Source organism: Rutilus rutilus (genome assembly GCF_951802725.1).
Source record: "Rutilus rutilus genome assembly, chromosome: 14".
NCBI classification, from domain to species: Eukaryota; Metazoa; Chordata; class Actinopteri; order Cypriniformes; family Leuciscidae; genus Rutilus; species Rutilus rutilus.
Window position 1 is genome coordinate 27,122,892 of NC_140219.1, and position 72,089 is coordinate 27,194,980.

Here is a 72,089-nt window from a genome sequence, read left to right on the forward strand (position 1 = left end):
CCTTTGTGAAAAAGTAGCATGCTTCATTTTATTGAATATACAAAGTAGGTTCATACACATTAAATGTACTAAACTGCAATTCCATCATTACTAAAGTGTGATTACAAATATATTCAAATAAATGACAAACAAGTTTCAATAGAAATGACATTAACCATAAATGCTTGCCAATAGGCCTACAAGCATACCAGGCCTGCCAATAGGTATGGGGATTGTATCTTCCCCATACCTGTGTCTTGATACAATCGTGTCTCTGAGCTCTCCAGTCAGTTATTTTGGCCTCATGGCTTTGTTTTTGCTCTAAAAAACATGTTCAGCTGTTAGACCTTTAATTGATAGGTGTGTGCCTTTCCAAATAGTCATTAAAAATCCCAGGATATCCTTCGGAAAAAGAGTAGGGGTGTAACCCCAGCAACCTGGCCAAATTTGGCCATTGCCCTCTATCCATTATGGCCTCCTTATCATCCTCATATATATTTATATATATGCTAATTGGCTTCATCACTCCTCTTCCTCCAATAAGCTGGTGTGTGGTGGGCGTTCCGGTGCAATATGGCTTCTGACGCATCATCCAGGTGGATGCTGCACATTGGTGGTGGTTGAGGAGATTAAAAGTGGTTGAAAAGTAAGCAAAACAATATAGTCATGACTCATGAGGGTTTTGACAGGTTTAAGATTCGCATGAACAATTTTTTTGGTAACGCTTTAGATTACAGCCCGGAAAGTACTGCGTAATTAAAATGAAAGTACAGTATAACTTTCTGTAATTACAGTTTACCTATAAAGTACTTACGTGTAAGTATAGGGGAACAATATGTAAAGTCTTGGGAATAAAGGTGTAACAACCAGGAAAATACTGCGTAATTAAAACGAAATTACAGTGTAACTTTCAGTAATTACAGTGTACCTATAAAGTACATATGTGTAAGTATAGGGGAATAATATGTAAAGTTTTGTGAATAAAGGGGTAACAACCAGGAAAATAACTAATTATTTAGGCAAATTATTTATACTAAGTATTTTAGAATCTTACTTTTGGGAGCAATTTAGCGAGTACATACACTGCACCTTTTTGTAATAATAGTGTATAAAATTATAAAATTAATATTTTTTATTATGGGGTACATATCAGTGCATTTATAAAGTAGGCTAATTTGTTATTATTGCAAAGGTGCACTGATTAAGTTTCAAGGCAAGTAAAACTATTGCAACTTTTTTTTTTTTTTTATGCTGGGAAAATATACTCTTGTTTCATGTAGTTACAGGGTAAGTATGACATTGCGGGCTGTAAATTAAAGTGGTGCTTCTTACCCTCTTGTTTCATGTAGTTACAGGGTAAGTATGACATTGCGGGCTGTAAATTAAAGTGGTGCTTCTTACCCTCTTGTTCCATGTAGTTACGCTGTAAGTATGACATTGCGGGCTGTAAATTAAAGTGGTGCTTCTTACCCTCTTGTTTCATGTAGTTACAGGGTAAGTATGACATTGCGGGCTGTAAATTAAAGTGGTGCTTCTTACCCTCTTGTTTCATGTAGTTACAGGGTAAGTACAATAAAAACACATGTACACACACACAATCTGATATCACTCGGAAAACTTTATTTGAAAAACAACTTATTTCAAAACGGATTTACAGCACTTTGTTTCTCTTGCTTGGTTTCCTCCTCCTCTTGTTCCTCTTCTTCTTTTTCTTTCTTTCCACTGATGAATCTTAAGAAGGAATCCCATGACGTCTCTTGCTATTCTGTATTATGTGTTAAAAGAAAATACAGTACAGAAATGTCCTCACCATTTACTCATCTTTTACCCTCATGTCATCCGAGATGTATACGAATTTCCTTCTTCAGATTAACACAAACAAAAGTTTTTAGAAAAATAAACAATCTCTCATTAATAATCTCATTATAAGCTCATGTGTTCCTAAAAGTTGACAACAGCACATACAACAATAACTACAGTAATCCATACGACCCCAATGGATGAATCAATGTCTTCTGAAGTGAAACGATAAGCGTTTGTAAGAAAAATACCAAATATTTTAAATTTTTAAACTGTAGACTATCGCTTCCGGCCAACTGTCACCTGCGCGTTGAGTAAGAGGGTTGAGTAAGTTTACGCTTGACAATTTAAAGCGTGACATAAGCGCACCGAAAAACCGAATGTCGAATTATTATTATTTATTTTTTAATGTTTTTATTATTGCTCACAACAAAATACAAACAATAACAGATAATAATAATAATGAAAAACAAACCATGCAGAAGAACAGACACCAGTTCTCGCGCGAGTTTCACATCAAACTCCCGCGAGAATGCAATGAACGCTTAAAGCTTCACCAAATGCGAAGCCATTCAAGCCGACCCTATGACGCCGACTCTTATGCACTCGCTGATAAATTATGAGAACATTTCTGGGTGTAGGCCTACTGTATTTTCTTTTAATACATAATACAGAATAGAAAAAGACTCCTTAAGATTAGGCTAATCAGTGGAACGATCAGGACCAAGAGGAGGAGGAGGAAGCCATGCAAGAGAAACAAAAAAGGACAAAACATGCTACTTTCTGTCAGCCCGTATTTGAAATGAAAAGTTGATTTTTAAAAAATAATAAAGAATAAGAAGTCTAATATGTTGTAAATTTGTTTTGAAATAAGTTTTTCAAATAAAGGTTTTCCAAGTGATGTCAGATTGTGTATGTGTTTTTATTGTACTTACCCTGTAACTACATGAAACAAGAGGGTAAGAAGCACCACTTTAATTTACAGCCCGCAATGTCATACTTACCCTGTAACTACATGAAACAAGAGGGTAAGAAACACCACTTTAATTTACAGCCCGCAATGTCATACTTACCCTGTAACTACATGAAATATTTACAGTCTAAATAATTTGCCTAAATAATTAGTTATTTTCCTGGTTGTTACCCCTTTATTCCCAAAACTTTACATATTATTCCCCTATACTTACACGTATGTACTTTAAAGGTACACTGTAATTACTGAAAGTTACACTGTAATTTCGGTTTAATTACGCAGTATTTTCCTGGTTGTTACACCTTTATTCCCAAGACTTTAAATATTGTTCCCCTATACTTACACGTAAGTACTTTATAGGTACACTGTAATTACCGAAAGTTATACTGTACTTTCATTTTAATTACGCAGTACTTTCCGGGCTGTAATCTAAAGCGTTACCATTTTTTTTTTTTTTTTTTTTTTAAAGCTCTCTAATGACCACACTACATAATTAAGAAAGAAAAATCTAACAAATCCCATTGCTTACTATACATGTGATTTTATTTCATTCAATGCCTCCTTAGAATCCTCTTTGCTGCCTTATTTTCATCTCAAGTTTCGTTAACTGGAGGATTTTCACATTTCTGCAGGGTTTGAGGGTCGTTCCTTTAGTCCATCCACACAAGGGATCCCTCTTTTTCTGTAAAAAGTTGTCTCGCATTATTTCAGTCCCCTTTTCATGCATAAACAAGAAGGAGCTTAGAAGTCTTTTTTATCACTGTCTCAATGGGAATCGTAAATTATCAAATTGCATACATTTGCCCCTAATTGGATTTTCTTGCACTCTATGTGCTTTTGATCTTGCGATTGCTCTCTCGTAGCTCCTTTGCTTTGGATGGGCCAAGTATTCATCATGTAGCAGCATGCAGTATGACAGCCAGGCCTCATGTGTCTGGACTGGATACAAAACCAGTGTTACTATCAAGCTCATTAATATTGCATCATAATGATGCACTTTTAAAGTGCATTTATGAATATGCAAATGAGCTATTACACAACAGAGGAGCTAACTTCAGAGGGCACTTTGAAGTAGGGCTTCATCAAATTGTGATCATTGATCAACTGTGCAGTCAATACTACTGCGACTGTACAGTGAGCGCTGCTAACTTTACAATCACATTGATCTTTACACTGCTCTGAGTCATAGACAAACCATGAGTGTGAGTGTGAGTTAAACAGGGGTTAAAAATGTCTTGTATAAAAAAGGGGTAAAAACTTTTGGGGTAAAAAGGGGTAAAAACAGTATGTTGATGCTGGTTGAAATTTAAAGCCAGGCTCATAAAAAAACAATAAAAAAAAACATGCCTGTGACGACCTATTTGGTTTCTATACTTTGTTTTGATGGTCCCTTTAACACATTCTGTTAACTATAAGTAACTTTGCTCCTACATGTCTACTAACTCTCATTAGAGTGTTAGTAGAGTATTAGTAGACTTGTAGAGTCAGGGTTAGAATAAGTTGACATGTAGTTGCAAAGTTACTTATAGTCAGTAGAATGTCTGTTGGGGGACCATCAGAAAAAAGTGTTAGCAGCTATTAAGCAGACAGTCTACTACTATTCTAATGAAAGTTAGTTGACATGTAGTTGCAAAGTTCCCTTTCGAAGCTTTGGGAACGCCCCTGCGTGATTGCCTCAGAAGCACGTATGTCAACAAGTCGAGTTGCGCTCTCGACAGATGCTTCCCTCACTGGCCTCCTAAAAGGCCGCTCAGCTTAGGGTCTCTGGAGGAGTCAACATCTTTCGTGGCACATAAATTGCCTGGAGATGATGGCGGTCTTCAATGCATTGAGATCATGTGCTTGTCCGGTCAGACAACACATCGGTGGTCTCTTAGATAAATCATCAGGGGGGTCTGCAGTTGTGTCCATTATGTAAACTGGTGCACCAGATCCTCCTGTGGTACCTAGGGAAGATACTCTCGCTGAGGGCAGTGTATATCCCAGGGTGCCAAAATATAGGATCAGACATCCTGTCGAAGCAGGGGCTAAGGTCAGGGGATTGGAGACTAAGGGCCCTATCTTGCACCCAGCGCAATTGACTTTGTACACCGACGCATGTATCATTCCTATTTTGCACCCGCGCAAAGCGGACTTTTCCCTCCACAGATGCACGTCGGTTAACTAAGAAATACACTTGCGCTCCCCGGGGTGGTTCAGCGCAAAGAGGAGGCGTGTTCCGGCGCAAACGTTCCCTCATGATATTTTACAGGTTTAGAAAACAATTGCGCCACTGACCGAAAAAAAAAAGTTTAAAGTCAGAGGCGCGTTGCGCATGTTATTCATATGCTATTTTAAGGGCGCATGCTTGGCCTTAATCAATGTAGCGTGTGCACAACGCGCATACACTTTGATTCTCTCATCTACACACAGACGCAGCAGTTATCATTTTTGCAAATCATACATTATTACGATAGATAGATAGATAGATAGATAGATAGATAGATAGATAGATAGATAGATAGATAGATAGATAGATAGATAGACATTTTATTATAAAAGCATACATCTAGCTTACACATTTACCCAAATTATCATACGCCTGTTTAACCGAAGTTAATTTGGGTGTGTTTCTCCATCCCCAACGTCACTTCTCTGTGTTTTATGGCCCTGACGAGAACGTCGGTCTCCTCGGCCTTGAACCGCTCCTGGCGTGCGTCTGGCAAATCCGCCGTTATAATAGGAATCCTCTATAGAACAAGCGCGCCTGCTCTTAAAGGGAATGTGAGATGACGCTCTGATTGGTTTATTTCGCGTTGCGCCCAAACCACACCTATGAATAATGAAGCTACTTCAGACCAACTCATTTTAGATTTGCGTCGGGCGCAAGAGTCATTTATCCCGCCGGTATAATAGCAACAGCGCCCAAGATCCACCCACAAAGTTACTTGCGTTTCGCGCTTGATACTTGCGTTTCAGATCGTTAAAATAGGGCCTAAAGTGTTACCTGATATTTTGCTGACACTAAAAATGCATTCAATTTCCCCTGAAACAGACATTTTGTGAATTTGGCAACCTTGATTTTTGTATGTATTGTTGTAGTTCTTAAAAGAAATGTCCTATGAGTGGTGCTAAAAGGATAATGCTCTATCACATTTGAAAATAACGTACCACTACGCTAAATTGATAGTGAGCAAACATGAGATTAAAACACATTTGCTAAAGAAACCATGCCATTTTATCTTGATTCTACAAGTCTTTGAGCTCTTTTATTGTGACTTATTATTATTATCAATAGGGTTTGCTTACCCGAGCGCTTCACATCATAAGTGCAGTGCTTTAACAGGTGAGCTACCAGGCATGTTTACTACATCAGAAAAGCCATTTATATAGAGCTGGTGGTTATGTGATGCAAAAGAAAAATGGTTCATAAGAGTAATATGCCATTTGAGGTCATAATAGTATTATGCAAGGAACTTCACATCAGTAAGTCTTTATTATTATTCAATAATCAGTTTCAGTATTTATGTTCTCATTTAAATGCCTGTTCTAATGTCATATATGTATGTATGTACCAAGAGCTCCTGTAAAAACCACAAAAAATTCCTTGTGTGTTTGTGCACACTTGGCGAATAAAGCTCATTCTGATTCTGATTCTGATTCTGATTCAGTAATTATAATTTGTGTAAAAAAAAAAAAAAAAAAAAAGTTGTTGGTGTTTTACTGCCTATAGTGTTCATTTCTGCTTGATATGTTTTTGTACGTACAGGTATGTTTTTGGAGTTTTGCAAAAATGTAAGTATAGAGGGATGTTTTTCCTCTGAGTTGGCATATTTTCATGCATGGATAGTTTATTTACCAACTACATTTCTTTTTTAAAGTGCTGAATACAATAGAGCATAGGCTAAGAATACACACGGTGCAATGTGCTTCATTTAACCTTCAGTTTTCAGCGTGAGACATGAAACAAAATCTCTTTTCACTCATTTTTACATCAGACTGCCATGAGTTTAAGACTTTTTGTTTTTATAAGCTAGAAACTGCAGACTCTGGATCAAAACAACACAACCCTAGTCATTCTTCCAAAAAGACATCAGGCATTAACCAATATGCTAATTCTAAAGATATTTTCAGAAATAAACAAAGATTGCTTATGGGTGTTAGCATTTATTGACTCCATAGCCACTGGAGTACTAAAACAATCTCAACAATTCATCCTTTAAATAGACTGCTGAATCTATAATGATTGGATATTTCCTCTTGGAATTGATACGCCTGTGGTTCAGCTGAAACGTATCAAACGCAGCTGAACACATAAATAATTTCAGTGACATGGATATGACACGTCTTATGTTTGATCTTGAGCTGTGAGTCACATGTTGATGCCACTGTGATAAGTTCTTACACATATTTTGCTCACCATTCTCTTTATATGGCCCTTTTGTTTTCTGTGCCTGCATCAATTACGGTGGAACGTTCATCTCTAAGGCTAAGTGTGATCATTTTTTTAAGGTGACCGTTTTTAAGGTATCCGTTTTTAAGGTTAATGAATAAAACAGCAGGATAACCAAACAGTGTTTGAACAGTTAAAAATATAAACAATAAAGACAAGATACAGTTTGTGCAGAGAGAGATGTTTGTTCAACCTTTACTTGAGATTATTTGTCAGTTTTCCTGCATTGAGGTAATTTGCACTTGTTGGGTACTTGCTGGGATGTAATGGAAGCACTATGACACTTAACATGAAGAGCATTCAACTTCCTGTGAGTGCCGCTGCTTTGTGCACAAATTTAAAGTGATTCAATGATATGCAATAAACACTTTAATGGGGTTATATCATAAAAATCTACTTTTCTCTGATCTTATGAAAAAAAAAAGTTGTTTCGTGTACTTTGTAAACATGTAACTTTCAGATCTGTAACCTTCTCCACAGTCCAAGTAGACCATCTGCTGAAAGTAAGCTGCAAAAACGACTTGGATGCTTGGATTTCTGAAGTCGAGAAACCCCAAACATCAACACATGAATGCCCACATTTACTGGCTTACTGGGTGGTGAGATGTTTAGTCCTTCCAGTCACTTGCTAAGCAAGGCCTCATATGCCAATTATAATCCCAAAGCAATTGCAAAAAACAACAAGCATTTGACTAATAAATAAGTTGAAAAACCAAAAAACCAAACAAGTTAGGGCTAGACGAGCAATGTTGGCAGCTGGTTTGGGATGTACAGATTGGTGAAGGATTTGATTTAGCAAGAGGGCTGAGCCATTGGCGGCAGTGTAAGTCAAGTGCAACGTCTTGAATTAAATGCTAGTGCATGCCAGGGTAGGGACCTGAGCAAAGGTATAATATGAGAATTTCCGAAGTTAAGCAGCAGCATTTCGGAAGTGCTTGAGGGGATGACAGATGCTAGTTGGTCGTCTAGGGAGTTGCAGTAGATGTGAAATGACTCAGGCCTGGATTAGGATCTGACAGTTGTCGAGGAAGGGACTTATTTTACTTTTTGTTGTGGAACATGAAGCAGCAGGAGCCAGAGATTACCTTAATGTTGTCCACATAGGAGAACAGGCCATCTATGTTGACACCGAGTGTTTTAACTCATTTCTGGCTTTCTATAAATGTGTAATTTTGGCCGCAAGTGCTGCAAGTTAGGCAGCAGTCTAGCCAATCTGTTTCACTCAGATCCCCACTGTGTGTTTTATCAGGAATCAATCAAACAAACGTTTTACAACTTTAGAACAAATACAGTGCCACACTGAAGACTGAATTATTCAAAACATTCCAGGGGCTGAAAGCAGGGGCTGTGTTGAGTTGTTGTCCGGGGGCGTAAAGTATCTTTTTTCCTTTTCTTTTTTTTTTTTTGCAGCTGAATAATTACTTGGCCTTGAGAATAAGAGTTTTAACTAACTTCCCTTGTGAAAAATGAGTGAACAGAAATTACATTGAAATATATTTCAGTTTACTTGTCAGTACATTCAGCAGTACACTTTAACCGGATTTCAAAGACAATATAAGTTATGCAATCACATATAAAGCTGTACTTAAAGGGATAGTTCACCCAAAAATGAAAATGCTGTCATCATTTACTCACCCTCATGTTGTTCCAAACCTGTATGATTTCCTTTCTTCTGCTGAACACAAAAGAAGATATTTTAAAGAAGGTTGGTAATTAAACAGTTGCTGGTCCCCATTGACTTCCATAGTATTTTTTTTTCCCTACTATGGAAGTCAATGGGGTCCATCAGTCGTTTGGTTACCGACTTTCTTCAAAATATCTTCTTTTGTGTTCAGCAGAAGAAAGAAAGTCATACAGGTTTGGAACAACATGAGGGTGAGTAAATGAGGACAGCATTTTCATTTTTGGGTGAACTATCCAATTAAGTCCTACTTAAGTGAGCCAAAAGCACTCTAAAGTTCAGCTAACTGCATTTAATATAAATTTAAACTAATACATTTTCATTTAATTGCAATTAACATGCAATTAAGTGTCTGAAAACATTACATTTAGTTTTCACATATTTATTTAGTATATAAGTATAATATTAATTAACTATTATTTATTAATTTAAAGTATGTTATTTCCTTATGATTATTCTAAACAGATCTAAATCCATTTATTGTACAGGGCTATTAATTATTATCAGAAATCTATCATTGATTTGATATGCATGAATGATTTTACAGATACAGTTAATTAAACTTAAAAAGATATGGTAGTTTAAAACCTTATTTTCATTTCTTTTCTTCTTTTTTTTTTTATTCCCACATGCTTCTCCTCTAATCCTCCTTGTATTTCAGTGAGCAACATTGAGTCTTCTTATGTTGTTCTGCATAATTTAACAAGTTGTCATCCTTCTAGAAGGTTCTGAGGATTAATTTTTAAGTAACTGCTGGCAGGTAGTAATTAATCTACAGCTGTCACAACAACATCAAAGATACACAGCTAGAGAGAGATAAACAGGGAAACACAGTGAAGAGAAAGAGAGAGGTAGATCGTTTGTATTAGTTTTACTAGAAAGACTCAAACTGAATATAAATGTACCTTCTTATTTCTGTCATGACAACTATTGGAGATATTGGTAATAGAGATTGGTATGCTAATGGATTTGGCAATGCTAATGTATTTGGTCTTGGTGGAATAGATCTGCTACACTGCTGCTGCTGCAGAGCAAGTACCGAGACTTGCTACTGCTAATACATTCACAGACATTGCTGTGAGCATGTAAGATCTGCTGCTGCTGCTGCTACACATGTAACATACATTTAACCTCTGTAGCAGATCTATACAGGTGGAGCTGGGGAAGGTGGAGGGTTTCTGAAAGAGCGCTGATGACTGCTAAGACCAATATTGAGCCGCAGCTCATTTGCCGCTGATGCAGTGGGTGCGGTTCTACATTGAATTACACCCTGGGCGAGACCCCCTTCGAGCACAATTTGGTCCGATTTTCCCGTGGCGTCTGTCGTTGCTATGCAACCATGCACAGCGCTCTCCACTACGACAAAGAAGTTGTAGTAGCTAATGGATTTCCAACACCGAGAAACGCTTGCTGTAGCTCTGCTACAAGATTTATTTACGGAGAAGAGAAAAACACCCGTAGTGTTTGGGTGCACCCCCATACTGAAAAGTTTTGATTTTTCATCTTGCTGCCCCTGGAAAAAATTAGTGCGTCGCTTTGAAATAACGAACTCGAGCGCGCAAAAAACACGATATGTGAACGGCCCCTTGGCGATGTAAGGATTGAGTGCAAACCAAACACAAATGAATCTTCCAGGTGATTTGTTCAAACATAATTCCACACAGAACTCAACATTCCAGACCCCAAATCACCAATCCAGAGCCATAAAATCCAGGCTCCAGCCAGTCTACGCTAAGAACTTTATGGGCAACTAAAGCAACTAAAGGAAGAACGCTGTCAATGTTAGATGGTTTGGAAAAGACTGATTGGTTCAGAGATGGCACCGTTTAGAGCTTGATCAAGAAAACAGCAGAAGTTGCTCGATCCCACGACAGATATACAAAACAGACCTCCTTCTTCTTAAGGAACTCTCAATGACCCCAAGGTTGAAATCTCTTAAAACCAAAGAAACTGAGACTTTAACTATAAAAATACATAAAATCATCCCAAAACAATTCTTGATGGACTTATAATCAAACATCGTTCAACTACATAATTCTATATTGTGTCTACAACCTACACTCTAAAAAATAAAACATTGGGTCAACAAAAAAAAATATGTTAACGTTTTCCACTAGAATTTTTATGTTAAGACTACTGGCAGAATTACATTAATTCAAAGCGATGTTTTGAGTACGGTGAATTACTTTTTTTTTGGCCACAATAAAACGCATTTCTAAGTAACATGAACTTAATAATTTTCAACATGAATGCAAGTAATTAAGTTGATCCAACATAATGTTTAAAGTTAGGTGAAGCAGTTTTTTGGCCACAATAAAACACATTTCTAAGTAATATGAACTTAATAATTAAGTTGATCTCTGCAAGAGTTAAGTTGAGCCCTTTTGATTTGATTTGAAGTTGATTACTCTTTTAAACATGTAACATTCATCTTTTAATATATTTCCCTTTCAAAACATTTAAATGAACTGTATTACCATGTCCTTTCTAATACAACGTAAAGCATACATTTTCTTAGAAATCAACCTGTGTACTTATCACTTCAAATCAAACATTCAATTGAAATGTATGGTCACTACACTGTCATTGGACAGACGCGCACACGCTGTTAACGATATCATTGGCTGTAGAGTGTGACAATCTGTCAATAAAAATCAGCCAACACTTTTTTTGTTCTCCTCCGATCTACATTGATCTCATAAATTGCCTCTGTGAAGTTTGAACACAGAAAACATTTCATCACTGGATAGGTTTCGTTCGTCAGCTGAATGTGCGGAACGCTTTCTAGAGAAGATAAGGCAACGTCATTTTAGTACAATTCACACCCAGCGGTAACTCAGGAAAAAAAAAAAAAATCTCTGAATGCTTCACGTGAAACTTCGGTCTTCCGACCTATTACCATCGTGTCAATTCTCTATTGATTTTGATGGTAATATCAATTTTGATTAACGTTAATATGCGCGAGGGAGGGAGGGAGAGCAAGACAGTTTGAAGACTGTGAGAATGCGTGCGCGCTGCCGGAGGAGGGTCTCTCTCTCTCTCTCTCTCTCTCTCTCTCTCTCTGCTCGTTCTCTCAGTAACATGCGCGGGCGCCTGTCACAATTGTAAACAATAAAAATGAAATTTGGAAAACTAAAACGGAATTCATAGGGCCCTACATAACTCCGACTTGTTTTGAGCAAAGTATCTGAACAAATAGTGTAGCTATACTCAATCAGTGACAGGCTACAGCTACTAGCTAACTTTACCTCGGCACACAGACTAACGTATAGGCCTACTATCAACACTGCTCAAATTTCAGAGTAAGGACTTCCAGATTTTGGTATTCGGTTACAGTAGGCTATCACCAACAGAATCGTGAGCGAATGCGAATATGTGTAAGCATAAAATTACTTACCATTCACCACATTACGCTTCAGCGAGTTTCAGCTGTGGCCACACTCGTCTAGCCTTAAACATGCGCACGGACACTGTGGACCGTTTACACGTCATCAAATTGTTTTTTACATTAACAGAACTTAAAATTAAATTAGTTTTTGATTAACTGAAAATGTTAAACTCTGACAAGTCATGATAGTATATTTAATCAATAGGCATAATTTGTGTGTCATCCCAGCTCAATAAAATAACAATTATACAAGTAAAAAGTCTAACAGTATCTCAGAACTTGATTTTTTATTTCACAACAATATATATATTTAAGTAATGACTAAATGTCCTCTGAATTAGTTTTTAGAGATGTGTGTCTAATAAAGCCCCTTTCATGTTGCCAGGAAATTGCCAGATAGTGTGTCTTCTGTGTGAACGCAAACACGACCCGGGATTGATGCCGGCATCGATGCCGGGTTGGGGACCTAGTAACATTGCCGTGTTCAGTCCCGGAACGCGTGCTGTGTGAACAAAAGCCGTAATAATGCTGTGTCGTAGTGATGACGCTGAATCGTTTGCCAGCTGTGTTCAACGGAACGTAATGCGCAAGTTTATGATCGAATCAGAGAAAAAAATGCACAAGTGTGGTTTCTCGAGAAAGAAATCGCAGCTCATAAGCAAACTTAAGACGCTGCTGAGACATTACAAGTCACATCAATGTCATGTGTCTTTACGGGATTTTTACGGGTTGTGTGTTCTCTGATTCAGGAAAATCACAGCGTGAATGAACCAAAATCAAACGAACCCGGGTCAAATCCCGGGTCACTTTATCCTTGTATTTTCCGGAATCTCTGTGTGAAAGGGGCTTAATATGCTTAGATCCCATATAAGTCAGTAACTGTTATAACTGTTAGATGTTTGAATGAAAGTGTGTCTTGTTTCCTATCAGTATGATCGTATGTTCTTGATTCAAAAGATGGCTTGATTGAAATCTGTGTAAAATGTTTCGTATTCTTATAATAGTAATGATGTCTAAAATGTGGCCTCTGTACTCTCTGCTAGAGCTTGGAGAGTAAGGGGATCACAGATAACACATGATTTATGATGAGAAGTGAAGAAAATGCCACCTCTCAAATAAAGACAGTGTCTAATTGGTCAGAACTCATCCAGAAGGCTGGACAAACATTTGAGTTTAAAATCTTAGGACCCGAACAAAGCTTTGGGCAGATGAAGAGAATGGTAGATTCGAAAACCATCATGGAGAAGCCATGACGGAGTGACTAGACAGACTCAGAAGAACATGGGTTAAAAAGCTTCATTCAAGCCATCCATCTACTCTCGTCTCAATTTTCTTTCTTTTCTTTTCTTAGTTTTCTTTTCTTTTCCGTTGTGAGTCTCGGTTCTAATTTAAGTTTTGCGGCAAAGTTTCGGTCCACGATTTGACTGCAAAGCCTTCTTTCCAGCAACAAAGACTTTCCATCCATCCGCCAGCACACCACGTGATTGGCCGCCCCAGGCATGAGGAGACGCCAGCCAACGGACCGGGAAAATCCCTTTTACGCTGATGAAGGGAATCCCCAAAAGCAAAGACAAGCAAGTAGCCTCCAGACTCTTAAACTGAACTGGTACATTGATATAGATTTAATAACCCGCCTAAGAAACGATACAAGGGTTAAATTAATGACTGATGGTTCGTTCAGGTCATGTCTTATAAGTGCATAGAAACTTGGGATTTCATCATCTTACTCTTAAAACTCATTCTTTCCTCACTCTCTTTCTTTCTGCAACTCGTATGAATGTGTGTGCGTGTGTTTGTGTTAGAAATTAGTTTTATGTGTAAGAATAATCAATAAAGTCTTGTTTGTATTTTAAAGAGAAGTGTTACTTCTGTTATGTGCTTACGAATTTAATGTCTTAAACTGCTGATCTAAGTTACCTTGCTAATAAATAGTGTTTCACTATAATTTGGATATTTATATCCGCTGCAGAGCTGATAGTTACAGCCGGTTCAAATGAACCCTGGCCGAGTCATTTGCAGGGCCGTAATAAGTGATTCTTTCGAATTCCCTATAAATTAATTAATAATTCCTTTTGAGCTAAATTGACCTGTCAGAATCACTAAAATTATCTTACAGCGAGCTACCTCCAATCAGGCCACGAGCTACTGGTAGCTCCCGAGCGATGTGTTGGAGAGACCCCTGCTCTATACAGTGGATGCCCCGTTGTTCCCCCTTGTCCGTTCCATTTGGGAGAGATCCAGAGGTGAACTGTCCCCCGCGCCCCCCTCCCCTTTCCCCTTCTCACACAGCTTCTGTGCACGGCACCTTCTCAGCAAGCAGGGGCGCCAGTTTGCCAATTCCCCACACAGTGAAATGATAGATAATAGAAAACAGCTTCGCGGCACAGAGTTTTTTTTTTTTTTTAACTGCTCCTGTCGCCCCCCATGTGACATGAAAATCCACAGGCAGCTGCCCAGTTTGCCCGTGCCAAAACAGCAACCAACCAACGATGCGATCACTACCAAGTAAGTTAAGGACCTAACAGCCTGCACCATCTACAGTTTCATGCCAGAACAAGGTATTTATTGCTAGAATAATGTTATTTTGCATAAGTCCTGTCTCCATCATTATCAGATCCTGAATTGGGAAGAGGGCCGTTTATATTGATATTTTTATTTATCATTTATTTTCATATTTCCAGCTTACATTATATATATATATATATATATATATATATATATATATATATATATATATATATATATATATATATATATATATATATATATATATACATATAATCATAGATTCTTTTGCTAGCAAATCATGAGACAATCAAGAATAATTTAGGCCTGTTGCAGCTTAAATTAGTTAAAATAGTGCACATGTTCTCAGCAGCACATCTAACTTCATTCATTCAGTTGCATGACAATAGTTCAGCTTTTAATGTTTTGGTAACAAGCTAATTTCATTATTTTGTTTATTGGTTGTAATATTAGATATAGATTAACTTGCTTTAATGTAAAAAAAAAATAAAAATTAATGTACTGTACATTATTGTAGCACCTCTATTCCCAGTCTTTCTCAAACGCGCTGATTTCTACAAAGCCCCTCCTTCTGAAAAGCTGAAAGTGCTCTGATTGGCCATCTAACCCAGTGCGTTGTGATTGGCCAAACACTTCTAGCATTTGTCGGAAATGTAAGACTCCTTACCATAATCGCGAGCTTCAGCTTCCAAGGCTTCTAAAGCAATGGTAAACACACAGTTAAAGGTCCAGTAAGCGATTTCTGGAAGAAAAGAAAAAAAAAAAGAAAGAAAAAGAAAAAAAGAACACTGTTGAAAGTGGATTGGACTGAGAACAACAACGAACTTGTAGCCAATCAGCAGTGGTGGCGTGTCCACTCATGATGGTGGAGGAGAGATAGTGAGCAAGAGGGAGATTTGAAGGAAGACTGTCGAAAAGAGAGATTACAAAAGAGAAAAGGTCAGAGGAATATCACCTGAAAAAGATAGGTTATAAATCTTCACCTCTGATATGCCATCCGTTTTTTGGAAGGCCAAAGCAAGAGGGTTTTCCTTGCCTTGCCTTCTTTATTTGCGTATGCCTTTGGGTGGGCATTATGCTAATATTTCACATTTCTGTACTTTGATCAAGGCATTTTAGGCAGGTCTGGATCAGTGTCCTCTGTTAGATTAAATAAATCCATTTGTGGGAGACTATGAGCTTTCTAACTTTGTAGATCTTTAACATGCACAAACAGATACATTACACACTAAACATCATATGACTCCTTTAAGTAGCTAGCTATAATAAAACAAATTGACATAAAGTAGCTTTTTTTAAATATAATTCTGGTAACACTTTACAATAATGTTCATAAATTAACATTTGTTAATGTGATAACTAATATAAACTAACAATGAGCAATAACATTGTTACTGTATTTATGAGCTTTGTTTATGTTAGTTAATAGAAATACAGCTGTTCATTGTTTGTTCATGTTCGTTCACAGTGCATTAACTAATGTTAACAAATACAACCTTTGATTTTAATAACATATTAGTAAATGCTGACATTAATATTAACTAAGATGAATACATGCTGTGGAAGTATTGTTCATTCTTAGTTCATGTTAACTATGGTAGTTATGTTAACTAATGAATTGTAAACTGTTACCCTAATTATTTACATAACATAAAGAAGATCCCAATGCGAGTTCTTATTCACTGCTTCATTAGATCAAGCCCTATTCATAATGTGTCTCAATTGGCAAGCTCATTTGGTAATTTTTGCCTTTAAAGCTCATCAGGGCCATCAGTGAAGACAGAAAAGCTAATCCTAAGCACTTAGAAATCAAAGGTCCATTTTCGGTGCGTGGGAAGGAATTTACCTGAACAACTTATTCCACTGCGTCCCATAAATCACAATCAAAATGATTTATCTGGCAGTGTTTGCTGTGTTGGAATTTGCCTCTGTATGTTCAGAACCTGCTCAGTACAAAATTAGCACAGGTGTGAAGAATTATTAATGAACAGGGATGTTCAGAAAGCTTCAGACAGAAGTTTGATTTGCTTTCATTTCTTCAAGCAACATTTCACTAGTCTGTAATTAATCAAATGACTGTTTAGCTTGAGGTTATGGAGAAACACAAAAAACGAGTTGAAATAAATGCTCTCATCTTCTGACAATTTACCTTCATTGTTTTCTGTTGATTTTGAGAAGTTTATCAGTGTTCCACGGCACCAAAAGCGTAGCAAAACTTGAAAGCATGTATTTCTATGGCCAGCAGCCATATCACCCTGTAGCCCAAGACTGGTTGCCCATTGAAGCTAAGCAGGGCTGAGCCTGGTTAGTACCTGGATGGGAGACCTCCTGGGAAAAACCAGGTTGCTGCTGGAAGAGGTGTTAGAGAGGCCAGCAGGGGGCGCTCACCCTGTGGTCTGTGTGGGTCCTAATGCCCCAGTATAGTGACAGGGACACTATACTGCCAAAAGAGCTCCGTCCTTCGGATGAGACGTTAAACCGAGGTCCTGACTCTCTGTGGTCATAAAAAATCCCAGGATGTCCTTCGAAAAAGAGTAGGGGGGTATAACCCCGGCATCCTGGCCAAAATTGCCCCTTGGTCTCTGTCTATCATGGCCTCCTAATCATCCTCAAATACTGATTGGCTTCATCACTGTCACCTCTCCGCTGGTGTGTGGTGGGCGTTCTGGCGCAATATGGCTGCCGTCGCATCATCCAAGTGGATGCTGCACATTGATGGTGGTTGAGGAGATCCCCCCTTCTATGTAAAGCGCTTTGAGGTCTCAGAAAAAGCGCTATATAAATGTAACGAATAATTATTATTATTATTTCTGGTATTTTACACATTTGTGACTTGTCTGCAGCTTCAAATTCAAAATACAGGTTTGTGACTATTGTCTGCGAGTGCAACTCTCAACATTTAACTTCTGATTTTTATTTTATTTATATTTATTTTAGTGTACAAGTACAAATATTTATTGTACAAGTTCTCAAATTCACATCTACATGCTCGAGTTTTGCCTTTTACCTTCATACAAAACAGGATATGAAAGTTCCAAAGACGTTTTCAGTCTTTTCATCTTTTAACATGTCAGTCAGTGGCTCTGCTGCTGTTTTCACTTCAGTGAGCTCATATAACTGATTGCTAATTCTTTTTCATCATCAATGGGCTGTGGACCCTTTTTTCCTTAATAGCCATGAAGTTACGGGCAGTGCTTTTAAGGAAATCATGTCCCCGGGAAGGCATGCAATAAAAAGTGTATTTCTGACACCATAAAGAAATGTGCTACTTTTTGTGTTTTAGAAAAGGAATCACTTTTTATCAGAATGCTAAATCACTGACATGGTGACAAGCGCAAAGCATTCAAAATGCGTTATAAATAGTAAAAAAGTATGAAAAAAGAGGTGCACGTACATTATGAAAAAGACCACAATTTCACTAATTAAATAAAAAAAAAATCTTATTTTCTTTATTCTTGTGACTGGGTGGAGAGTTCAGGTGATAGTTTGGCCAACAGTTTTAAATATGCCATTATTTCTTCTGCAGAATATTTTGGTAATGTTGGTAACCAAACAGTTTAGGAGACCATTGCCATCCATTGTTTATGGACAATAATACACATTTCTCAAAATATCTTCTCTCACAGAAGAAAAAAAGTCATGCAGGTTTGTAATGACATAAGGGTTAGTAAACAAAGACATAATTTAATTTTTGGGGCGAACTAACCTTTACATTTTTGATGTAACTGATTTCTGGGAATCTTCATCTTTTTGGATTGCTGAGGATTAACAATAGATTTCAATGCTCAAGTCTGGGCATATGTGAAAGAAAAGGGGGTTTGAACACGGAAGGGAAATGAACACGATCCCAAAATCTCAGTTTGATCCATCATTGTGCTGCCAACTGCGGTCGATCAGTGCTGTTATTCAGGCCATATGAAATAAGTGTGTGTGGCACTTCATCCCTAGCGTTTAAATGCGTTCCCTTCCACAGAGTGTGGCCATACCCATTCAGACCTGCTACCGTATTGTAATATCCATGGAGCAAAAGTTCCGCACCCTAATGAGGAGTTTATTTGGTGGGGAATTCAGGACGGTCAAGGTCATCTTCACACGGCTTGTCTGAATTCCCTGGTCGCAAATTCCTGAGTGGTAGTTACTAGAGTAGCAAAGTGCTGGCATGTATCTGGCCTGCCTAATAAAAGCTCCATTGATTGGCCCCTCGGCAGGCCGCTCCACAGGATTAGCTAAAAGATCCCTCTGTGTTTCAATGTGCACATTGTCTCCAGATTTTGCTTGAAGGCAGGCACTGAGTCCCCTGTTTACCCCAAGCTCAATGGTTCTAGACCTCTTCTCCATTGGGAAGCACTTCCGATTCTTGACGACTACATCATAAACACATTTGCTGAGAAAGAAAGCAAGAAAAAGGAAAATCAACAAGACCCTTTGGTGCACTAGCTTTCTTTGCACAGCAATATATTCCCCGACATTTTCTGTAATCTATTGCTTCAGCAGCGATTTGAGGTGCTTCAACACACCTTGTTGTTACATATTTTTCTGATCTCGGTGTTCCTCATATAATCCGACCGTTCCTTGCCCCGCTTAGCTGGAGAGGTCCACAGAGAATCAGATCCTGAACTACTTGTCTGTGAATTTATAAAAACTCTGGCATCGTCTCTGCGCATTTCTGATCTACCGCATTCAACCCCTCAAAAACCTCCATATCAAACTTTTCATAAGGCTGCAGTGTCAACTGCGCTGTTTATAATGAGGCTTTCATCCTCTGCAAGCGTCTAGCAATTAGGATGCCGATAGTTATGTAATGGAAGAACAACAAATGCTCAAAGCCGCCTCCAGAGCAGTCCCAACATGTGATCTTTCCTTTTTTTCTGACAGGATTCGTCAAAATGAAAAGAAAAAGCGGCAAAGCGCTGCTGTCTTGACGGGAACCCGGGGAGAGGCATGCTGCTATTTTTTTTTTTTTTTTTTATCACCATGTTATATCGGTGTCAAATGCTTCGGTGAATGCATTAATTTGGTGTATGACTGAACTCAGTGTGAGAAAGATGTAGAACCTTGTCATGTTTTGAGCAACAGGACTGTGATATTTGCACAGCTCCTGCTCCTCACTCCAAGCTTTGTGTTGTAGTGAACTATATTCAGGCTATAAAGTTTAATATCAGAGATTATACTTGGTGGTGCAGTCTCATTAATGGTTTTTAACTGGGTCACAGGTCATAAAACAATGTCAAATAAAAATAATAAAATGCAACTAAACAAATGTGCATTGAGGTAAGAAAAAAACAGCTTTTAAAATGGTAAAGCCTGACATAAAAAAAAAAAAAAAAAAGTCAGAAAAAAAAAATATATATATATTTTTTTTAATAGAACATTTTATTGAACCTTTAGACAAATTACAGTATGAAAAAGTTTGCATTTTTTGATGTTTTGTATGATATTTGATATATCAACCTTGTAGGGCTCCTATAGTATGATGTAGTAAATAGTGGTGTCAACAATAATCGATTCGGCGATGCATCGCAATGCGGGGCATGCACGATTCAGCATCGATGCGGCAAAGTGCCATAATCGATTATGTCACTGTTTTAGGGGTGTAACAGTACGCGTATTCGTACTAAACCGTTCGGTACAAGGCACGCATTTTCAAACCGAAACGGTTATTTCAAATGTAAGCGCGTCGCGAGCGCGCTCATAATGTAGACGCTGGCGCGACCACAACATCAAATGGCAAACGCAAAGTAAGCGGAACGAAACTGAGCTACTCGTGACGGACTGTTTATCAGTTTGGACCAAAGCAGCGCGAGCCGATCTTATACTACACAACGCTAAGAGATCCAGTAAAGAAAGCATTTGAACTCGCCACTAAAGTAATAACATCGCTGCGAGATCTAGTGAGAAACATTCACATTTCTCCGTTATTAACGGATCAAACAGCGCTGACGTGGAAACCAGGAAGAAACATTGTGACATGAATGAACTATCCAGTGTCCACAGATCTGCAATATTCACCATGGATTTACTGTAGTAACACTAACTGCAACTTTGGAAGTTTGGCAGGAATAGTAGCCTAGGCTATAATGCTTTCAAGTAACGTTATGTCGGATTTATTTCGACATTATGAATAGCATTGCTGCCCTCAAATGTTAATCTGATTCTGAACTAAAATAAACATTTGTTTATAAGCACAAAATATTACATTTAATTTTTTCCAAGGAGCTGTTTTGTTTTATATGCTCCTAAGAAGAGTCAATTATAGCTCCATCATTGCTCACAGAAAAAAAAGAGTAATACTTTATGATGTTAGTTCTAATAAAAAAAAAAATAATAATAAAAAAAAAAGGAAATTTCTCTGGCATTTCTTTCTTTTTGCTGTATCGAAAACGTACCGAACCGTGACACAAGTGTATCGTATTGAACCGAACCGTGAATTTTGTGAACCGTTACACCCTACACTGTTTATTTTCTGGCCTTGAGTTGGACAATAAAGTTGAAATTTAATTTCAAATGGTTCTCAAGCAGAGAGAAGAGAAACATTTCTCATTCAAAGCACTGAAAGCAGTGATTTATGCTTTCTTTTTCAGGTTTGAAAATGTCATATCCAATACCCTGTACCATTCAATTTTATTTTATTTAATGACATTTATGTCAAAGATACAGGAGAGTGATAATACACACATAGCAGCCAATAAAATCTGTTGTTCAATATCTGACTGCTTGTATTGCCTCATGACTGATGAAAATTTTGCCTTGTTGTGTGCAGTAGAATTTTGATGCATCGCAATGCATTGTAGAATCGAATTGAATCGAATCGTTACCAGGTGAATCGTAATCGAATCGAATCGTGAGGGCAGTGCCAATGCACACCCCTAGTAGTAAAGACACAAAGCTCATACTACTCAGAGCACCAAACTGAGCAAAAATATGCAATTTGGTTATATTATTTATATGGTGAAATGTAAGGTGAAATGTTGATATATTCTAATGTAAATCAATGCAATCTGTATAACAGTATTATAGACCATACTTACATAAGATGCATATACATTTAATTAGTCACTATATATCTTCCAATAATATGTCTTAGTAAGATGATAACTTACAGAGTTCTGCAGTTTTTTATTGTGGGGGACAAAACATAAATACAATCCAATGATGATTGGCAGATGTACATTAAACATACTTCAAAAGCCTGATGCTATATGAGAAATATGATACATGATTTATTTTTATTTTTTAAAATATGTATAATCAAGTAAATCTAAGTTGTCAAAAGTATAATATATATATATATATATATATATATATATATATATATATATATCATATAAAGTTATTTGTACATATGCTGAAGATTTCACAGCAAAAAGACGTGTATCACAACTTAAAGGTTGACATTTTTACAATTATACTAAAAGGTCTTTTACTTGCTTAAAAAGTTTGAACTATCAATCAATGAGCCGATCATGTTGATCATTTAGAGACCTTGGAGATCCATGTATCAAATATAATGCATTAAGCTTTTACCAGCCGGAGCAGACTTTGCAGGAAAGTTTGCTTTGACAACCTGATTTTGTTCAAAATGATGCCATACCAGTTCTTTCTTTTATTTTGCTTGCATATATCAGGGCCTTATAGACCTTATGTAGCTCTGTCCCTTTTTTAATTATTACTCTTCGACATCAATGCCATAGAAATATACAGAGCTACCTCAAAAACCGAAGTTCAAAAACAAAATTCTAAAGATGGCTGCGTGCTTGTTTCTCTTGCGCATAAGGTCTTTAAATATGACTTACATTTGTCCTATATTACTTAAAGGAGAACTCCGGTCAATTTTAACATTGAGCTAATTTTTTTGTACATTTGGAGTGCTGTCAGTACAGAGAACAACAACAAAAATCGGTATTGCCTACACCGTGTTATCCTCTTTTTAAAATGTGCACCCTGTTGACTTCAATGGGGCAAGTTTTAAACCTGCTTTTGGCCTCTTAACCTCCTTGATGTGTCATTACAAGTGCACAGGTCATGTGAGTGATTCCTTCGGAGTGAACGCGGGTGAATCTGACTGCAGCAGATGTGAAAGATATTAATAAAAATTATGTTTATTCAGCCAGCGCACATACCTGTATTTACATCCTGTTTTCATCACAGTAGTCGATTGTCGAGTTCACGCGCGTGATCATAGGTACTAAACCTATGCGCGTGAACTCGACAATCGATTACTGTGGACTTCGACCGAAAACAGGATGTAAATACAGGTATGTGCGCTGGCTGAATAAACATAATTTTTTATATATTTCTTTCACATCTACTGCCGTCAGATTCACCCGCGTTCACTCAGAAGGAATCACTCACATGACCTGTGCACTTGTAAGACACATCAAGGATGTTAAGAGGCTAAAAGCAGGTTTAAAACTTGCCCCATTGAAGTCAACAGGGTGTACATTTTAAAACGAGGATAACACGGTGTAGGCAGCACCGATTTTTGTCGTTGTTCTCTGTACTGACAGCACTCCAAATGTACAAAAAAATGAGCTCAATGTTAAAATTGACCGGAGTTCTCCTTTAAACTCACTTTGACAGATTATGTTTCAGTTGCCTGTTTAATATCAAAAGTTGCATATGTACAAACAAACATCTTAAAGACCCTATTCACAGCAGTTCCATCTTTGATTTTTAACGGGAATGAAAGCGAGGCTGTGAGGGATAGACATACAGTACATCTCTTCAGTGTGTTTCGACTGTCATTTTATGTGTTTTTGGATTGTTCTGCTGACAAAGCACTGCATAAATATCTTTCCAAGGAATTTCAGTAGACAAAAAACGCCCGACAATATGACCTGGGGAAAATGATACGTGATCTAGGAGCTTTATACAGCTTTTAACAGCGGGTACAGTTGAAAACACGGTAAGTCTATCCATAGCCTCGCTTTCATACCTGTCGTGGCGCTGCTCCGAATAAGGTCTAAGCTTATTTCTCAAACTAAGCTCATTTGAAATTGTGCATTCCCTGGCAAGTGGGTAAATTTAGATATCATTTCAAAAAGTAATATTTCCTTTCCACATTTTGTGCACTTTCACTGCTATTATTTTACCTTGTGTCTTGGGTCAAAAGCTCTCAGAAATGAAAGGAACAATATGTATATAACAGGTTTATGCAAACAACAGACTAACATATCATATTCACTGAAAATCTTTCCACTCCATAGTACCCAAATCTCATTGAAGAACAAAACCTTCTGCCTCTTGTGACATGCCCAATTTAGTGGTGTTTAATTACATTTTAGTTATTGTCATTTTTTTTTCCTATTAAATTATTGTGACTATACAATAAATTAGATATCTACCCGTTTTTTTTTTTTTTTTAATGGCTTGAGGTGGGACTTAGGGGCTCATATAATATATTATAACAGCAGGATATACAGTAATAATAATAATAATAATGCAATAAAATATAATAACGACAATCTGTTTTGTGTCATAAACATGTGATAATATCCGAAGATTGGTTTGTTTTTACGATGCACAGATAGGCGCTAAAATAATGTTTCTCTTCGGAAAATCTTTAATAAGCCTTCAATCGACAAACTAATTTTAATCTAAAAACAAAACAGTGGCAATCACAAATTGCACACAAAAAAAAAATCCTCTAAAAACATATTAACAGCACGCTGCATGCTAATTTCTCCATTGAACAAACAAATGCCTATTTGGCAGGAAATCCATCATTTTTGTTGGTGTTCATAAAGAACTAATTAAGTTTAAGCATGAATGCTCATGGTCGTAATATGTCCTGATAACTCTGCTGGAGATGTGTGATTTCAGTGCCTCAACAGGAAGTGTCTCATAGGTCATGTGCATGAGATATCCTCTTTCTGGCATGCTGGTTTTTAATTAGGCATTCCACACCATCACTCTCTGATTGGCCATTTCCACTATGCGATCGCAGCTGTGAGCGAATTCCCGTTGAGCGCAGAAGAGGCAGAGGAAATGAAATGTTGGAGCGGATGAGGATGATGACATGAAAATTACATGCATGTTTTTGTGGTATTAATTTGTGCCAAGGTTGTTTATCTTTAATTAAATTTGGTTCTTTTGTACAGGCTTTTAACAGCTTGATTAAAGGTCATATCAACAGCTTACAAACATCTTCTCAGACCAGACAGTTCCTGACATTGATTCCCCCTTTTCAAACGAGGGACAACCGAGAAACGCTTTTAGTCTGAAAAGCTTTTTTATTTGAAACCATCATGTTCAAGCTTCCATCACACGTTTACAAATACATTGGCGTGTCAGAAGAGGACAAGGGAGAAACAATGTGAGAGTCGTCAGTAAGGTACAACGGGGCTAAACACAAGAAAGATGTACTCTTCACTACTCCCATAAGATTGCGGAATATATATATATATATATATATATATGTGTGTGTGTGTGTGTGTGTGTGTGTGTGTGTGTTTGTATTGAACATTGGTGGAGCAACAGATTTTGTGTTAAAATGTATCATTAAAGTGGTTTATTTTGATTTAAAAATATTATAAATGTATGAAGTGGCAAGGTGGTCCTCACACACGGGGGAAAAGGCTCTCCAGCATGCATGGGGCAAAAGGCACAAATAATTGATAAAAATAATTTAGCTAAAATATTTTTTTTTAATATAATATATAATAGTTTTAATAGTTTTTAATAATGTCTAAGTTAATACTTGTTGAGAACAATCACTTTAGCAAAGTTTGTTCTATTATCTGTTTATATTGATACATAAAAGACATTTTGTTTGTTCAATAGATATTCTGTCATTGAAATTGATTTTAAAAATACAGAAACAAATTATTTAAACAGTAATGAGTTCCCATAATAATTTAATATAGCTTTACAGTAGTAACAATAAATTATATTTTGTGCTAGGCACTGTGCCAGCACTATAATGTATAATATCATATTTGTAAATATGATGGTTTCATTATAAATATGGTTATTACCTCTAAGGTGGACACCTAACTTAATTTATGATATTTTCCATCTGAATCTAACCATGTCATGTCAACAAATGGAAAAGTGTTAATTATTGTGCCTTTCGCCCCAAAAGCAGGGGCGAAAACTTTTACCCCAAATACCATACTTTTATATATTCTTCCATTATTGAAAAACTGTTGCAATAATTGCAAAACATTTAGGACACTGAAAAACATTAACAGGACCTTTGTCTCAAAATATACTCAATAACTTTAGTGATTCTCATTTGCTACTTAAATCTACAACATATATAAAAAAACAAAACAAAAGACACATCAAATATTAGATCAAATTTGCACAGAATCAACTTTGCGTTGCTGTCCACGATCACGTCAAGGATCAGCCAAATTTGCCCGTGCATCTTGAAAAGCAGATGTTTTGGAAAGTGCCGTGGCAAATGTTTGTGCCATCTAGTGGTTTGGAGGAAAATCAAATCAAAGGCGTATTTTACCCCAGGGCGCCTTCAGCCCCGTTGCACCCTATAGGCACCAGCGCACAATAGGCTGAATATCCACAGGATCCAACCAATCCCCAAGAATAATGACAGTGTTGGCGAGAGGACTGTACGTCTGCAATAACAGTTATTGAATAGGAATCCCAGGGCTATTGGTCCTTCCTGTTGCCCACATCCTTTCTTCCTCTCTCACTGAAGGCCTCATTAATTCGGTGGGAAGCCATAGCTCAGCTGTGCCCCATTTTTCTTTCTACAAATAAAGAAAGTTTGTGTTTACTGAGGATTGAATATAATGCCGCCACTCTAGCCTGAAATGCAGCGATTCTTAAGGCCGTCTGCAGCAGAGCGGATACTTTAAGAGGTATCTGTTGGACATTTGAAAAGTCTCTATTAAAGTTCCTTGGCAGTGTAATAATTACATTCCAAAAAATCTGATGAAAAATGTGCTGTCTTCTGTTCAACATGTACATAGCAGTAGATTAGCACAATTTTCTATTAAAAACATTTGGCAACACTTTCTATGAAGACCAAGCTTGTAATGAATTATAGCCCTATTTATACTATGTATTACTATTCTATAAACATATTTATAAAGACTCATTAAGACCTATACTGCATTATAAGAACAGTTATAGTTACATTTATATTATTTATTGATTTATTATTATTCCTTACAAGCTAATAATTCATTATACATTGATTTATAAATGATAAAATAGTTCCAGAGACACTTGTTTGCATTACCAATTAGTTATCAATTATGTATTTAATAGCTAATGTTTGCATTAGAGGTCATGAATGGTAATTTTGATTTGTTAATCTATATCTCCTCAGCCATATGGTATTGCTTATAGCAGTTTGAAAATATACTTTTGCTATGTAACATTAAATATATATATTTTTTTTGTATTACTGATTACTCTATTATTTTATTACAGGAATTATTGTCCGTTAGTTATGTTTACAATTAAACAACTTCAAATGTATAATGAGCACATCTTCATGATTTCTTAACATTTGCTTTAGGAAAATTGCATCCTATGTTTTCACTTTACTTAAAGCCATCAATGATGCATTTATAGAGGCTAGTAACTGTATTATCACTCACAATGGCCCGGTTTCACAGACAGGGCTTAGACTAAGCCAGGATTAGACCATAGATCAATTAGGACATTTAAGTAATTTTTATAAACATGCTTAGAAAAAAAACATTACCGATGTGCATCTTAAAACTAAAAAGGCACTGATATATTTTTAAGATCAGTCAGTGCAAGTTTATTTCAGTGGAAACAGCTCAGACTTACATTTTAGTCTAGGACTAGTCTTAAGCCCTGTCTGTGAAACCAGGGGAATAAGTATTAATAATATATTCACTTATTTGACAGAAATAAATCTGACTTACTAAAAAGTTGTAACTATACTATAATAACATTATAGCAATGCAGGTTACATCTTTATAATTATTACAAAACAAATATATAAATATAACTATAACTCTAATTCTAGTATAGGTCTTAGTATATAGTATATTAGACTATAGTATATAGTCTTTATAAATATATTTATAGAAAAGTAATACTTATAAGTATAAATGGAGGTATAATTCATTATAAGCATGGTCTTCATAGAAAGTGTTGCCAAGTTTTTTTTTTTTTTTGGTCCCCTAATGCTTTTCTTTCTTTTCTTTTTTTTCTGTCTGCCAACAATGATCCTAATCTTCTCGACTGTATACAATTAAATATATATATATATATATATATATATATATATATATATATATATATATATATATATATATATATAGTAGAAATAATTACTTTTTAATTACTCATTTAATTACAAAAACATATATTTAACTGGTAATCGCACTTTTGTTTAATGTATCAGAATTCACCCTCACCCCATTGCTCTGAATCTTCAGCATTCTGAATTCTTCAAAGGGGCTTTTCATGAAATATTTATGTACAAACCACTTCTGATCTTGTACTGGAACACAATTTTAGTGCTAACAGAACAGAATTCCAACTGCCAATTACCACACGCCGTTTGGACTCCTGTAACTGCTACGTTACAACATATTGGAGGAGAGCAGCACTTCTGCAGGCCTCTTGAATCTGATAAATGTTCCCATTACCTCCTTTAATTCACACAAAATAAATTAATGCAGTTAAGTGTGACAGGAAATGGCTTCTGACGGAACTTTGATTGAAAATTAAGTGTGGGTGAGAAAAGAGGTTATCTCTGAGCGGGCATATTATTAAGGCCCAGCTCTGGCATGAGAGATGTGCTTTGAAAGAGAAAGCAGACTTTATTAATTGCAATGGCCCGCTGTGTCTCTTGAGGTACTACCCAGGTGCCTCTCTTGTGCAGCCCATCAACAGCAGTCTTCTCCACTGTCCAGGAGCGATGGCTAATGAAGTATTTAATGAACTTGGGGTGCGTGCCACAGAGGAACACTCAGCAGTGGTCAAGGACGCAGCTCTCAGGTTATAAATTGGAAAATGGCATGAAAACTGCCAGGAAAAGCAGTACAACTGACTGCTTAAGGTGTGTAAAATCCCTCCTCTGGGACGAGAATGGAATTCTAGATTATCAAGGATTGATGAATCGGCAAAATGCGAAATGGCTCAAATGTTGTCACAGAAGAAAAGGAAATCATTGCTAATTTGAGAAAAAGACAATGAGATGTAGATTGTCCATTTGAATGGTGTTTTAACCCTTAAATGCATGAATGTTTCGCCGATCTTTATTTCATATTCAGGTCTTTAGCGACCTGAATCTATATCTAACACGGATGGATCTCTAACGGCTACAATAATATAATACTCTCCTGATATTTTAATAACAATTACAGTAGAATAAAATAGCTAAAGCATTATTTTATTTTATTTTTATTTTTTGGGGATTTGGAAAGATTAAATTTGAGCTTTTGTCAGAGCTCATTTCCCCTGTACATTCAGCGATCACGATCTCAACCAAAAACATTGTCCTCAACTTCTTCATAATCAATATTTTGATAGCTGACAGCTTCTTCACCAGATCCACCATAACAGTGACACTAATATTTGATTGCGTACAGCACTTGCTCTTCTGTAAATCGCTGAACCATTTAAAATTTTGCTGATAATACTTGTGTATTCTTTTGTTTTATGTCTGCGGTAATTATTGAGTCAACGGAGATTAAATTATTGTTGCACAGAAAAAACTAATATACTTACACTATTACATACTTTGGGTCGCTAGTGACCCTATACAGTTTTTGCACAATTCTTTTTTAATTTTTTTTATAATAGAAAACAGACATTATTTTATAATTTTATATTTTTGTATCTTGTTATATTGCTTATAATGAATACATTTAGAAATACTAAGAAGGATGATGTCTTACTTTTAAAAAAAATTATGAGGGGGAGGGTGAATGACGTCCCTGTGTAAGACCACAAGAACGGCGTAAACCAGGAGGAGCAGATATAAGCATTCTTTATGCAAAAGTAAGCTAATGTTATCATTACCTGACGTTACCAAATGAAATGTTGAATCTACGAAGAGGTATACAATCAACTCAGTGTATGTTTTGATCATCATTCTGAATCCGATCCGGATGAAGGCTTCGATAAAAATTTAATTTTCTCAGCTATTTGTTAGACATGTTGATTTATGAAAATCTCTGTTCTTTCTCTTCATATTTTTACTGTTTAACCCTCCTTTTACCCTCAAATCTACCAATTTTTTTTACCCACTGGGGTCAATTTGATCCCAGCAATTTAAACCCCCAGAAGGTTTTTTTTTTTTTTTTTTTTTACTACTTATAGCCCTTTAAATAAAACACCACCAACACCCCAACCCCACCCCCACCCCTTATACATCCAGAATACCTATTGCAAGACTATGGGCAAATTAGCAAATACCTATAAAATGTCACTGATTGACATAAAATTCGAAAATTCTATATATTTTTGGTGTTTTAATAGCTTTATAGTATTACATTATACAATTTATTTTATCATGGATAGGTTTGGGGTCAATTTGACACTCCCATTGATAGTCTCAGGATACCTCACTGTTGGCACGACACAGGACTCACGGTAGCGTTCACCTTTTCTTCTCTGGACAATCGATTTTCCAGATGTTCCAAACAGTCAGAAGGATGCTTCATCAGATAAAATAACTTTGCACCAGTCTTCTGCTGTCCAATTCTTGTACTTTCTGCAGAATTTCAGTCCATCTTTGATGTTTTTATTGGAGATAAGTGGCTTCTTTGCTGCCCTTATTGACACCAGGTCGTTGTCCTAAAGTCTTGGCCTCGCTGTGTGTGGTGACACGATTCCGTAGCTGATTCCTCAGGAGAAGAAGGTCCTGGCACTTGCTGGACACTCTGGGACGTCCTAAAGCCTTCTTAACTGCAGCCGAACCTCTATTCTTGAAGCTCTTGATGATCTGGTAAATGGTTATTTCAGGTGCAAAATTCTTTGCAGCTATTTCCTTACATGTGAGGCCATTTTGATGCAAAGATGATGGCTGCACATCTTTCTTTGGAGGAAACCATTGCTAACAGAAGAACACAATGATTGGAAGCACTTTTTCCTTCCTTTTATAGCAATCATGTGCTGATGATATGATTTGTAAAATTATGTTATCTGGTCATTTGGTGCCAGGGACAAAAACAGTGCAATTTGGAGTTTTGTGATAAAGCTTTTTGCAGATATGTAAAATGCCTCTGATCACTCTGCACAATAATCTAGAAAAATGTGAATCAACATCATAACAACTGAAGCAGCAAAATTTTCAAATTTGGCCACAGCTGCACCCTGTCATTCAAGTGGGAAGTGGCACCATAATAACGTCCCATTTTTGGAAGGTAATTTATCTGCTAGACAACATGAGGGTCAACACTAGGAGTCTCATGCAAATCTGAGGAGGATGCCTCATAATCAGGATCCTCTTCGACATTATCGTCTATCTCAGACACATTATCCTCTGTCACCAGAGCCAATCAGCCCTACGCACACTGCACAAGTTGCGTAGGGCCCTGCAAATTACTCAAGGCCCCGCCTCCCCCTCGTGTCAAAGCGCGTCAATCGAAGTTTATAACATCGATGAGAAAATTAAGCGGAACTATTCTTCTGGTCATGAAAAGAGAGAAAAAAAAAAAAGAAAAAAAAAGAAAAAAACACCATGAGAGTGAATTGAGGGAACAGCAATCAGGTCGACTTGTGTTCTCTCTTCTCCAAGTTTGATGTCAGCAAAGAACAGTAAAGTTAAGTTGATGTGCATCTCACTCTGTCTAACCCAGCTGGGCAGTGCATATTTTGGTCTGTCTGTGTCTTGCTTTCTAATGCCGGACACTTCCAGGGCTGTGTTCTGTGACTTTGTGCCTGAAAAAAAAAAAAAAAAAAAAGATTTATGAATTGTGAAATAGAACTACTTATTACGTTTGATAAATGACAAAGGGCAATGGTGTTTGTTTATAAACTGTAGCTCAGAAAAGATCAACCTTAAAACCGGAGTAGCAAAACAGTATCAGCCTCTCATATAAAATAGTAAAACAGAAGTGGCAAAGTAGTATCATACTCAAATATAGAATGGCAAGACAGGAGTGTCAAAACAGTATCAGACTCAAATATAAAATAGTAAAACCAACCTAAGAATAGAGATCATTATACTAAAGAAAACAGGTAGGTTTTTAATAGACCGATCTAATCTCTAGAGGCAGGGTGTTCCAGAGTCGTGGCCCTGCCACCGCAAATGCACGCTCCCCTCTACGCTTGAGTCTAGAGCGAGGGACTACCAGAGCCTGGTCGTAGGATCTTAGGCTTCTGGACGGAGTCGAAGGATGAACAAGTTCAGAGAGATAGGCAGGAGCTAGGTTATGTAGAGATTTAAAAACAAAGAGCAGAATTTTAAAATGTATTCTCTGTCGAACTGACAGCCAGTGTAGAGATTTGAGAATCGGAGAGATGTGGTCATATTTGCGACACTTATGAATAAGTCTGGCCACAGCATTTTGGACTAACTGAAGATGAGCAATATGAGAACTTGATGTACCGCAATATAAGGAATTGCTGGAATCTAGCCGAGACGTTATAATGCATGAACATTATTACAAAATATACTGAGAGTCACAAAGGTTTTATGAATAGGATTTAAAAAAATCCTGGTGCTGGCTGGCAACTTTTTTAGTAAATGCAGGCAGGGAAAGTATGGAAGTGTTGCATTTACTGTAGCGGCCCCTTGGATATTTTCATCAAGACGCAGAGAGTTTCAAACGGGTGTCATTTTATTTCTTCCTCTCAACGAGCACCATGCACCATGAACACCGTGGAAACTACAGAAGAAACAGAAGAAATACAAAATGCTTCTATGTAGCTTCACAAATAATTTGCACATACATTATGTTCACATATGAATCATGTTTGCACACAATTCAAATCATTTCAACAGATGACCAATATGAAATATGAAATTAAATATGTTTTTAAGCCTTTATGAAAATGAAATATCACATGCTTCTTTTAAATGAAATACAATATATTATAATTGTTCACAGAAAGAATATGTTTTTATATTGATGACATGTGCATGTGCAATAAACCCATAAACAAATGAAGTATTGACATTCTCTTTTCCTTAAACAAAATCTCTTTTTGATAATACAAACTCCACACATTTTCCTTCATACCTCATTCCGCTTCTCCAAGGGCACTAATTCAAAGAGTTTCTGCCATCAGCTACCATGAATGTACAATGAATGAACAAATATACAAAGAGTAAGTGAATTGTGCAGGATTTCTTGACTCTAAGAAATGAATAGCCTGAAGTTAAGCTATCAGAGGTGTAACACAGAGCAGTTTGTGCAGTGTTATCAGTCGCTTTCTTCTAGTCAGTTCTCCAGGAGGAGCACCGATTTTTTGATTGGTCTCTCAACAACTGAGGGCTTGGAGAGAGGATCTTGTTTTTTATGAGGTTTCTTCTCCCCAACTTGCACTTTAACTCGACGAACCAAGCCATCACTACTTTGAACAGTCTCAATCACTCGTCCAAGTTGCCACTGATTTCTTGGGAGGTTGTCGTCTTTAATAATGACAATGTCATTCACTTGGAGGTTGCGTTGAGGTGAGTGCCATTTCTGTCTCAAGGATATGTTCAGCAGATACTCCTTTTTCCAGCGGCTCCAAAACTGTTCGATGAGATACTGAACTCTTCTCCACCTCTTTGTCGCATACAGGTCCTCCTTGACAAATACTCCAGGAGGAGGAAGAGCAACTTTAGATTTCATCATAATGAGGTGATTCGGTGTTATAGGCTCCAGTGCCTGTGGATCATTGATTCCATCCACTGTTAACGGGCGGCTATTAACAATAGCCATGGCCTCATGTAGCGGTGTTCTGCAACACCACCTGCAGGACTGTCAGAGGGAGCATTGGAGACAAATTCGCACTGCTTCTCAGTCAGGAAGATTTCCAGTAGCTTAGTATCACACTGTTTAAGTGCTTCCTTGAGCTCATTCCTGGCGCCAACAAAATTAGAGCCTTGGTCACAGCGAAGTTGTTGAACAGCTCCTCTCAGGCTGATGAAGCATCTCAATGAGTTGATGAATGAGTCTGTTGACAAATCTTCGAGCATTTCAATATGAACAGCTCTAGAGTACAGACATGTGAAAATTAAGCCGTATCTTTTGTATTCTTTGCGGGCTCTCTTTACAATGAAAGGACCGAAACAGTCCATGCCGCTGTACGTGAAAGGTGCTGAGGCTTCGACGCGTTCTGCGTGAAGTTCGGCCATTTGTTGTCTTTCTGTTCTGTCGGCCGTCACACTTTTCTGCAAAGCACACAAGTGTGTATCAGCTTAGCAACCAACTTGCTCCCACCAATTACCCAGAATCCATTGGCCCGAAGCTCCATTAAAGTCTGGCTTCGACCCTGATGGCACGTTTTAGCGTGGAAATGAGACACAATCAGCTTGGTGATGTGGCTGTTATTTGATAGGATGACTGGGTGCTTGACTTTGTGACAGAGCGATGACTCTTTCAATCTCCCACCAACACAGAGAAGTCCTTCAGACCAGATAGGGTCGAGACGGAAAAGAGAGCTTGAGTTTGGAAGGTCTTTTTTACCCTGAAGCATCTTTATCTCCTGGGGGAAAGCTTGCTGCTGTACGATCTTAATCACTTCGTCTGCAGCCTTCTCATGCTCCTTAACAGTCACATACTCACTGTGTTGTTTCTGTTTAGACCCCAGCCTCTTGATTCTTGCCACCACCTTAAGAATTGTTGTCCAGGAGGAAAACTGACTCAAACGCCTGAGGATGTCATTGCAGTTTTTGACTTCTGTTGCAAACACCTGACTTGTCTTGACTTCAGGATCACCAATGAGTAATTCTGATGGAGCGCTGGGTGTTAGAAGTAATTTACTCTCCCAGAGAAACTTCGGTCCTCGCAGCCAGTTTGTTGAATGAATGTCTGAAGCACAAAGACCTCGGGAAGCATGATCTGCCGGGTTTTCTGCGGTGTCCACATAGTGCCACTGACTGGGATCACTGTTATCCCTTATCAGCTGAACACGGTTTGCAACAAATATGTGGAACCTACGGGCATCATTGTTAATATACCCAAGCACAACTTGTGAGTCTGTCCAGAAAACCGATTCATCAATCTTTATGTCAAGTTCACTTTTTAACATGACACTGACTTTCGTAGAAACCACAGCTGCTGCGAGTTCTAGTCTCTGGATACTTGTGACCTTTGAGGGTGCAACCCTTGCTTTCGCCAGAACGAGACTGCAATGGACTTCATCCTTGTCATTTTTTAACCTGAGGTAAGAACATGCACCGTATCCCACGCAGCTGGCATCCGAAAAATGGTGCAACTCTACTCTGACAATGTTATGGAAGTCATGTGGATGGTAACATCTCGGAATTGAAACCTCTTTCAACCTCTGAAGCCCATTTATCCACTCCTCCCACTGTGGCCTCATATCTTCTGGGAGTGGATCATCCCATCCGATGCCTCTGTGACACAGCTCTTGAAGTATACGCTTTCCAGTTAGGCTGAATGGAGCGATGAATCCAAGAGGGTCATAAAGAGAGGCAATGACAGAAAGGCAACCACGCCGGGTTGAAGGCTGATCTTTCAAGCTGCTGCTAAAACTGAAAGTGTCAGTTTCAATCGACCATTGAATGCCGAGTGCACGCTCTGATAGGGTTGGATCCAGTCCTAGAGGTTCGATGGTTGCTGCTCTTTCTGAGGGATCTAAGCAGGCGAGGGCTGCTTCCTCACTTGAGTTGAATTTATGGAGGCGTAGACCTCCTCTTTTGCACAACTCCTCTGACTCAATGATCAGTTTCTGGGCTCCCTCAACTGATGGGACGCTGACTAGCCCGTCATCAACATAAAAGTTTTTCTCCACAAATGTCAAATGGCATCTCATAATGTCCGTCTTTCTTCTGCGTGATGTTGTCACTGAGGAACTGTATGAAATGAACATCGTTCTGGGACACATATTTATCTTCATAAGTTCTCTCGGTAAAGTCTGATTCTAGAGCTTTTAGAACATCTGTTGCCGATGGAATTGGCAGTTCTTTTACTGTGAGCCGATGCACAAAGCTCTGACTTCCTTGTCTGTCTAGGTGAGGATTTGATGTGCCTATGATACTCCATCCTAGTTTTGATCTCTGTGCAAACGGTTGATTTTTGTCTCCAATGATAACCTCAAGAGGAGCTAGTGCTGCTGGACAGTCATACCCAATCAAGAGCCCTACATCACAGTCTTGAAGGGGTGGTAGCTTATCTGCCAAATGTCTGAGATGAGGCCAGAGTAAAGCTGTTTCCTTCGTTGGGACGTAAGACTTGTCCACCGGGATAAAGTCACGGCTGTAGGCTTGCTGTAATTGGATGTGGTTCTTAGAGTGCAGTCCTCGTACTTGTAGACCATGGACATTCTTGCTAGATATGATTGTATCAATAGCCGTCATAGTACTCAATTTTAATTTTACTGGTTGGGCATCAACATTCAGTTTGTCAAGTACATCTTCTAAGACAAACGTTGAGTCACTCTGTGTGTCCAGTATTGCGTACGTAAGTACTTCTCTGTGTGGCTCTTGTATTGAAGACACAAGGACTGGGACGATACTTGAGGTAGCAGAAGCACGTTGTGTTGATGCATGGGATATGACCTTGTGCATTTCCAAGCTTGCATGGTTTTCTGTGGAAGTGGAGCTGTTCGTTGTTGCTTCCACAGGTCTTTGTTTCCTGTCATCGTGCAAGCAGGTTGGGTGACGACGGCTGCATATGTTGCATGTGTGTCGTCTCTTACAATCTTTGGTCATGTGACCCTTCCTCAAGCACCCAAAGCAGAGCCGATTTTCACAGATGAATGCCTTTTTATCTTCACCACTCTTTTCTGCGAAGGTGGGACACTTGGTGATGTTATGAGCTTCACTTTTACAGACGGAGCAAGGTGATTTTGGTTTACTGCTGTTTGTTTCTTGTTTCTCCTGAGTGAAACTCTTAGTTTGTGTATTTGTGTTGAGAGCTTTGGCTCTCTTTGGTGATCTTTCATCTGTGGCCTTGAAGTTCATCAACAATGGAGAACCAATAGGGCTACAGGCTATCTGTGCCTCTTTGCTCAGGAACTTTGTGAAGCATGCAAAATCTGGATAGCTTCCGGATGAGTCAAGTTCCTCTACAACAATTCGACTCCTCTTGCGCACGATCCATTCCAGTAGTTTTTTGAGCAACTTGTGGTTTTCCTCACAATCGTTAAGGATAGCTAGTCCTTTGACGTGGGGAATCGCCTCAGTGCAGCCTTGGAGGAAGTCAGCAAACTCTTGTAGTGCAAGTGGGTCGTTTGTGTTGATCTTTGGCCATCTCATGAGCTTATCTCGGAAAGCCTTTTGTATGATGAACGGGTTCCCATATCTGTCTTGTAAGACTTTCCATGCTCCATTGTATGCGCTTTCCGAATCTCGATAAAATAAACTTTCTACAGCTTTGCACGCCTCTCCAGCAAGATAATTTTTTAGATAAAACTAGGTCTAAAAACTCTCACTTGGTGGGAGGGGTTTTCTGTCAATAAGAGCTATGAATGACATCTTCCAATCTGTAAACTGTAAAGGGTCACCACGGAAAGTGGTTGGTTCAGGGACAGGCAAGCGGTTCATTCTTAATGAGCTGGCGATTGCTTGGGCTAGACTGACAGACTCCTGGGACATTGTCACCTCCGGAGCAGTTTGGTGAGGTTGGAATGATGCAGCATCAGAATTTAATCGAGGTTCAGTTTCCTTTCTGTAGCAAGCAGAGTTAGTTGTGTCATTAATCACCTCATCATGGTTCTCAAACCCTTCGAAATCGTCATATGCTCTCACACGAGCTGCTGCTATGGCAACGTCTTTTGCTGCTTGTAACTGCTGCAATTTGGTTCTCTCTTGTTCGAACTGTTGTTGCATTTCCACCTCTTTTTGTTTCATTTCTACAAACATTTTCGCCTCTTTAAGTTTCCATTCACCTTCTAACTTCTGAAGATGTGCCTGCTGTGCTTGGATTTCTTTCATGGCTTTTGATTGTTCCAGCTTAGCCGCAAGCTTGGCTTGTGCATCTAGTCTACTGCTGTGGGTACTGGCTGAGCTGGAGTGGTTACTCAATCTCTCCGGTGACTCCACTGAACTCACCGTTTCAGTTTTAGTTTGGCCAAAGACAGACCCATATTCATCTTTGTTTAATGTTTCTCTTACCCTTTCCTTCTCAAGTTGATCATTATAATCTTGGTTAACGGTCTCTAGACGGATACTTATGAGGTCACAAATGTCTTTTGTTAGCGTAACACAGGCATCCATTTTCTTTACAATCTCTGGTGTGGTGTTACTATTACGAAGTATAGGTTCATACTGCTTGCTTACGTCATCATGCTTTGCTTGAATGTCTTGCTGTAATTCAATAAGGTTTTCTGATGAACAGAGGGTTTTTAATTTTGTCCTAGTCTCCCTTGCTACCAGCTTCCAAGCGTCATAGGACTTGTTAAATGCTTTCTCACGTTTTCTGGTGTCTTGGTCATGCATCTCTTGGCCTTTCTCTGTTAGCTTTCTTTCACGTGAGCTAGATCTGCATGGGGTGTCTTTAAGTGACATCTTGTTTGTTTGTGCTGCTGCTTTAAGCCGAGTGTAGCCTTTGATTGTCCAACGCCTGAATTTTCACTTGTAAGCTGTAGTCATCTTTTACCACAGAGTAATGTTTATGCTGAGCATTAACAGATTATGGACATCTAAAGGATTTTTAGCTTAAAACAGTAACAACAAAAACTCCCTTTCTACCATTTCATAAATAGACATTACCCAAGCGCATGAACTAGTTTCTTGAAATAGTCACCAGTTTTAGAAGCGTTAGGAACTGAGAATTAGCTTGCAAGATATTTTGACCTTATCATACCATATTATTATTATTACCACATATTATGCTGCAAGGATGTGTGTAGAAATTGTCCCTTTTCAGCTTTTTTGCTCCTTGGCATCCAGTGTCTCTTTTTGCAGCTTTAGCTGTACCTTAAGCATGCTGTCCATTTTAAGTCTTGCCTGGGTGCATGAGTTGGATGCAAGCGAAGTAAACTGGCTGGTATTAGGTTGGTGGATGGACCTCAGATGTGATGGCGTCAGCTTCTCACCAGGGACGGCAGGGCTGGTGCAGCGATGAGTTTTCACTGTAGCGGCCCCTTGGATATATTCATTATCCAGAATCGGATTCCAAACACAGTCAAAGGGTCAAGCACAGGATGGCCGTCCAAACAAACAAACAAACAAACAGGCGTAAGGGGAATCCAAGAACCAAGAGACATTAAACCAGAAAGAAACCTCAGAAATGCAGAGTAACACTAAGCAAGACTTCGCAATAAATGACTGAGATAACCAGGCTATTATAGGGTTAATGAGCTAGGTAATGAGCTAATGAGCTAATGAGTTGGATGTAATCATGGCTGATTAGTCTGGGCAAAGGATTATGATGAATGGAGTCCGTGATCGTGGCCATCAAGGTGGCCTCTGGTGGCCATCAAGGGCACTCCAGCTGGTGATCGTGACAGGAAGCTTGTTTCCGCCACAGAATAACTTTATTTCTCAGAATTGCGAGATATAAAGTAAGAATTGTGAGATATAAACTCACAATTGTGTGTTATAAACTCACAATTGCTAGATATAAACTCAGACTTGTGAGATATAAACTCACAATTGCGTGTTATAGTCAGAATTGTGAGATATAAGCTCGAGATATAAACAAGATATAACTTTTTTTCTCGCAATTGGGAGTTTATATCTCACAATTCTGACTTTATAACACACAATTGTGAATTTATATCTCACAATTCTGACTTTATAACACAAAATTGCGAGTTTATATTTCGAAATTCTGACATTCTTTCTCATAATTGTGAGACATACACTTTCAATTGCGAGTTATAAAATCCATTTCTAAGGAAAAAAAGAATTTCCTCAGAATTCCATTTATATCTCACAATTCTGACTTTATAACACGCAATTGCGACTTTATATCACGCAATTCTGGCTTTATAACACACAATTGCGACTTTATATCACACAATTCTGACTTTATAACTTGCAATTGTGACTTTATATCACGCAATTCTGAGATAAATATTTTAAAGTGTCCAGTGAGTGACGCTAAAAGTGTGTTCAGTTTTATCCAAAACAGGTGAAAGCAAATCTGGCAATTGTGGCAGTTTGGAAATAAGATGACACGTTTGGAAATAACGTATACCTCCTACACTGTAAAAACTAAAGGTGCCTCAAATATCCTGTCGGAAACTCAAGGAACTTAAACATTTTATTTAAGTGCCTCAAAGCTCTTTCTCCTATAGTAGGGTTACTGGTGAAGCATTTACAATCTTTGCGGTTCTCGCTGGAAGTGAACTTATGGGATCCTTTAAGCACTTTGTATTCAGTTCAGAGGTTCTGGAGTCACCTTTTCATGACCATAAGACCTCGAAGTGCTTTGGGGGAAATTAGAGGAACTCGAATTCTATAAAAGGGTTATTGTAAGATCTTTCAACATTTAATTGGTTCCTGGAAGATCTCTTATGTTAAAGCCAGCATCTGGAGGAACCCAATGGTTCTGTGAGGCCAGAATAAGATTATTATTATCTTATTATTATACAACAACACTAAATAATAATATTAATAATATGAAGAAGAAGAAGCAGGAGGAGAAAAGTTTTATTCTGTCACAAAACTGCTGCTATTCCTCTGCTGTCATCGCTTCAGTGATCCTCGCGTTGCTCGCACGCAACAAAGCTCAGCTGATCATCATCGGATTTGAAAGTAACGGCTCCAGTCCTCTCATCAAAACTTCCGCCGTTTGTTCGGCTCTCCGTTACAAGGTTTGTAAACTCGCCAAAGAAATATAAATATAGAGTCTACTCTCTATATATTCAAGCACATACATATATAAACTAAATTTATTATACATTTCTATGTTTTTACAGTGTTTACCACTCGTTTATTGCACAGTATGTGTTATGAAGGTTTTAGCTGCGATGCTAACTAATCTAATGAACTATGCCACAAATGGAAATAATTGACTGTACAACTGTGTCTTCAAATTGCTGATATAACTAATTTAGCTCTGATTCCTGCTGTCTCATTGGCGTTAGTTATGAATAACACAAGTGGTTAATATACTTAGTTTGGTCTGTTTTTGTTCATTTACTACAGGTGCCCTGATTCTCTCAAATACCATTTTAAAAGCTCTTTACTGGCCAATAAATATTATGTTGTGAATGGATCTAATCAGCTTTGTTCTTTTGTTTCTACAACCATTACATTTCTAAAATAATCTGAAACATTGAATTACAGTAAGTTGCATCACATGCAAATACTTTATTACTATGGACTTTTCTGTGTGAAATTGTATTATTTGACTGTGTACTTGTGTTTTTTAATCAGTTATTCTCTGAAAATCTTCCCTCATGCTCTCAAATCTCATTCATTTTACTTTGTTGCCATTAATGCTATGCATTTTTTTCTTACACCTTAATCATTTGCATTTTAACATAAGACATTTGAACTCTGAATTATAACTTCAAGTTTAGTATTTAAAAAAAAAAAAAAAAAAAAGAAGCTATTATATGGCTTCAGAAGACTTATAACACAACCCATAAAAACATGAGTTTAGGACTTTTTCATATTTTTAGGATCTTTTCTGGGACTTTTTTGGAGCTTAGAATATTTATCCATTTTTACATAAATTGTTGCATTGAATTGGACTAGACAAGTGTATAAGAATGGTTTCATGAATGATTTACAAAAAAAAATTCTGCTTGTTTCATGGTCCCATCGTGAAATTTTTAACAGTTTTTCACTGTAGCATTTTTACAGTCTTTTACCGTTAAAATCACGATAATTTTTTACAGTGCACAGCTCACATGAGTCCCTTTCTAGCAGCTTTCTGTTGGTCAAATCCAGCAAATTCCAGTGACCACCTTGGTCCCATCGTGAAATTTTTGACCACACACGAAATTGCTGATCGTGTGGATTCTTATTGAAATGACTGGAATTCACCAGTGAACATTCACAGAACAACAGATCATTTTACTGCACCTTAACTCTGTTGTAATGGAAAATGTTTTCTGCTTGTTGTGACACAAGGAATACTGTTTCCGGGTCGAAGCCTCTACTTCTACTTCCTCTATCTTGTTTCTAGATATTGAGAATACTCAACAACCATTTATGAGCACTGTTGATTCAAGTCAAATACTTTATTACTATGGACTTTTCTGTGTGAAATTGTATTATTTGACTGTGTACTTGTGTTTTTTAATCAGTTACTCTCTGAAAATCTTCCCTCATGCTCTCAAATCTCATTCATTTTACTTTGTTGCCATTAATGCTATGCATTTTTTTCTTACACCTTAATCATTTGCATTTTAACATAAGACATTGAACTCTGAATTATAACTTCAAGTTTAGTATTTAAAAAAAAAAAGAAAAAAAAAAGAAGCTATGGCTTCAGAAGACTTATAACACAACCCATAAAAACATGAGTTTAGGACTTTTTCATATTTTTAGGATCTTTTCTGGGACTTTTTTGGAGCTTAGAATATTTATCCATTTTTACATAAATTGTTGCATTGAATTGGACTAGACAAGTGTATAAGAATGGTTTCATGAATGATTTACAAAAAAAAATTCTGCTTGTTTCATGCAGTGAAATTAAACGGTGACTGGGGTTGCATTATGCCTGAGATCTGCTTTGAACAGGTTTGAAATGTCACAAGGCTGAGGCAACTTTAATAACTTTAATAATGACTTTAATAACATTACTAACAGTAACTTGTGTTATTTGCAGGGACCTCGGTACAGTGAAATACAAGTTTAAACAAGAATAAAAATCCTCCTGTAGACCTGAAAATCATTGAAGTGCCTGGACCAGAAAAGAGGAAAAACAAACAGAAAATGAAGCTGCTGCACCTTTTCACTTTTCTAACTCGTTAAGTACCTCACATGTCCCTTGTGAAGATTTTATTATTGATCATTTTTTATGTTGCAGCGAGTAAAGGTGCGGTCACATTTGTGAATTTCATGAAATTACACAGGTAAAAAGGTCCATTGACCATTGTCAGCAGTGTAGCGGCATAATGTACACTGTAAAAAAATTAAACCGTGATTTTTACGGTAAAAAAAACGGCAGCTGTGGTTGCCAGTACTTTACCATCAAAAATACAGTAGCAACGTTATTGGTTTTACAGGCTTAACTTAAAATTTACAGTAATAAACCGTAATTCATTATCTGATATAATGCAAATTTAACATCCTATTGAAATATTAATATCTGTTTTGTTCCATTGTAATACACTGATAACCAACAATCACAGTAGTGATGAGAGTCATATGATCAATCAAAGCTCATCACAAGCAGCTCTTACATAGGACATGTAATAGAAGCTGCACAGTGTCATACACACAAACATTAAACACCATCATGGTAACACACATGAAATTTAAAAAATGCAATAAACATTAATTTAACAACATTAAATGTAACATAAAACCCTAATGTACATAACTGATTAGAACAAACTAAGAAAACTATGAAGAAACATAGTTATTTTAACAAAAATAGATCAAATGTTTAGTGTCACGCAGGTAATTGTGGGAATGTCAATTTACGGTTTTTCACTGTAAATTATACAAGGACTTGTTCTTTTTCGCTTTCAAAAACTGTAAATTTAACGGTATTTTACAGTAAAATCACATTAAATGTACCATTAGATCTATCACAGTTATTTACCGTATATAGTACGGAAACTTTCTGTTAACCAATTAACAGTTTTTCACTGTAGCATTTTTACAGTCTTTTACCGTTAAAATCACGATAATTTTTTACAGTGCACAGCTCACATGAGTCCCTTTCTAGCAGCTTTTTCTGTTGGTCAAATCCAGCAAATTCCAGTGACAACCTTGGTCCCATAGTGAAATTTTTGACCACACACAAAATTGCTGATCGTGTGGATTCTTATTGAAATGACTGAATTCACCAGTGAACATTCACAGAACAACAGATACTTTTACTGCACCTTAACTCTGTTGTAATGGAAAATGTTTTCTGCTTGTTGTGACACAAGGAATACTGTTTCCGGGTCGAAGCCTCTACTTCTACTTCCTCTATCTTGTTTCTAGATATTGAGAATACTCAACAACCATTTATGAGCACTGTTGATTCAAGTCACACATTTAAGCTTTTCAAAAGCCATAGTGTACATTACAGTCTCCAGTCTCACGGCATCCCAGACTTCAACACTTTATGATTCAAAATAGCTGAATAACTAACCATCAGAGATTTCTGTATAGAGATAAAGGTTAGGATCATAACTTTCAGGAATATTACAGCACAGTGGCCCTCATTTATCAAAAGTGCGTACACCAAATTTCCAGCGTACACCTGGCGTACACCCAAAACCACGGTGACTTTGAGATTTATCAATATGGACGTTGGCGTACGGCACGCTCAAATCCTACGCCAGCTCAGGAGGTGGTGTACGCACGTTTTGAGTGCGGGAATGCGCAGAAAAACAATTCCTAACACGACAAAACGCACTGACAAACTAAAAGATATGATATATTATGATCCACTGTAAAAAAAAAAAAAACATTGTAATTATAAACTTCAGTGTTTATTTTTGTGCAACATGGACTTCAATGTTTAATTTGTGTGATTTTACCAAAGCATTTGATTTGTAGGCATATGTATTCCTTAAGTTGCGAGCCTGTGCGCTTTACCTGACGTTTCAAGCCTTGTTTATACTTTCGCCTGGCTCCGCAGCGCGAGTCTCCGCAGACTGCGCGCGCACCTCCCCAAACGGACGAGGCGTTTATACTCGACGCGCTCGCCGTTGTACTATTCTTTGAAACTATGGTTAGGCCAGGGTTAGGCCCGGCAGGTGTGCACGGACTGGGTTTAGTAATGAAAGGCTTTCAATGACCAAAAAAATAATTCAGACTGACAAAATAATAAAAATGACATTCTTCTTCTTTTAAATAATAATAATACAAATAATAATAATAACGACATTCTTCTTCTAAATAACAATAAGCGTCATTAATAATAAAAATCTAGAAATCAATTTTGTTTCTTTCCACTTCCCTGGTTTCGCTATTCGCTTTCTCTTTCTCAAAGAAGTTTCTCTTCTTTGCCGTCTTCCGTGTGTCCATGGCATAAAATGAGGGCGTAGGGGGAGCGGAGACTTGAATATATAGGGGCGTGTTATTCTAATGACGCTCGTTTTCAGCCGCGGCATTTATCAAGGGCAGGTATTGCGTACACCTGGATTTCAAAGGTACGCACAGCTTCATAAATCAGGCGATGAGAAGAGTGTAAGCATAATCTTACGCCAATATATACGCCCGTTTCTACGCAAGAATGATAAATGAGGGCCAATGAGTGTATATTAGCACTGTTTGTTGTTTGTTTTTGGCATCTGATAGAGCTTTTGGACTTGAAACAAGATGTCAGACTTAAAGGGATAGTTCACTTTGAAATTAATTTTTTATATGTTTTAGCTTACCTCAAGGGCATCCAAGATGTAGGTGTCTTTGTTTCCGCAGTAGTTTCAATTTTGATATTTTTAGGTCAAACCGTTCTTGTCTGTCAGTCATATAATGCAGGTCGATGGTCACTGTCTCAAAACCCAAGCACAGAGTCCAAATTAAAACAATTCCCCATCGTCCAAATGAAACAATTCCCCATCGTAAGTACACATTGATGGCCTAAGACACGAAACGAGCGGTTTGTGTGAGAAAACGAACAGTATTTATATCGTTGTTATCTCTTGAACACAGCACACGTCCAAATGATCTGACGGCGCGGGCGGGTATAGATATATAAATAGATGTCGCCTTGGCTACGGTTTCGTTCCAATGAACTGCAGTAGCGAAGGCGACATCTAGTGTATACATCTATACCCGCCCGCGGGCGGGTATAGATGTATACACTAGATGTCGCTTGGCTACGGTTTCGTTCCAATGAACTGCAGTAGCCAAGGCGACATCTATTTATATATCTATACCCGCCCGCGCCGTCAGATCATTTGGACGTGTGCTGTGTTCAAGAGATAACAACGATATAAATACTGTTCGTTTTCTCACACAAACCGCTCGTTTCGTGTCTTAGGCCATCAATGTGTACTTACGATGGGGAATTGTTTCATTTGGACGATGGGGAATTGTTTTAATTTGGACTCTGTGCTTGGGTTTTGAGACAGTGACCATCGACCTGCATTATATGACTGACAGACAAGAACGGTTTGACCTAAAAATATCAAAATTGAAACTACTGCGGAAACAAAGACACCTACATCTTGGATGCCCTTGAGGTAAGCTAAAACATATCAAAAATTAATTTCAAAGTGAACTATCCCTTTAACAAGCGGACTGAAACACAAATGTTTTAAAATTAAGTGAAGATGGACATTTTTTATTAGTCAATATTTCAATTTTTTACATTGATTTATTACATGGAACATATGTGTTTCCATGCATTTTGTTGAGATAACTTTTATTATATATACATGGTTGATTATTCATGTTGCTTATGTATTAAACATTTTTTTTTGCGTATTCATTGATATTACTAGCTTTTTTCCAAAGTGCATGGAAGTGTATGTATTAAAATGGATCTAAAATATGTAATAAACAATTCTTATTTTGTATTTGGTTCAGTTTGTTTATTATAATAGAAGTTAATGGTAACCATAGTAACAACATAAAATTAATAAATACAAAAAAGAAAAAGAAAACTTGAAATTTGGTTCCTGGAGACACCCAAAGCGGTTCCACACAGTGCTTCATATAAGAGTTCCTCAGGTGTGGTTCCTCAGAGAACCACCCCTTTTTAAAGGGTGCCTAGAGGATCTACAAACGGTTCTGCCGGTGTGGCAAAGTGAAGAACCCCAAAAGGTTCCTCCGGGCACCTTTTATTTTTACAGTGTACATTAAACACGACAAACATGAAATAAAAATGTGTTTGAAGCAACCATGCCATTTTAGCTGGCTTCTTCAAGTCTTTGAGTTCTTGTATCATTCTTTCACAGGACTCATAGACTGCCTGTAACATTAAACATTAAATAGCGTTTACCAAGAACACCCTAGCAACCACATAGTAACACGCTAACAATCACCCAGAACACATAAAACAACAGAAAAATCATTACAAACCAGAATCTCCAATAACACCTTAGTTTCAAGATGGTAAGTTTTGCACTAACAAGTACCTTTCATTTTGCATTGTAAACATCTATATATTATTATTATCTCTAAGTAATTTTAATTAATGCTGCAGGTTTCAGCTTCAGGATATCTGGCTACTTTGCAACAGAGTGTACAAACTGCAGTTGAAAAAGTGTTAGCCTTATCAGCTTCCTACCAGCCCCTGTTTACTTGGGTGTTAATAAGTCTGTTGTTCCTGTGATAAACTCACACCGAGGTGAATTTGGAAATCTACACCTTGTCTCAATCATGTCAAAACCTTATTACATAAACAGTTAGCATAATGAATAATGAGTGTAAGCTGTTTGAACAGTGTCTTTCTCCACCCAAGCAACATTCACCTCAAAGATGAGGAGCTTTCTTTGGTTGAGGTGGTTTGAGGCTCAATGGTTCAATAGCATGGAAGAAATATCCCAGAAGGATGACGAATCCTACCTGACACTTCTTACAGGAGTTCAGATGAATATTTAAGCTGCATGGAAAATCCAGGACAAGGATGATCCTTTACTTCTTGGAGCAAACCTCCACAACCAATTCCACTAAGTCCATCTATGAATCCATGAGGTTCCATTTGGAGCATGTAAAGGATTACTTCCCCTAATAAAAATAATAATACCGTAATAATACAAATAAAAAAAGATTTTTGAATCCACATTTACTCACCCTCAAGTCATTTCAATCCAATATGTCTATTTCCTCAGTAAAACACAAGAGGAGAAATAATAAAAATGGTTGTTATTGTTCCAAGCACTTACAATAAAAGCTACCAATGTTCAAAAAGTCCCCAAAAGCACCATGTGTTTTAAAAAGTGCTTCTTGTCACTTTTGCGCTAGTCAAATGGATCACTTTAATGTACATTTATGTCCTTTTGAAAGCTTCAGTCCCCATTTATTGTAACACCATGCAAAAGAGCAACCTGTCTTTTTCATTTTTGAAACCTACACTATTTCTTTAAAAGTCTAATTTTGATAATAGCTGATAGAATCTTAAGTGTTGTTGTAAATGGTTGACTATATTCATGAGGGACTGTGTGAGTAATTGCGTGCAAAGAAAAGACTAATAGCTCTCTCCTGATGCTGAATGTTGCACGTGTTGTGTTGAAAGTTCAAGTAAGTCCAAGTCCAAAAACAAACATATTTGTCAAACTACACTAATTGAAAGCAAGAGAAGAAGGTAACACATTTGAAATGAATTAAACATTTCTCCAGTGCCAAAGTGAATGTTTTCTTTCTCTTTCTTTCTTTCAGGACACCTAATGTTTCTGCACAATAAAATCTAAACAAATCCCATCTGTTGCCTGCTAACTACTGATAGTTAATACTTTATGTTTAAAAATAATATTAGTATTTTGTATTGTAATGTAATTGTATATAAAATGTATAGTAATTATTATATTATATTATATTATATTATATTATATTATATTATATTATATTATATTATATTATATTATATTATATTATATTATATTGTATTATTAGGGCCCGAGCACCGATGGTGTGAGGACCCTCTTGGAATTGCTCTGTTTATTATTATTAGGGCCCAAGCCCTGAAAGGGCGAAGGCCCTATTGTTTTCGGTAGGATTATTTATTATTAGGGCCCAAGCCCTGAAAGGGCGAAGGCCCTATTGTTTTCGGTAGGATTATTAGGGCCCAAGCCCTGAAAGGGCGAAGGCCCTATTGTTTTCGTTAGGATTATTATTAGGGCCCAAGCCCTGAAAGGGCGAAGGCCCTATTGTTTTCGTTAGGATTATTATTATTATTTTTCTTACGACTATTCGGGCACTTTTGGGGCCCTTAACATGCTCAAAAACTCTTGAAAGTTTGCACACGGGTCAGAACCCGCAGCCATCAGGGCCGGGCTGAAGCTGGGACACGGGCGTGGCAGGGGGGCTCGACAGCGCCCCCTGGAACGGGGTCCGAAAACTTGGTCCATAAATCAAACACGCTTGCATGTAATAATATGAAATTCGGTACACATAAAGATCTCATCGGGCCGAACAACTTTCATGCTCTAAGTTTTACGCCAGCCCAAAAGGAAGTCGACTATTTAGGGTTGTTTGGAAACGCATGCTTAGGAATTTGAAACACTTCTCCTAGGGAATTCACCCGGTCGGCACCAAACTCGGTGTGCATGAAGTCAAGACATTGAGGATGAAAAATTGCCAGGGGATTTTTGATATCTCGAACGGTTTGGCCGTGGCGAGGAAACGAATTTATGGCGAATAATGGGACACAGGAAGTGTATTATAACTTCTGCATACATTAACTGATCTTGATTAAACTTCAGCAGTGTGTTCATTGTAAGAGGCCGATCACATGGATGTAACTATTGTGAGTCAAAGTTATAGCGCCACCAACTGGCAGCAGGAAGTGTGTCACTTTCAAAATGCTTTGAAGTCACCCTCTTATTTTTACCCGATTTGCTTCTAACTTTATGTGTATAATGTAAACACACGGCAGATGTAGACCTGTGAAAGGATTTTTGATATCTTTAATACTGTTGCCATGGCAACACTTCAAACTTTAATATTCTTTTTTGATGCTTTTGAGACTCTTAACATACTTGAAATTGGATGAAACTCGACAGACACATCACATTTATTAGCCCGTAGACATGTGCAAAGTTTCAGAAACAGGCGTGGTGAGGGGCTCAGTAGCGCCACCTTTAGTCATAAGTGGGGGGGTTAGTTTTATCAACAGCAACAAAACTTGGTATGTGTATTGTTCTCATCAAGACGGACAACTTTCTAATTGACATTAACTACCTCCGACCAACAGGAAGAGAGATATTTTGGTTTGAATGTGGATTTTCTGAAGAATTTTCTCTCCCTCTCTCTGTGTCTCTGTGTGTGAGGGGAGGGGGGGGATTTGACTATTGCTTTTATATTGTTAATCAAGGTTTCAGGGGCTTTTGGGGTCCTTAACGTGCTCAAAAACTCTTGAAACTTTGCACACAAGTCAGAACCCCGTGCCATCAGGGACGGGCTGAAGCTGGTACCCGGGCGTGGCAGGGGGGCTCAACAGCGCCCCCTTGAACGGGGTCCCAAAACTTGGTCCATAGATCACATACGCTTGCATGAATTAATATGAAACTCGGTACACATATAGATCTCATCGGGCCGAACAACTTTCCCCCGGTCAAGTTTTACGCCAGCCCAACAGGAAGTCGGCTATTATGGGTTGTTTGGAAAACGCTTCCTGTGGAATGCGAAGTACTCCTCCTAGAAAATTCACTGTGTCCCCTCCAAACTCGGTGTGCATGAAGTCAAGACTTTGAGGATGCTAAATTGCGGACGGATTTTTGATATCTCGAACGGTTTGGCCGTGGCGAGGAATCGAATTTATGGCGAGAAAAGAGAAACACGAAGTGGAATAACTTCTGCATACATTAACTGATCTTGATGAAACTTCAGCAGTGTGTTCGTGGTAAGAGGCCGATCAGATGGATGTAACTATTGTGATTCAAAGTTATAGCGCCACCAACTGGCAGCAGGAAGTGTATCACTTTCAACATGCTTTTGACAAAAGTGGGGGGGTTATTTTTAACTACAGTAAAAAAAACTCAGTTCCTATATTGATCTCATCGACCCGGATAACTTTCTAATTTAAAGTCATTAGCTCTGACCATCAGGAAGTCAGATATTTTGGTCTGAATGTGGATTTATTTGCAAATTCAGCCTCTGCTTTTTACCCACTCCTGCTAAGTGTTTTTTTTTTATTCACACCAAACTTTTTCAACATGATGAAAATACATTAAAGATGCTAAATTGAGAACGGATATTGAATATCTCAAACGGTTTTGACATGGCGAGGGATTAAAATAATGTCAAAAAAGGAATCAGAAAACATCTCATATTCTTAAAATTTAATTATACACCATTTATTTTTATATAAAATTATACAAATATTAGAACTAAACCCATTTTATTCTGTTTTTGCAATTCAAGAAGAATGAAAAAGTTAAAAACAGGCTATTTAGTGCTATTTGGTTCAACAAAAAAGCAAACATAGGGCTATACTGCCCTCTTGTGTCCAAAAGAACATCAAAATAGTATATAAAACTTTTTACCAGGTAGGCCAATATTGTATTTAAATATACATTTATTAGGTATGTGTCTGGGGATATTTTCCCACCGGTTAATCGACGTGTGACACGAGTGGGTGCTTTTAAATCGCTAATATAATAGTGAAAGAAAAATAATGATAATGTTGCACACACAAATCACACACATGTGGAAAAGAATGATGCTTTTAAACAACACTAAACCGCCATTAGGTGTCGCCAGGCATCCATCTTAATAAGCGAGTCATTGATTCATTCGTTCACACGATTCGTTCGAATGAGTCGATCATGATTAAGACAGATGTTTATGGATTGATCATTCAATCTTTGAGTCAACCGATTCGTTAAAAATGCTGAATCGTTCTGTTATGAGAAAACACGTGATGCGTGATGGTTCTGCCGTGACTATTTGACTATTTTCGCTGCTGAAACAGAACAAAAACAGTCAACATTGCATCTAAAATGTAAGTGACTTAATTGTAACTGTTTATTAACCTGTTGTATGAAATCTAGGGGTGGGAGAAAAAATTGATTCTTAGATGCATCGCGATGCGGACGTGGACGATTCTGAATCGATTCACAAATGTCAAAAAATCGATTCTCTAAAAAAATATTTTTCTAATAACGTAATATTGACGGAAGGCAAAAGGCGGAACTCTAAGCGGACGTGCGTGCAGTCTGTGGCGCGCACATAACAGAGAAGTTTCTTCTGCTCACCAAGGCTGCATTTATTTGATTAAAAATACAAACAAAAACAGTAATATTGTAAAATATTATTCCAATTTAAAACAGCTGCTTTCTATTTTTATATATTTTAAACTGTTATTTATTCCTGTGATCAAAGCTGGGTTTTCAGCATCATTACTCCAGTCGTCACTGTCACATGATCCTTCAGAAATTATTCTAATATGATGATTGATACTCAAGAAACATTCATTATTATTTTAAATGTCGAAAACAGTTGTGTACAGTCTTTGATGAATATAAAGTTCAAAAGAACAGCATTTATCTGAAATCTAAAGCTTTTGTAACGTTAAACACTACCGCTCAAAAGTTTTGGGTTAGTAATAATTAAAATTTTATTTTTGGGGGAAAGAAATAAAATAAATCAGTACTTTTATTTATGAAGGATGAGTTAAACTGATCATCAGTTACAGTAAAGACATTTATAATGTTAAAAAAATATATATTTGAAATATATGCTGTTCTTTTGAACTTTACATTCATCAAAGCATTTTGAAAAAAAAAAAATCTACACAACTGTTTTCAACATTGAAAATAATAATGAATATTTATTGAGCATCAATCATCATATTAGTATGATTTCTGAAGGATCATGTGACACTGAAGACTGGAGTAATGATGCTGAAAACTCAACTTTGATCACAGAAATGAATTACTATGTAAAATATTTTAAAATTGAAAACAGCTGTTTTAAATTGGAATAATATTTCACAATATTACTGTTTTTGTTTGTATTTTTAATCAATAAATGCAGCCTTGGTGAGCAGAAGAGACTTCTCCTAAAAACATTAAAAATCTTCCTGACCCCAAACTTTTGAACGGTATATATATATATGTACTGTATATATATATATATATATATATATATATATATATATATATACACATATATAAATATATATATATATATATATATATATATATATATATATATATATATATATATATATATATATATATATGTTTGTATATATGAATATATATATATATATAAATATAGCTGCCAGCAGCGATGGAGGGCCAAAGCCGGCGGTACCGCCACCCCGGTGCCTTTAGGTAACTAAAGGCACCGGGGTTGCGGTGCCACCGGCTTGGGCCCGTAATCGCTGCTCGCAGCTATATTTAGGGCCCAAGCCCTGAAAGGGCGAAGGCCCTATTGTTTTCGGTAGGATTATTATTATTATTTTTCTTACGACTATTTAGGCATTTTTGGGGCCCTTAACATGCTCAAAAACTCTTGAAACTTTGCACACGAGTCAGAACCCGCGGCCATCAGGGCCGGGCTGAAGCTGGTACCCGGGCGTGGCAGGGGGGCTCGACAGCGCCCCCTGGAACAGGGTCCGAAAACTTGGTCCATAAATCAAACACGCTTGCATGTAATAATATGAAACTCGGTACACATATAGATCTCATCGGGCCGCACAACTTTCATGCTCTAAGTTTTACGCCAGCCCAACAGGAAGTCGACTATTTAGGGTTGTTTGGAAATGCATGCTTAGGAATTTGAAACACTTCTCTTAGGGAATTCACCCGGTCAGCACCAAACTCTGTGTGCATGAAGTCAAGACATTGAGGATGAAAAATTGCCAGGGGATTTTTGATATCTCGAACGGTTTGGCTGTGGCGAGGAAACGAATTTATGGCGAATAATGGGACACAGGAAGTGTATTATAACTTCTGCATACATTGACGGATCTTGATAAAACTTCAGCAGTGTGTTCGTGGTCAGAGGCTGATCACATTGATGTGACTATTGTGAGTCAAAATTATAGCGCCACCTACTGGCAGCAAGAAGTGTGTCACTTTCAAAATGCTTTGAAATCACCCTCTTATTTTTACCCGATTTGCTTCAAACTTTATCTGTATAATGTAAACACACGGCAGATGTAGACCTGTGAAAGGATTATTGATATCTTAGATACTGTTGCCGTGGCAACGCATCAAACTTTAATTTTCTTTTTGGATGCTTTTGAGACTCTTAAGATGCTTGAAATTGGATGAAACTCGACAGACACATCACATTTATTAGCCCGTAGACATGTGCAAAGTTTCAGAAACGGGCATGGTGAGGGGCTCAGTAGCGCCACCTTTAGTCATAAATGGGGCGGTTAATTTTATCAACAGCAACAAAACTTGGTATGTGTATTGTTCTCATCAAGACGGACAACTTTCTAATTGACATTAACCATCTCCGACCAACAGGAAGAGAGATATTTTGGTTTGAATGTGGATTTTCTGAAGAATTTTCTCTCCCTCTCTCTGTGTCTGTGTGTGTGTGAGGGGAGGGGGGGGATTTGACTATTGCTTTTATATTGTTAATCAAGGTTTCAGGGGCTTTTGGGGTCCTTAACATGCTCAAAAACTCTTGAAACTTTGCACACAGGTCAGAACCCACGGCCATCAGGGCCGGGCTGAAGCTGGTACCCGGGCGTGGCTGGGGGGCTCAACAGCGCCCCCTTGAACGGGGTTCTAAAACTTGATCCATATATCAAACACGCTTGCATGAATTAATATGAAACTCGGTACACATATAGATCTCATCGGGCCGAACAACTTTACCCCGGTCAAGTTTTACGCCAGCCCAACAGGAAGTCGGCTATTATGGGTTGTTTGGAAAACGCTTGCTGTGGAATGTGAAATACTCCTCCTAGAAAATTCACCGTGTCCCCTTCAAACTCGGTGTGCATGTAGTCAAGACTTTGAGGATGCTAAATTGCGGACGGATTTTTGATATCTCGAACGGTTTGGCCGTGGCGAGGAATCGAATTTATGGCGAGAAAAGAGAAACACGAAGTGGAATAACTGCTGCATACATTAACTGATCTTGATGAAACTTCACCAGTGTGTTCGTGGTAAGAGGCCGATCAGATGGATGTGGCTATTGTGATTCAAAGTTATAGCGCCACCAACTGGCAGCAGGAAGTGTGTCACTTTCAACATGCTTTTGACAAAAGTGGGGGGGTTAGTTTTAACTACAGTAAAAAAAACTCAGTTCATATATTGATCTCATCGACCCGGACAACTTTCTAATTTAAAGTCATTAGCTCTGACCATCAGGAAGTCAGATATTTTGGTCTGAATGTGGATTTTTTTGCAAAATCAGCCTCTGAATTTTTAGCCACCTTTATCGAAGTGGTTTATTTTATTCCCACCAAACTTTTTCAACATGATAAAAATATATTAATGATGCTAAATTGTGAACGGATAATAAATATCTCAAACGGTTTTGCTATGGCGAGGGATTAAAGTATTGTCTAAAAAGTAAACAGTAAAAGGCTCATATATTCTAAAAATGTAATTATACACCATTTATTACTATATAAAAGTATACAAATATCAGAACTTAACTCATTTTATTCTTTTTTTTCAATTTAAGAATGAAGTTTAAGTTTAAAAACTGCCAGAATGGTTGTTTAGTCTAAACAATAAATAAATAAAGTCAAACATAGTGCTATACTGCCCTCTTGTGTTCAAAATCAGGTAGACCTATTATATCTATATAAAAATATACTAGGTATGTGACAGTGAGAATATTTTACCACCGGTTAACTGACGTGTGACACCGCTGGGGGCTTTTTAATCGCTAACTTAAAAACGAAAGTAAAATATGTTCGTCCGCACGGACATTGATAATGGTGCGGAGCAGAGCGAGCTTTTTCAATAAATTCCTATGGAAGGAGCAATGACCTAAAAAACGTTGACTCTGTTCTGCTCGTTCCTCGCTGAGGACGCGCACCATTATGAATGCCTGTGCAGCCGTGGCCCGTGAGCATTTTAGTTTCATTTTCGGGGCGGATTGCTTGAATGTATTTTAAAAATGCACAATGTTGTGTTTTATTGCTACTGTACAAAAATATAAGTTAACACTTTGCAGTTTGAATGATGTTCCAAACAAAATGACAGAGAATGTTTTTATGTGTCCACTGTACATTCGCGCCCTCGTTTTAGTGATTCCCAAGTTATTTTTTCATTTAAGTTTTTTCATTGTTCTAATCAGGTCAGGCAAGTAAAATTATCTGTGTCTTATCCCTTACATTTTTATATAATATATATACACTACTGTTCAAAAATTTGGGGTCAGTAAGATTTTTAAGCGAAGTTTCTTCTGCTCACCAAGGCTGCATTTATTTGATTACAAACAAAAACAGTAATATTGTAAAATAGTATTCCAATTTAAAACAGCTGCTTTCTATTTTAATATATTTTAAACTGTTATTTATTCCTGTGATCAAAGCTGAGTTTTCAGCATCATTACTCCAGTCGTCACTGTCACATGATCCTTCAGAAATTATTCTAATATGATGATTGATGCTCTAGAAACATTCATTATTATTTTAAATGTCGAAAACAGTTGTGTACAGTCTTTGATGAATAGAAAGTTCAAAAGAACAGCATTTATCTGAAATCTAAAGCTTTTGTAACATTAAACACTACCGTTCAGAAGTTTGGGGTCAGTAATAATTTAAATTTAAATTTTGGGGGAAAGAAATAAAATAAATCAATACTTTTATTCATCGAGAATGAGTTAAACTGATCAAAAGTTACAGTACATACATTTATAATGTTAAAAAAATTTATATTTGAAATAAATGCTGTTCTTTTGAACTTTACATTCATCAACGCATTTTGAAAAAATCTGTACACAACTGTTTTCAACATTGAAAATAATAATTAATATTTATTGACCATCAATCATCATATTAGAATGATTTCTGAAGGATCATGTGACACTGAAGACAGGAGTAATGATGCTGAAAACTCAGCTTTGATCACATAAATTAATTACAGTGTAAAATATTTTAAAATAGAAAACAGCTGTTTTAAATTGGAATAATATTTCACAATATTACTGTTTTTGTTTGTATTTTTATTCAAATAAATGCAGCCTTGGTGAGCAGAAGAGACTTCTCCTAAAAACATAAAAAATCTTCCTGACCCCAAACTTTTAAACGGTGTATATATATATATATATATATATATATATATATATATATATATATATATATATATAGCTGCGAGCAGCGATGGAGGGCCAAAGCCGGCGGTACCGCCACCCCGGTGCCTACACTAAGGCACCAGGGTGGCGGTGCCACCGGCTTGGGCCCGCAATCGCTGCTCGCAGCTATATTTATTATTATTATTATTATTATTGTTCAAGGGTTCGGGGGCTTTTGGGGCCTTTAACGTGCTCAAAAACTCATGAAACTTTGCACACAGGTCAGAAGCTGCGGCCATTAGGGCCGGGCTGAAGATGGTACCTGGGCGTGGCAGGGGGGCTCGACAGCGCCCCCTTGAATGGGGTCCGAGTGCGGTCCGAAAACTTGGTCCATATACCAAACACTCTTGCATGAATTAATATGAAACTCGGTACACATATAGATCTTATTGGGCTGAACAACTTTCGTGCTCTAAGTTTTACGCCAGCCCAACAGGAAGTCGGCTATTATGGGTTGTTTGGAAAACGCATGCTGTGGAATTTGATGTACTCCTCCTAGGAAATTCATCCATTCGCCTCAAAACTCGGTGTGCATGAAGTCAAGACATTGAGGATTATAAATTGCGGACGGATTTTTGATATCTCGAACGGTTTGGCCGAGGCGAGGAAACGAATTTATGGCGAATAATGGGACACAGGAAGTGTATTATAAATTCTGCATACATTGACTGATCTTGATAAAACTTCAGGAGTGTGTTCGTGGTCAGAGGCCGATCACATTGATGTGACTATTGTGAGTCAAAGTTATAGCGCCACCAACTGGCAGCAGGAAGTGTGTCCCTTTCAAAATGCTTTGAAATCACCCTCTTATTTTTACCCGATTTGCTTCAAACTTTATGTGTATAATGTAAACACACGGCAGATGTAGACCTGTGAAAGAATTTTTGATATCTTTAATACTGTTGCCATGGCAATGCTGCAAACTTTAATATTCTTTTTTGATGCTTTTGAGACTCTTAACATACTTGAAATTGGATGAAACTCGACAGACACATCACATTTATTAGCCCGTAGACATGTGCAAAGTTTCAGAAACGGGCGTGGTGAGGGGCTCAGTAGCGCCACCTTTAGTCATAAATGGGGCGGTTAGTTTTATCAACAGCAACAAAACTTGGTATGTGTATTGTTCTCATCAAGACGGACAACTTTCTAATTGACATTAACCATCTCCGACCAACAGGAAGAGAGATATTTTGGTTTGAATGTGGATTTTCTGAAGAATTTTCTCTCCCTCTCTCTGTGTCTGTGTGTGTGTGAGGGGAGGGGGGGATTTGACTATTGCTTTTATATTGTTAATCAAGGTTTCAGGGGCTTTTGGGGTCCTTAACGTGCTCAAAAACTCTTGAAACTTTGCACACAAGTCAGAACCCACGGCCATCAGGGCCGGGCTGAAGCTGGTACCCGGGCGTGGCTGGGGGGCTCAACAGCGCCCCCTTGAACGGGGTACTAAAACTTGATCCATATATCAAACACGCTCGCATGAATTAATATGAAACTCGGTACACATATAGATCTCATCGGGCCGAACAACTTTACCCCGGTCAAGTTTTACGCCAGCCCAACAGGAAGTCGGCTATTATGGGTTGTTTGGAAAACGCTTGCTGTGGAATGTGAAATACTCCTCCTAGAAAATTCACCGTGTCCCCTTCAAACTCGGTGTGCATGTAGTCAAGACTTTGAGGATGCTAAATTGCGGACGGATTTTTGATATCTCGAACGGTTTGGCTGTGGCGAGGAATCGAATTTATGGCGAGAAAAGAGAAACACGGAAGTGGAATAACTTCTGCATACATTAACTGATCTTGATGAAACTTCAGCAGTGTGTTCGTGGTAAGAGGCCGATCAGATGGATGTAGTTATTGTAAGTCAAAGTTATAGCGCCACCAACTGGCAGCAGGAAGTGTGTCACTTTCAACATGCTTTTGACAAAAGTGGGGGGGTTACTTTTAACTACAGTAAAGAAAAAATAGTTTGTATATTGTTCTCATCAAGCCGGACAACTTTCTAATTTACATTCAATAGCTCTGGCCATCAGGAAGTCAGATATTTTGGTCTGAATGTGAATTTTTTTGCAAAATCAGCCTCTGAATTTTTAGCCACTCCTCTTAAACTATTTATTTTATTCGTACCAAACGTTTTCAACATGATGAAAATACATTAAATATGCTAAATTGTGAATGGATAATAAATATCTCAAACGGTTTTGCTATGGCGAGTGATTAAAGTAAAAATCTTCTAAAAATGTTATTATATACCATTTATGTCTATATAAAAGTATTCAAATGTCACAACTAAACCCATTTTATTCTGTTTTTGCAATTCAAGAAGAATGAAAAGGTTAAAAACAGGCTATTTAGTGCTATTTGGTTCAACAAAAAAGCAAACATAGGGCTATACTGCCCTCTTGTGTCCAAAAGGACATCAAAATAGTATATAAAACTTTTTACCAGGTAGGCCAATATTGTATTTAAATTAGCATTTATTAGGTATGTGTCTGAGGATATTTTCCCACCGGTTAATCGACGTGTGACACGAGTGGGTGCTTTTAAATTGCTAATATAATAGTGAAAGAAAAATAATGATAATGTTGCACACACAAATCACACACATGTGGGAAAGAATGATGCTTTTAAACAACACTAAACCGCCATTAGGTGTCGCCAGGCATCCATCTTAATAAGCGAGTCATTGATTCATTCGTTCAAACGATTCGTTCGAATGAGTCGATCATGATTAAGACAGATGTTTATGGATTGATCATTCAATCTTTGAGTCAACCGATTCGTTAAAAATGCTGAATCGTTCAGTTATGAGAAAACACGTGATGCGTGATGGTTCTGCCGTGATCTTTGTTTAACTATTTTCGCTGCTGAAACAGAACAAAAACAGTCAACATTGCATCTAAAATGTAAGTGACTTAATTGTAACTGTTTATTAACCTGTTGTATGAAATCTAGGGGTGGGAGAAAAAATTGATTCTTAGATGCATCGCGATGCGGACGTGGACGATTCTGAATCGATTCACAAATGTCAAAAAATCGATTCTCTACAAAAATATTTTTCTAATAACGTAATATTGACGGAAGGCAAAAGGCGGAACTCTAAGCGGACGTGCGTGCAGTCTGTGGCGCGCACATAACAGAGAAGTTTCTTCTGCTCACCAAGGCTGCATTTATTTGATTAAAAATACAAACAAAAACAGTAATATTGTAAAATAGTATTCCAATTTAAAACAGCTGCTTTCTATTTTAATATATTTTAAACTGTTATTTATTCCTGTGATCAAAGCTGAGTTTTCAGCATCATTACTCCAGTCGTCACTGTCACATGATCCTTCAGAAATTATTCTAATATGATGATTGATACTCAGGAAACATTCATTATTATTTTAAATGTCGAAAACAGTTGTGTACAGTCTTTGATGAATAGAAAGTTCAAAAGAACAGCATTTATCTGAAATCTAAAGCTTTTGTAACGTTAAACACTACCGCTCAAAAGTTTGTGGTTAGTAATAATTAAAATTTTATTTTTGGGGGAAAGAAATAAAATAAATCAGTACTTTTATTTATGAAGGATGAGTTAAACTGATCAACAGTTACAGTAAAGACATTTATAATGTTAAAAATATATATATTTGAAATATATGCTGTTCTTTTGAACTTTACATTCATCAAAGCATTTTGAGAAAAAAAAAATCTGTACACAACTGTTTTCAACATTGAAAATAATAATGAATATTTATTGAGCATCAATCATCATATTAGTATGATTTCTGAAGGATCATGTGACACTGAAGACTTGAGTAATGATGCTGAAAACTCAACTTTGATCACAGAAATGAATTACTATGTAAAATATTTTAAAATTGAAAACAGCTGTTTTAAATTGGAATAATATTTCACAATATTACTGTTTTTGTTTGTATTTTTAATCAATAAATGCAGCCTTGGTGAGCAGAAGACACTTCTCCTAAAAACATTAAAAATCTTATTGACCCCAAACTTTTGAACAATAATATATATATATATATATATATATATATATATATATATATATATATATACATACATACATATATACGTATGTGTATGTATGTATGTATATATATATATATATATATATATATATATATATATATAAATATAGCTGCGAGCAGCGATGGAGGGCCAAAGCCGGCGGTAATAATATGGAATAATATTTCACAATATTACTGTTTTTGTTTGTATTTTTAATCAATAAATGCAGCCTTGGTGAGCAGAAGAGACTTCTCCTAAAAACATTAAAAATCTTACTGACCCCAAACTTTTGAACAATAATATATATATATATATATATATATATATATATATATATACACATATATATGTGTGTGTGTATGTATGTATGTATATATATATATATATATATATATATATAAATATAGCTGCGAGCAGCGATGGAGGGCCAAAGCCGGCGGTACCGCCACCCTGGTGCCTTTAGGTAACTAAAGGCACCGGGGTTGCGGTGCCACCGGCTTGGGCCCGTAATCGCTGCTCGCAGCTATATTTATTATTATTATTAGGGCCCAAGCCCTGAAAGGGCGAAGGCCCTATTGTTTCCGGTAGGATTATTAGGGCCCAAGCCCTGAAAGGGCGAAGGCCCTATTGTTTTCGGTAGGATTATTATTATTATTTTTCTTACGACTATTTAGGCATTTTTGGGGCCCTTAACATGCTCAAAAACTCTTGAAACTTTGCACACGAGTCAGAACCCGCGGCCATCAGGGCCGGGCTGAAGCTGGTACCCGGGCGTGGCAGGGGGGCTCGACAGCGCCCCCTGGAACAGGGTCCGAAAACTTGGTCCATAAATCAAACACGCTTGCATGTAATAATATGAAACTCGGTACACATATAGATCTCATCGGGCCGCACAACTTTCATGCTCTAAGTTTTACGCCAGCCCAACAGGAAGTCGACTATTTAGGGGTGTTTGGAAATGCATGCTTAGGAATTTGAAACACTTCTCTTAGGGAATTCACCCGGTCAGCACCAAACTCTGTGTGCATGAAGTCAAGACATTGAGGATGAAAAATTGCCAGGGGATTTTTGATATCTCGAACGGTTTGGCTGTGGCGAGGAAACAAATTTATGGCGAATAATGGGACACAGGAAGTGTATTATAACTTCTGCATACATTGACGGATCTTGATAAAACTTCAGCAGTGTGTTCGTGGTCAGAGGCTGATCACATTGATGTGACTATTGTGAGTCAAAATTATAGCGCCACCTACTGGCAGCAAGAAGTGTGTCACTTTCAAAATGCTTTGAAATCACCCTCTTATTTTTACCCGATTTGCTTCAAACTTTATCTGTATAATGTAAACACACGGCAGATGTAGACCTGTGAAAGGATTATTGATATCTTAGATACTGTTGCCGTGGCAACGCATCAAACTTTAATTTTCTTTTTGGATGCTTTTGAGACTCTTAAGATGCTTGAAATTGGATGAAACTCGACAGACACATCACATTTATTAGCCCGTAGACATGTGCAAAGTTTCAGAAACGGGCGTGGTGAGGGGCTCAGTAGCGCCACCTTTAGTCATAAATGGGGCGGTTAGTTTTATCAACAGCAACAAAACTTGGTATGTGTATTGTTCTCATCAAGACGGACAACTTTCTAATTGACATTAACCATCTCCGACCAACAGGAAGAGAGATATTTTGGTTTGAATGTGGATTTTCTGAAGAATTTTCTCTCCCTCTCTCTGTGTCTGTGTGTGTGTGAGGGGAGGGGGGGGGGATTTGACTATTGCTTTTATATTGTTAATCAAGGTTTCAGGGGCTTTTGGGGTCCTTAACATGCTCAAAAACTCTTGAAACTTTGCACACAGGTCAGAACCCACGGCCATCAGGGCCGGGCTGAAGCTGGTACCCGGGCGTGGCTGGGGGGCTCAACAGCGCCCCCTTGAACGGGGTTCTAAAACTTGATCCATATATCAAACACGCTCGCATGAATTAATATGAAACTCGGTACACATATAGATCTCATCGGGCCGAACAACTTTACCCCGGTCAAGTTTTACGCCAGCCCAACAGGAAGTCGGCTATTATGGGTTGTTTGGAAAACGCTTGCTGTGGAATGTGAAATACTCCTCCTAGAAAATTCACCGTGTCCCCTTCAAACTCGGTGTGCATGTAGTCAAGACTTTGAGGATGCTAAATTGCGGACGGATTTTTGATATCTCGAACGGTTTGGCTGTGGCGAGGAATCGAATTTATGGCGAGAAAAGAGAAACACGGAAGTGGAATAACTTCTGCATACATTAACTGATCTTGATGAAACTTCAGCAGTGTGTTCGTGGTAAGAGGCCGATCAGATGGATGTAGCTATTGTGAGTCAAAGTTATAGCGCCACCAACTGGCAGCAGGAAGTGTGTCACTTTCAACATGCTTTTGACAAAAGTGGGGGGGTTACTTTTAACTACAGTAAAGAAAAAATAGTTTGTATATTGTTCTCATCAAGCCGGACAACTTTCTAATTTACATTCAATAGCTCTGGCCATCAGGAAGTCAGATATTTTGGTCTGAATGTGAATTTTTTTGCAAAATCAGCCTCTGAATTTTTAGCCACTCCTCTTAAACTATTTATTTTATTCGTACCAAACTTTTTCAACATGATGAAACTACATTAAATATGCTAAATTGTGAATGGATAATAAATATCTCAAACGGTTTTGCTATGGCGAGGGATTAAAGTAAAAATCTTCTAAAAATGTAATTATATACCATTTATTTCTATATAAAAGTATACAAATATCACAACTAAACCCATTTTATTCTGTTTTTGCAATTCAAGAAGAATGAAAAAGTTAAAAACAGGCTATTTAGTGCTATTTGGTTCAACAAAAAAGCAAACATAGGGCTATACTGCCCTCTTGTGTCCAAAAGGACATCAAAATAGTATATAAAACTTTTTACCAGGTAGGCCAATATTGTATTTAAATATACATTTATTAGGTATGTGTCTGAGGATATTTTCCCACCGGTTAATCGATGTGTGACACGAGTGGGTGCTTTTAAATCGCTAATATAATAGTGAAAGAAAAATAATGATAATGTTGCACACACAAATCACACACATGTGGGAAAGAATGATGCTTTTAAACAACACTAAACCGCCATTAGGTGTCGCCAGGCATCCATCTTAATAAGCGAGTCATTGATTCATTCGTTCAAACGATTCGTTCGAATGAGTCGATCATGATTAAGACAGATGTTTATGGATTGATCATTCAATCTTTGAGTCAACCGATTCGTTAAAAATGCTGAATCGTTCAGTTATGAGAAAACACGTGATGCGTGATGGTTCTGCCGTGATCTTTGTTTAACTATTTTCGCTGCTGAAACAGAACAAAAACAGTCAACATTGCATCTAAAATGTAAGTGACTTAATTGTAACTGTTTATTAACCTGTTGTATGAAATCTAGGGGTGGGAGAAAAAATTGATTCTTAGATGCATCGCGATGCGGACGTGGACGATTCTGAATCGATTCACAAATGTCAAAAAATCGATTCTCTAAAAAAATATTTTTCTAATAACGTAATATTGACGGAATGCAAAAGGCGGAACTCTAAGCGGACGTGCGTGCAGTCTGTGGCGCGCACATAACAGAGAAGTTTCTTCTGCTCACCAAGGCTGCATTTATTTGATTAAAAATACAAACAAAAACAGTAATATTGTAAAATAGTATTCCAATTTAAAACAGCTGCTTTCTATTTTAATATATTTTAAACTGTTATTTATTCCTGTGATCAAAGCTGAGTTTTCAGCATCATTACTCCAGTCGTCACTGTCACATGATCCTTCAGAAATTATTCTAATATGATGATTGATGCTCAAGAAACATTCATTATTATTTTAAATGTCGAAAACAGTTGTGTACAGTCTTTGATGAATAGAAAGTTCAAAAGAACAGCATTTATCTGAAATCTAAAGCTTTTGTAACATTAAACACTACCGTTCAGAAGTTTGGGGTCAGTAATAATTTAAATTTAAATTTTGGGGGAAAGAAATAAAATAAATCAATACTTTTATTCATCGAGAATGAGTTAAACTGATCAAAAGTTACAGTACAGACATTTATAATGTTAAAAAAAATTTGTATTTGAAATAAATGCTGTTCTTTTGAACTTTACATTCATCAACGCATTTTGAAAAAAAATCTGTACACAACTGTTTTCAACATTGAAAATAATAATTAATATTTATTGACCATCAATCATCATATTAGAATGATTTCTGAAGGATCATGTGACACTGAAGACAGGAGTAATGATGCTGAAAACTCAGCTTTGATCACATAAATTAATTACAGTGTAAAATATTTTAAAATGGAAAACAGCTGTTTTAAATGGGAATAATATTTCACAATATTACTGTTTTTGTTTGTATTTTTAATCAAATAAATGCAGCCTTAGTGAGCAGAAGAGACTTCTCCTAAAAACATAAAAAATCTTCCTGACCCCAAACTTTTGAACGGTGTGTATATATATATATATATATATATATATATATATATAAATATAGCTGCGAGCAGCGATGGAGGGCCAAAGCCGGCGGTACCGCCACCCCGGTGCCTTTAGGTAACTAAAGGCACCGGGGTTGCGGTGCCACCGGCTTGGGCCCGTAATCGCTGCTCGCAGCTATATTTTATTATTATTATTATTATTTTGTCAACCTTTTGGGCACTTTTGGGGCCCTTAACATGCTCAAAAACTCTTGAAATTTTGCACACACATCAGAACCTGCGGCCATCAGGGCCGGACTGAAGCTGGTACCCGGGCGTGGCACGGGGGCTCGACAGCGCCCCCTGGAATGGTGTCCGAAAACTTGGTCTATAAATCAAACACGCTTGCATATAATAATATGAAACTCAGTACACATATAGATCTCATCGGGCCGAACAACTTTCGTGCTCTAAGTTTTACACCAGCCCAACAGGAAGTCAACTATTATGGGTTGTTTGAAAAACGCATCCTCTGGAATTTGAAATACTCCTCCTAGAATATTCGTCCAATCACAACCAAACTCGGTGTGCATGAAGTCAAGACATTGAGGATGCTAAATTGCGGACGGATTTTTGATATCTCGAACGGTTTGGCTGTGGCGAGGAAACGAATTTATGGCGAATAATGGTACACAGGAAGTGTGTTATAACTTCTGCATACATTAACTGATCTTGATGAAACTTTCGCAGTGTGTTTGTTGTAAGAGGCCGATCACAAGGATGTGACTATTGTGAGTCAAAGTTATAGTGCCACCAACTGGCAGCAGGAAGTGTGTCCCTTTCAAAATGCTTTGAAGTCACCCTCTTAATTTTACCCGATTTGCTTCAAACTTTATGTGTATAATGTAAACACACGGCAGATGTAGACCTGTGAAAGGATTATTGATATCTTAGATACTGTTGCCGTGGCAACGCATCAAATTTTAATATTCTTTTCGGATGCGTTTGAGACTCTTAACATGCTTGAAATTGGATGAAACTCGACAGACACATAACACTTATTAGCCAGTAGACATGTGAAAAGTTTCAGAAACGGGCGTGGCAGGGGGGCTCAACAGCGCCCTCTTGAACAGGGTCTGAAAACTTGGTCCATATATCAAATACGCTTGCATGAATTAATATGAAACTTGGTACACATATAGATTTCATGGGGCCGAACAACTTTCCCTCTGTCAAGTTTCACGCCAGCCCAACAGGAAGTCGGCTATTATGGGTTGTTTGGAAAACGCTTGCTGTGGAATGTGATGTACTCCTCCTAGAGAATTCATTCAATCACCTCCAAACTCAGTCAGCATGAAGTCAAGACATTGAGGATGCTAAATTGCGAACAGATTTTTGATATCTCGAACGGTTTGGCTGTGGCGAGGAATCGAATTTATGGCGAGAAAAGAGAAACACGAAGTGGAATAACTTCTGCATACATTAACTGATCTTGATGAAACTTCAGCAGTGTGTTCGTGGTAAGAGGCCGATCAGATCGATGTAGCTATTGTGAGTCAAAGTTATAGCGCCACCAACTGGCAGCAGGAAGTGTGTCACTTTCAACATGCTTTTGACAAAAGTGGGGGGGTTAGTTTTAACTACAGTAAAGAAAAAATAGTTTGTATATTGTTCTCATCAAGCCGGACAACTTTCTAATTTACATTCAATAGCTCTGGCCATCAGGAAGTCAGATATTTTGGTCTGAATGTGATTTTTTTTGCTAAATCAGCCTCTGAATTTTTAGCCACTCCTCTTAAACTATTTATTTTATTCGTACCAAACTTTTTCAACATGATGAAACTACATTAAATATGCTAAATTGTGAATGGATAATAAATATCTTAAAAGGTTTTGCTATGGCGAGGGATTAAAGTAATGTCCAAAAAGGAAACACTAAAAATCTTCTAAAAATGTAATTATATACCATTTATTTCTATATAAAAGAATGCAAATATCACAACTAAACCCATTTTATTCTGTTTTTGCAATTCAAGAAGAATGAAAAAGTTAAAACAGGCTATTTAGTGCTATTTGGTTCAACAAAAAAGCAAACATAGGGCTATACTGCCCTCTTGTGTCCAAAAGGACATCAAAATAGTATATAAAACTTTTTACCAGGTAGGCCAATATTGTATTTAAATATACATTTATTAGGTATGTGTCTGAGGATATTTTCCCACCGGTTAATCGACGTGTGACACGAGTGGGTGCTTTTAAATCGCTAATATAATAGTGAAAGAAAAATAATGATAATGTTGCACACACAAATCACACACATGTGGGAAAGAATAAACAACACTAAACCGCCATTAGGTGTCGCCAGGCATCCATCTTAATAAGCGAGTCATTGATTCATTCGTTCAAACGATTCGTTCGAATGAGTCGATCATGATTAAGACAGATGTTTATGGATTGATCATTCAATCTTTGAGTCAACCGATTCGTTAAAAATGCTGAATCGTTCAGTTATGAGAAAACACGTGATAAGTGATGGTTCTGCCGTGATCTTTGTTGAACTATTTTCGCTGCTGAAACAGAACAAAAACAGTCAACATTGCATCTAAAATGTAAGTGACTTAATTGTAACTGTTTATTTGTATGAAATCTAGGGGTGGGAGAAAAAAATTATTCTTAGATGCATCGCGATGCGGACGTGGACGATTCTGAATCGATTCACAAATGTCAAAAAATCGATTCTCTAAAAAAATATTTTTCTAATAACGTAATATTGACGGAAGGCAAAAGGCGGAACTCTAAGCGGACGTGCGTGCAGTCTGTGGCGCGCACATAACAGAGAAGTTTCTTCTGCTCACCAAGGCTGCATATATTTGATTAAAAATACAAACAAAAACAGTAATATTGTAAAATATTATTCCAATTTAAAACAGCTGCTTTCTATTTTAATATATTTTAAACTGTTATTTATTCCTGTGATCAAAGCTGAGTTTTCAGCATCATTACTCCAGTCGTCACTGTCACATGATCCTTCAGAAATTATTCTAATATGATGATTGATACTCAAGAAACATTCATTATTATTTTAAATGTCGAAAACAGTTGTGTACAGTCTTTGATGAATAGAAAGTTCAAAAGAACAGCATTTATCTGAAATCTAAAGCTTTTGTAACGTTAAACACTACCGCTCAAAAGTTTTGGGTTAGTAATAATTAAAATGTTATTTTTGGGGTAAATAAATAAAATAAATCAGTACTTTTATTTATGAAGGATGTGATCAACAGTTACAGTAAAGACATTTATAATGTTAAAAAAATATATATTTGAAATATATGCTGTTCTTTTGAACTAACATTCATCAAAGCATTTTGAAAAAAAAAATCTGTACACAACTGTTTTCAACATTGAAAATAATAATGAATATTTATTGAGCATCAATCATCATATTAGTATGATTTCTGAAGGATCATGTGACACTGAAGACTGGAGTAATGATGCTGAAAACTCAACTTTGATCACAGAAATGAATTACTATGTAAAATATTTAAAAATTGAAAACAGCTGTTTTAAATTGGAATAATATTTCACAATATTACTGTTTTTGTTTGTATTTTTAATCAATAAATGCAGCCTTGGTGAGCAGAAGAGACTTCTCCTAAAAACATTAAAAATCTTACTGACCCCAAACTTTTGAACAATAATATATATATATATATATATATATATATATATATATATATATATATATATATACATATATATGTATGTGTGTGTATGTATGTATATATATATATATATATATATATATATATATATATATATATATATATATATATATATATATATATATAAATATAGCTGCGAGCAGCGATGGAGGGCCCAAGCCGGCGGTACCGCCACCCCGGTGCCTTTAGGTAACTAAAGGCACCGGGGTTGCGGTGCCACCGGCTTGGGCCCGTAATCGCTGCTCGCAGCTATATTTATATATATATATATATATATATATATATATATATTTATTATTATTGTTCTTCAAGGGTTCGGGGGCTTTTGGGGCCTTTAACGTGCTCAAAAACTCATGAAACTTTGCACGCATGTCAGAACCCGCGGCCATTAGGGCCGGGCTGAAGCTGGTACCCGGGCGTGGCAGGGGGGCTCAACAGCGCCCCCTGGTACGGAATCCGAACACTTGTCCATAAATCAAACACACTTGCATGTAATAATATGAAACTCGGAACACAAATAGATCTCATCGGGCCGAACAACTTTCGTGCTCTAAGTTTTACGCCAGCCCAACAGGAAGTTGGCTATTATGGGATGTTTGGAAACGCATGCTGTGGAATTTAATGTACTCCTCCTAGGGAATTCATCCAATCGCCTCCAAACTCGGTCAGCATGAAGTCAAGACATTGAGGATGCTAAATTGCGGACGGATTTTTGATATCTCGAACGGTTTGGCCGTGGCGAGGACACGAATTTATGGCGAATAATGGAAACAGGAAGTGTGTTATAACTTCTGCATACATTAACTGATCTTGATGAAACTTCAGCAGTGTGTTCGATGTAAGAGGCCGATCACATGGATGTGACTACTGTGAGTCTAAGTTAAAGCGCCACCAACTGGCAGCAGGAAGTGTGTCCCTTTCAAAATGCTTTAAAATCACCCTCTTATTTTTACCCAATTTGCTTCAAACTTTATGTGTATAATGTAAACACACGGCAGATGTAGACCTGTGAAAGGATTTTTGATATCTTTAATAATGTTGCCATGGCAACGCTTCAAACTTTAATATTCTTTTTTGATGCTTTTGAGACTCTTAACATACTTGAAATTGCATGAAACTCGACAGACACATCACATTTATTAGCCAGTAGACATGTGCAAAGTTTCAGAAACGGGCGTGGTGAGGGGCTCAGTAGCGCCACCTTTAGTCATAAGTGGGGGGGGGTTAGTTTTATCAACAGCAACAAAACTTGGTATGTGTATTGTTCTCATCAAGACGGACAACTTTCTAATTGACATTAACTACCTCCGACCAACAGGAAGAGAGATATTTTGGTTTGAATGTGGATTTTCTGAAGAATTTTCTCTCCCTCTCTCTGTGTCTCTGTGTGTGAGAGGGGAGGGGGGAATTTTACTATTGCTTTTATATTGTTAATCAAGGTTTCAGGGGCTTTTGGGGTCCTTAACGTGCTCAAAAACTCTTGAAACTTTGCACACAAGTCAGAACCCCCTGCCATCAGGGACAGGCTGAAGCTGGTACCCGGGCGTGGCAGGGGGGCTCAACAGCGCCCCCTTGAACGGGGTCCCAAAACTTGGTCCATAGATCAAACACGCTTGCATGAATTAATATGAAACTCGGTACACATATAGATCTCATCGGGCCGAACAACTTTACCCCGGTCAAGTTTTACGCCAGCCCAACAGGAAGTCGGCTATTATGGGTTGTTTGGAAAACGCTTGCTGTGGAATGTGAAATACTCCTCCTAGAAAATTCACCGTGTCCCCTTCAAACTCGGTGTGCATGTAGTCAAGACTTTGAGGATGCTAAATTGCGGACGGATTTTTGATATCTCGAACGGTTTGGCCGTGGCGAGGAATCGAATTTATGGCGAGAAAAGAGAAACACGAAGTGGAATAACTTCTGCATACATTAACTGATCTTGATGAAACTTCAGCAGTGTGTTCGTGGTAAGAGGCCGATCAGATGGATGTAACTATTGTGATTCAAAGTTATAGCGCCACCAACTGGCAGCAGGAAGTTTGTCACTTTCAACATGCTTTTGACAAAAGTGGGGGGGTTAGTTTTAACTCCAGTAAAAAAAACTCAGTTCATATATTGATCTCATCGACCCGGACAACTTTCTAATTTAAAGTCATTAGCTCTGACCATCAGGAAGTCAGATATTTTGGTCTGAATGTGGATTTTTTTGCAAAATCAGCCTCTGAATTTTTAGCCACCTTTATCTAAGTGGTTATTTTATTCCCACCAAACTTTTTCAACATGATAAAAATATATTAATGATGCTAAATTGTGAACGGATAATAAATATCTCAAACGGTTTTGCTATGGCGAGGGATTAAAGTAATGTCAAAAAAGTAAACACTAAAAGGCTCATATATTCTAAAAATTTAATTATACACCATTTATTACTACATAAAAGTATACAAATATCAGAACTTAACTCATTTTATTCTTTTTTTTTCAATTTAAGAATGAAGTTTAAGTTTAAAAACTGCCAGAATGGTTGTTTAGTCTAAACAATAAATAAATAAAGTCAAACATAGTGTTATACTGCCCTCTTGTGTTCAAAATCAGGTAGGCCTATTATATCTATATAAAAATATACTAGGTATGTGACGGTGAGAATATTTTACCACCGGTTAACTGACGTGTGACACTGCTGGGGGCTTTTTAATCGCTAACTTAAAAACGAAAGTAAAATATGTTCGTCCGCACGGACATTGATAATGGTGCGGAGCAGAGCGAGCGTTTTCAATAAATTCCTATGGAAGGAGGAATGACCTAAGAAACGTTGACTCTGTTCTGCTCGTTCCTCGCTGAGGACGCGCACCATTATGAATGCCTGTGCAGCCGTGAGCATTTTAGTTTCATTTTCGGGGCGGATTGCTTGAATGTATTTAAAAAAAGCACAATGTTGTGTTTTATTGCGACTGTACAAAAATATAAGTTACCACTTTGCAGTTTGAATGATGTTCTGAACAAAATGACAGAGTATGTTTTTATGTGTCCACTGTTCAATCGCGCCCTCGTTTTAGTGATTCCCAAGTTAT